General features: G+C 49.2%; 14 non-coding genes across 14 annotated transcripts; 6 read left to right on the top strand and 8 right to left on the bottom strand.

The window, feature by feature from the left end:
- Positions 1–7,248: 7,248 nt before the first annotated feature.
- On the bottom strand, positions 7,249–7,320 carry Trnaq-cug (transfer RNA glutamine (anticodon CUG)). The gene has a single exon. It is a non-coding gene; the product is annotated as a tRNA-Gln (tRNA).
- A 10,668-nt stretch (positions 7,321–17,988) lies between these two features.
- On the top strand, positions 17,989–18,153 carry LOC127199728 (U1 spliceosomal RNA). Its single transcript, XR_007831992.1, has one exon. It is a non-coding gene; the product is annotated as a U1 spliceosomal RNA (small nuclear RNA).
- Positions 18,154–18,796: 643 nt separating this feature from the next.
- Positions 18,797–18,870, top strand: Trnan-guu (transfer RNA asparagine (anticodon GUU)). The gene has a single exon. It is a non-coding gene; the product is annotated as a tRNA-Asn (tRNA).
- A 746-nt stretch (positions 18,871–19,616) lies between these two features.
- Positions 19,617–19,688, top strand: Trnah-gug (transfer RNA histidin (anticodon GUG)). Its single transcript has one exon. It is a non-coding gene; the product is annotated as a tRNA-His (tRNA).
- A 1,931-nt stretch (positions 19,689–21,619) lies between these two features.
- On the bottom strand, positions 21,620–21,691 carry Trnah-gug (transfer RNA histidin (anticodon GUG)). The gene has a single exon. It is a non-coding gene; the product is annotated as a tRNA-His (tRNA).
- A 746-nt stretch (positions 21,692–22,437) lies between these two features.
- Positions 22,438–22,511, bottom strand: Trnan-guu (transfer RNA asparagine (anticodon GUU)). The gene has a single exon. It is a non-coding gene; the product is annotated as a tRNA-Asn (tRNA).
- A 626-nt stretch (positions 22,512–23,137) lies between these two features.
- Positions 23,138–23,302, bottom strand: LOC127199716 (U1 spliceosomal RNA). Its single transcript, XR_007831981.1, has one exon. It is a non-coding gene; the product is annotated as a U1 spliceosomal RNA (small nuclear RNA).
- Positions 23,303–30,346: 7,044 nt separating this feature from the next.
- On the bottom strand, positions 30,347–30,419 carry Trnak-cuu (transfer RNA lysine (anticodon CUU)). Its single transcript has one exon. It is a non-coding gene; the product is annotated as a tRNA-Lys (tRNA).
- Positions 30,420–31,651: 1,232 nt separating this feature from the next.
- Positions 31,652–31,722, top strand: Trnag-ccc (transfer RNA glycine (anticodon CCC)). The gene has a single exon. It is a non-coding gene; the product is annotated as a tRNA-Gly (tRNA).
- Positions 31,723–32,647: 925 nt separating this feature from the next.
- On the bottom strand, positions 32,648–32,815 carry LOC127199678 (U1 spliceosomal RNA). The gene has a single exon (XR_007831956.1). It is a non-coding gene; the product is annotated as a U1 spliceosomal RNA (small nuclear RNA).
- A 772-nt stretch (positions 32,816–33,587) lies between these two features.
- Positions 33,588–33,660, top strand: Trnak-cuu (transfer RNA lysine (anticodon CUU)). Its single transcript has one exon. It is a non-coding gene; the product is annotated as a tRNA-Lys (tRNA).
- A 4,895-nt stretch (positions 33,661–38,555) lies between these two features.
- Trnae-uuc (transfer RNA glutamic acid (anticodon UUC)) lies at positions 38,556–38,627 on the bottom strand. The gene has a single exon. It is a non-coding gene; the product is annotated as a tRNA-Glu (tRNA).
- Positions 38,628–43,214: 4,587 nt separating this feature from the next.
- Trnan-guu (transfer RNA asparagine (anticodon GUU)) lies at positions 43,215–43,288 on the bottom strand. The gene has a single exon. It is a non-coding gene; the product is annotated as a tRNA-Asn (tRNA).
- A 3,092-nt stretch (positions 43,289–46,380) lies between these two features.
- Trnaq-cug (transfer RNA glutamine (anticodon CUG)) lies at positions 46,381–46,452 on the top strand. The gene has a single exon. It is a non-coding gene; the product is annotated as a tRNA-Gln (tRNA).
- The last annotated feature ends 9,243 nt before the right edge of the window (positions 46,453–55,695 follow it).

Here is a 55,695-nt window from a genome sequence, read left to right as displayed (position 1 = left end):
AAGCCAATGGAAGCAGAATGTAACTGTGTCTGGGTTAGTGCTCATTGAATTCATGAGTTAGTTATACTGAGGAGCTTCATCCCTCGAGAATCCAAGGTTTGGGGGTTGGTTTTGTTCTTTAAAGGCCTCTTGGACTTTCCAGATTTCCTCAACTATGCTGTTTTTGTTGTTGTTTTAATGCTCTGGTCTTCATTCGTTGGGAAATGTTTCGTGTGTATTCCTTCACTTGTTTGGAGACAGCAAGTACCTCACTATACAGACAGCTCTGGCTGGCCCCAGAACACTCGACGCACACCCGACTGACTGACCTTGAACCCACAGAGATCTGCCTGCTTCTGGCTCCGAGCGCCATGATTAAAGGCCATTCTACCTTTAGTTATCTTTAAACTCTTCCTATTCTTCGTTTATACTCTATCACTATAATTTCCAAGCATTTTGTTTCATCTGACACTCTTCCCACCCCACCTCCCTTTTTTTGGGGGGGTTGTCTCTCCAGGTAGCTCTATCTGTTCGGGATCTGATGCAGGGAGAAACTTGAAGTAGCAAAGTCCTTGGCTCTAAAGCATTTACTAAATGTGGGTAAAAGAAACATTGCACAACATAAAGTAGGGTTTAGCTACAGGAAGGTGCTTCCAGGGTGACTGGAGACAGGTGCTGCAGTAAAGCAGGCTGACCAGAAAGTGAGAGAAAAACTGTGCCAGCACTGAAGTTTAGAATTGCTGAGAGAGTTTCTGCAGATGTTTATTTGCCAAGTCTGACCCCTACTAGTCTCCATTCCCATAGTAAAAGGGAATAGCCCTGATTTAGAACCACCCATTAAGCCCACGTGCGAACACACACACTTAACATAACCCATGCCTCTAACAGGCAGTTCAACAAGGCACCTCAGGGTCACTAGACCATTAAATCCTGGCTGCCATTAATTCCTCTGTGCTGCGTTCTTACCAGAAAAGTGTAATTCTGCCAAATGGACACAGCGTCCCTGGATAACAACTATTAGAAAAGCACAACGCTGCTGCACTTAGAAATAACTGTGGCAGTGTCTTTGCTGCGTCGATCTCCCACCTGCTTGAGTGCCTAGACTTAACGGTCTCCTCTGTCTAAATTGCTCAATTTGTAACCAGGGGCCAGAAAATACGAGTTTCTCCGCTTATTTAACAAGCCAATTCAAACCAATTCAAGGGTATAAAGACAGGGTTATTGAGAGACCACTCTTGGGTGAAGTCGTACACCCGGGCTAAAGCTAGGTGGCGTTATAGACGAGGCAAGGAGTGTGTGATGTGCTAGGTAGGCAAGAGCTGGAATGCATGTGTTCTGCTAATCACTGCCATTAGAACTTCAGTGTTTTAGAGGCTGGAGAGATGGCTGGAGAGATGGCTCAGCTGTTAAGAGCACTGACTGCTCTTCCAAAGGTCATGAGTTCAATTCCCAGCAACCACATGGTGGCTCACAACCATCTATAATGTGATCTGATGTCCTCCTCTGGCCTGCAGGGGTACAAGCAGGCAGACCTCTGTATAGATAATGATAAATAGATAAAACCTTAAAGAAAAAAAAACTTAATGTTTTAGCACTTTCTAAGTTGTGGTTTTGTTTTGTTGTTCAAGACAGAGTTTCACTGTGTAGCCTTGGCTGTCCTGGACTCGCTTTGTAGACCAGGCTGGCCTCGAACTCACAGTGATCCGCCTGCCTCTGCCTCCCTGAGGGCTGGGATTAAAGGCATACACCACCACGGCGGGCACCTCTCTTTTTTAATAAAAGAAAAAAAAAAATACATCTTTCTGAATTAGCGTTGGAGAAATTTCCTTTTTCTGTTGGCTCAGACTTAGCACAGAAGTGGCATGTGATTCAAGAGCTCCTGGAAGCCCAACCTTTTTTGATACATTTGCTCCATCACTGTTGTCTACAGAAGATACAAGTTAAGGTTAGGGAAAATGTTTTTTCCTTAGGGGTATATTTGAAGCTTTTAGGCCCATGGTCTGGGTAGCTGGGGGGATGGGAGTCCCAAAACCCGGGGAAGGGGGGGGGGGCTTGGGGGTAGAGGGAAGGGGCGGGAATCCCACCCTCAGGAGCCCAACAGCAGGTCCAGAAAGTGAGCGTTAGAAATTGAGCCTTTTAAACCTCACAATGCCATTTATTCTCTGGCTGCCAGGCCTCTTCCTGTGCCAAAAGAAAAGGGGTGAAGAGGACACGGAAGACATGGCTCCCACATCTAGGCTCTTAAGGGTTCAGCTGTACCGGCCCAACAGACCCTGTCTGACATCTCCAAGGCCAGCTCCTCCTTCTGCTTGTTGTTTCTGGATGGTAAATCCATAAGCTTGATGAGGGTTCCTGTGGGGATGGAGCCCTGGCAGATTCCCAGGAATCAGACTCCAGAGACCAGACTCCAGGTGCAAATCTAACTTTTATCGTGCAGTGTATAAGCTTCTACACAACTGAAGGGCCAATCAGAGCATCCCATGCTAGCCTCAAGGACTAATAGCAATCCATCAGGCTGGTGTAGCCATAAGGAAATGTGGGGGGCAAGGTCACCTCAGGAAACTTCCGTAAAAAAGGGGGAAGCAGTCACCACCCTCGCCTCGGGTTTGAGGGGCCGCAGGAGCCGCTGATGCCTCCATAAGACTTTACTTCCACACTCCCCACAGGTTCCCAACGTTGTGTGTGGCCTCCCCAAACCATTCCCTTAAGAGAGTCAACTCTGAACAAAAAGCAAGTAGCTATCCACAAGGTGTAGGTGCCATTGCTAAGCCTGTGGCCGCTGCTGCCTCATCGCAGCCCTCAGGTGGGATTGATCACGTCATGAGTCAGGACACTCAGAAAGCATTGGTCATTTCCCACAACATGGAGGTGGCCAAGAGCATCTTCCGGGGATTTGTTTCTACTTCTTTTCCTGCACACGTGGCCATATTAGCACATTGTTGGGGGGCCATGGAAGTCGTAGCCTCCGTGACTGGATAGATCTCTGAGCTCAGGGCTAGATACAGGGCTCCCATCCCCCAGCGTGGCTTCCTACTCTCTCTGCCTGCCCTTGTTTGGAGGCTGAGCCCGAGCTGGATGTCTGGCTTATTGTACAAGCAGCCTCTGACACAGCTTCCCGCAGAATGCTCCCCACCGCCCATGTGATTAGGCAGTGCACCCCTTCACAAGTGATAGGGCGATGCTGTACCTCCTGGTAGTTGCCCCATTTCTATATATATCCCCCTTGCCCCTGGAATAAATTGGATCTGCCTTCCTGCAGCTGGTCCCGAAAGCCTGTCACTCCGTTGTGCTCACAGGCTCTCTTGAGCCCTGATCCTCGCCTCTGCTCCCTCTCTGCCTTGGTGGGCTGGTGGCCACCAGTCCGCCCCCCACCCCCCCAATCTCTTCCTGCTGTGGTTTAGAGGGCCCATGAGCCAGGCCCTTATTTAAGGAGCACCTAGGAAGGCAGTGGTGTCTTTTGGAACATCATAATGAGAGATCCAACCTAACTGTTTTGAAGCAGGGTCAGAAAAAGGCCAGGCCCTGAGAAATTCCACCCTGCAGAGCTGACCATTTTAGCTTGCACAAACAGGAACTTACCCCCACTTGCCCCCACCCCACCCCACCCCAAGAGAATTACCTCTGGGCTGAGACATAGTTTTAGAACCACCCAATAGAATTAAAGGTCATGTTAAATAGCCCACAAGATTGTTACAAATCTGTCTTTAAAACAGCATAAAAACTCAGTGCTTTAGTTACTGGGGAGGAGGGGGTCCGGTCTCCCCTCCCTCAAGTGCAGGTAGACCCCATTGCATCGGACTCTTGCGTTTGCATCGAACCAGGTCGCTTCCCGAAATAGACTCCCCCATCAGAGTCTCAAAACAAAGATGTTCTCTCCCTCCTCCCCCCCCCCTGTGCCCCCCCCCCCCCACATACTCTGCTGGACAAGGTTGAAGTCTGATTTCAGGCAGCCATTTAGTGCTCAGTATTGAAGGTAGACTCCCTTTTCTGAGCAGGGTAACCCCAGATTTGGTAAGGACGTGTCACATAGCCTTCAAGGAAGATTACAGGCCGCCCGACCCTTTTCACATAAGGAATTTGTTCGAGCACAGGGATTTCCTGGAAGTACCGCACCCCATCCTGAGGAGGACCTAGGCTCCAGCAAACAACCTCTAATCACACCAGGAAGACATTGCCTCACCCATAGGATAGTTACTGATTCTCCTCCTTGTGACAGGGCCTCCCAGTTACTACCTGTGTGTAAGTGAGGTGCCACTGTGTGTAGAGGAAGGTGCTGGCACTTTTAGCCCTATGGGATCAGACACGTTCACCCTCAAAAATCCCTCCCCACCATCCAAGGTTTGTAAATAAAGGCTGACTGGCACCCACCATGACCTTCTGAGACTACATTTATTCTGGGGGAGGGAACCATCACTGGATGCCTGGTGGTCAAGCAGTGATGGCAGCACTGCCTCCGCTAGGGCTTGCTCCATTGCCAAGGCTGGCTTGGCGCTGACCACAGAGTGAAACACAACCACCCCCACCCCCACCTCACCCGCCACTCCTCCAAGGCCTGAGTCTTACCAGAAAAGCAGCTCTGTAAGAAAGAGTGTATTTTTTAAAAATGATTTATTATGTATACAGTATCCTGCATGTACACCTGCAGGCCAAAAGGGGGCACCAGATCTCACTATAGATGGTTGTGAGCCACCGTGGGAATTGAACTCAGAAGAGCAACCAGTGCTCTTAGCCGCTGAGCCATCTCTCCAGGCCCTGAAAATGGATTTTTATTAGATGGTAACCTATCTGGGAACAGCACAGAAAGCGGTACAAGGGCTGTGCTGTGGCCCTAGTTAAGGATTTAAGACTTTTCTGTCAGGAGTGTGTGAATCCGGGCAGGAAGTTAGCAGGAGAGCTTCAGGCAGGAATCTCCGAGGACTCCCATCTATTTTAGTATCACATTTAGCCCTGCTAAATGTATACAGATTAGACGTTGATTTTTAAAGAGGAACACTTCTAAGCCTATACTTACAAAACCAGAGGAAATGTTAAATCTTGAACTTGTGACTAGCAGGGTTAGCAGTACTGCATCAGGGTTAGATTATATAGTTTATCAGAGCCCCAGTGGATGTTAAAAGCATGAAACATCTTCATTTTTATATGCTTTTTTATTTTTTGGACACAGTTTCCCTGTGTAGCCTTGGCTGCCCTGGACTCGCTTGGTAGACCAGGCTGGCCTTGAACTCACAGAGATCTGCCTGCCTCTGCCTCTGCATGTACCACCACACCCAGCTTTATATACATTTTATATGCCATATGTTGTGAGGAGTCATGGCATATGGCCTGCTCACTGATAGCACAACTGCCTCAAGGTGCCACATAGTCTTAGCCACAGAAAGCACCTGCAATTTTCCACTGTTGGACCAGAATTGCTGTTTTTCTAATGTTTACCCAACTTCCTCTTCTATCTTGGCCTAGAATAGCTTGAGACCACCCTGCCGCTGGGTAAGCACCCTGTGTTTGCGGTTTTACCCAGAACTCCTCCCTATGTAAACTGCCCCTGTATGCTCAGTAAATGAGACTTGATCGGACTGCTGTCTTGTCTTCATTCCTTGTGTCTCTTGTCCCTCTCCATCCCCACTCCCTCTTCCAGGGTCTTTGCTGACAGTCCTGCGGGTCGGGACAGTATCTATCACGTTTTTATCATTCAAGCTTCTATATCCTCTAACCTTAGCACACATTTATCAACTTTTCTTAGAGCCTAAAACACTCCCTTAGATCCTCATAACTTAGGTTCTGCATCCTCAGACCCGACATAAAGGTTAACACTTTTTTTCCTATCCAATTATTCGCCAGGAGACTGATAACTGGGAGCAATCATTGGAAAGCTCGTTAAACAAAGGAATAGTAAAAAGTTACTTCTTTCACTGGTCCATTCTTCAAACCGTCAGAGACCTCAAAAGGATACATTTTACCTGAGTAAACAGGAAGTGCAGAGCAAGCAGCTTCCCAATCTATTAAAAATGACAGGTGCCAGCTTGGTGGCACCCGCCTTTAATCCCAGCATTTGGGAGGCAGAGGCTGGTGGATCGCTGTGAGTTCGAGGCCAGCCTGGTCTACAGGGTGAGTACAGGACAGCCGAGGCTACGCAGAGAAACCCTGTCTCGGAAACAAAAACCAAAGCACCAATATGATGAAGAAGAAGACGCTGGCTTGCTGGCTACCTGGGCAGTCAGCATCCAACGTTTCTGTGGTCTGTGATGGGCATCCACCGCCCGCCGTCAGCCCAGAGAAGATCTGACAGACTTTACTGTGGAGCAGGAATTTGGAGGGAACATCCTGTCTTTGTAGAGACAGAAGTAAGTCAGTCAACCCCCCAGAGTCCTGCGTGCGCAGTCTTCACCACGCTGACACTAGTTGAGCCCAGCGGCCAGCCTTCCCACATTTAAAGCGAGCTCCAGGTGAGATGCTTCTGTGCCCACCTTCTTTGGAGGAGATCAGGGGTGCTGCCAATAGCTGGTTTATCTCTATTATGAAGAGCTTTATTAAACAGTTTAAATGCCATGCAGGGCGGTGGTGGCGCACGCCTTTAATCCCAGCACTCGGGAGGCAGAGGCAGGCGGATCGCTGTGAGTTCGAGGCCAGCCTGGTCTACAAAGTGGGTCCAGGACAGCCAAGGCTACACAGAGAAACCCTGTCTCGAAAAACAAAACAACAACAACAAAAAAATTACTTTACCACTAGAGCAGTCACGCTGTTGTTTGGTATATATTGCATCTCTGATAACTTGGTTCTCTCCTTCTCCATGCAAAGCTCTCAGACCTGCCTGCTTGCGGGCTCCCTCCCAGCAAGGCGTCTCCAGCTCTGGATCAAAGCCTTTGCTCCGGGATGGAGACGCCCTCTAGCAGCGAGGGAAAGGTCAGCTCCTGCCTGGACGTTCCAGAGGATGCTTGGCAACAGCTCCTACCCGAAAACAATCAGCAAACCAAGATCCAGGACAAAAACAAGCTGCAGAAAAGGCAGCCGCAGCATCTGCTCCAGCCGGCATCGCAAAACGTGTTCCCTGGGCACCCAGAGCGTGTTTCTTGGTACAGCTCACCAGTGAATGGGTTGTTCACTGAAGACCAAGCCAGATGGCCCTAATGCCTTGCAGGGCAACTTCCTCCTCACAGATTTCTTCTGCACCCGCTCAGAGTCTGGGACCGTTCTATTCCGGGACTTACACCTTGGATTCAGGGCCGAGATCTCACTTAAATGAAAGAAAACAACTTTTTCCTAGAGTAAACAGAAAGGTCCCACCGAGATTTGAACTCGGATCACTGGATTCAGAGTCCAGAGTGCTAACCATTACACCATGGAACCCACATTGCTGGCACATGTGTTATATATACCTGGGCTTGTGGCGTTGACTACCATCTGATTTTTCTTTCTTTCTTTTTTTTTTTTTAAGATTTTTAAAAAGATTTATTATGTATACAGCATTCTGCCTGCAGGCTAGAAGAGGGCACCAGATTTTGTTATAGATGGTTGTGAGCCACCATGTGGTTGCTGGGAATTGAACTCATGACCTTTAGTCGGGCAGTCAGTGCTCTTAACTTCTGAGCCATCTCTCCAGCCCACCATCCGATTTTTCTTGACTGTATTTTTTTCTGCACCTACACAAAAAAGTTCAAGTCCACTCAGCTTAGAGCTAGGAAAGAGCCCTTCCAACCTCCATCACCCGACGCAGATTACGGCTCTACCCTGTCCTTGTGTAAAATCTCTGCAAAGAATTGGTGTCGGTGCTCTGGTCTTTCTCTTTGCCTTCCCTCCACCGGCAGGGACACCAGGGTTTAAAATCTCTTTTTCTTCATGTACCTCTGTGTACCTTTGGTGGTTTTTTGTGTTTCTTAAAATAAATGTCTTTTTTTTTTAAATTTTTTTTTTTATTAAAAGCAATGACCTTGGCCCACTCCTTTAACCCCAGCACTTGAGAGGCGCGGGCAGGTATATCTCTGTAAGTTCCAGCCCAGCCAGGGCTACGTGGTGAGAGACCAGGTCAAAAACCAAAAACACGAGGTGGGGGGGCGTGTAGGAGTGACCAGAAATGCATCAGTATTTTAAAGCACTTCCTGGAGCGCGTTGTAGGACTGGACTCAGAGACTTCATGAACCACAAAACAAATCCATGTATGGCGGGTTAGAGTGGCAAGTAGTTAGCTGGAGGTTAGCTGATGTTTCTGACCACAGCGACTAATTTTACTCCAGTCTTTACACTGGGTTTTCACTTGATTAAATATTAACTCCACAGCTGCAGGCTTTCTCAGTCTGACAGCATCTCCTGGGGAAATTTGTGTTTATTAAAAAACAAAACAAAACACTTGTAGCTAGGGGTAGGGGTGGGGTGGCGGGAGCCCACTCGAGGCAGAGGCATTCATATCTCTGAGTTTGAAGGCCAGCCTGGCCTACAAAGTAAGTTCTAGAACAGCCAGGGCTATACAGAAAAACCCTGATTCAACCTCCACACATACTCTTTAAAAAACAAAACGAACAACAATAACCAAAAATAACTTATGGGAAATTGACTAAAAGTGCCTCAGCCTCTGTCCCGTTGTGGCTGGTTGTTTGACTCATAGCAAGAAACTCCTAAATTGCCCACATCAGAATTATTAAATACTTATTTTTCCCAGGCATGGTAGTGCACACCTTTAATCCCAGCACTCCAGTAGAGGCAGGTGGAACTATGTGAGTGCAAGGCCAGAATAGTGTAGAATTAAAAAAAAGAAAAGAAAAGAAAAGAAAAAGAAAACAGTAACAAAAAACTTTTGCTGTTAGGTTTGTCTTTTGTCTTCATGGGGTCTCACAGCTCAGGCTTTGAAGACCTTTGACCTTTGTTAGGATTTGAATTAGGGCTATGTGAATAATGAATTTGTGACACAAACATGGCAGCGTTCAATGTTGAAATGTCTCAAGAAGGGAATTTGGAGCCAGATGATGGGGGCATTCCCCCTAAATCCCAGCACTTGGGAGGCAGAGGTGAGGCCAGCCTGCTCTGCAGAGGAGTCCCAGGCCAGGCAGGCGACTGCACAGTAGGGCTTCTTTGTTGGACTGCTATCAGATGGGCTATAAAAATACAAATGAGCCTGGAGGTAGTTTGCATTCTTTTTCCTTTCGTTTTGTTTTGTTTTTTTGAGACAGGGTTTCTCTGTGTGGCTCTAGCTGTCCTGAACTCTCTCTGTAGAGCAGGCTGGCCTCGAACTCACAGAGATCCACCTGCCTCTGCCTCCCAAGCGCTGGGATTAAAGGCATGGGCCAACGTCTAATCCATTCTCAGCTAGACCAGGTGTCGGGTCCCAGTCCGAGGGAAAAATCGAATCAGGGTTCACCTGAAAGAGGGAGTGGGGATTGAAAGTAGGATATAGAGATGCGAGAAATAACGAATCAAGTCAGGAAATTTCTGATCAAGATTCACTTTATTGCCGACTCGCAGGAACATATACAGGGCAAGGTCAATAGGCTCTATTCTTATCTCACTCACCCTAGCCCCCGGGCAAGAATGCAATAGCCTAAATCGCTCCTTGTAGAACTTGCTAGTTCTCTGAGTAGTTCCTTTTAAGAACTTCCTAGATCCTCTGGGTGGTTCCAAGTTGAGACTTCTCTACTTCTTTCAAAGGTAAATAGTCCAAGGATAGCCTAGAACACAAGACCTCATGGTGAGGTAAAGGCCAGCAACTTGAAGGTCACCGCATACAGCCTAAGCACAGGGTTTCTGACATGGCAGAATTTGGCATGGGTTCCCACACCAGGTAGGTGTGTGGGCGTATTTGTGGGGATTGTTTTGATTAGGTTTAGGTTTGTAGACCTACCCACTGTGGGTGGCAGAGCGTCCTTCATAAACTTTATGTGAGGAGACAGACAGAGACACACATACAGAGACACCCACACACAGAGACACACACAGAGAGAGAGAGACGCAGACAGAGACAGAGTGCGTGGGTGTTCCTGTTACCAACTGTTTACCTGAATGGAGAGAGCAAGCGAGCTCTGGCTTTCCTGGATCAATTGTTTCCTCTTTGTTTCTTTACTAAGGATGCAAAGTTTATCAGCGGCCTCAAGCTCCAACCACTGTGACTTCCTCAAAACAATGGATTACAACCTAGGTCTGTGAACCAATATAAACCCTTTCTCCCATAAGTGGACCTTGCCAGGGTGTTTTATCACAACAGGAAAGGGAGAGGCGGCAATGCCTTCTGTCAAACTTAACAGCCGACAGCATCAGACTGTCGGAGAGTTGGTCTGTATATTTCACTTTACTGTTTAAAAATTAGCTTGTCATGTCATCGAGTTTAATTCTTGGATTTTTTAGGGAGTGGGGCAAGATTTCATCTCGTACCTTAGCTTGACTGAGAACTCCACTTAGTCCTTTAGGCCTCAGCCTCCCAAGGGTTGTAATTACAGGCATTAGTCACAGTGTCCGGATTAATTTCATTACATTTATTAAATGTTATTCAAAAATACTCAGTTGAGGTAGGAAGTCTCATCTCATTTGTTATTTCTCATAAGAAGAAAGGCCCAGTATTTAAACAAACAAACAAACCCACGATGGCTAGGGCTACAAAGCGTCTGGACCTCAGTGGTTCCCTCCCTTCCAGGTTCCTTACACCTTGTTCAGAAAGAAAAGGCAAGCGCAGTTTCAAGATCTCAAATGTTTTTTTGTTTGCTTGCTTTTTTGTTTGTTCGTTTGTTTTTTTAATTCAGCCACATGCACTGTGGTCTTTGCTTGGATTTGATTCCACATTACCGTGACCCTGAGGCAGGGCCCCAGCAACCGTGACATTGCCGCGAGCCATAGAACATCTACAAAGACGCGGCTTCTTTGCTGTTAGTCAAGTATAAATGTAATAATCTGGCTTTAAAAGGTAAAGGTCGTCGCTCCTTCTCCTGCAGGCTCTTCTGCCTTCCTCTCCCATTCTGCGCCCATTAAAACCCATTTCCCTCATCCCCTGCTCGCCACTGTCTCCACATGCTCCTGCCCACTACACTGCCCGCCCCCGTCCCCTCCCTTTCCTTAGGTACAGCTGGGCATGGTAGTCCATGCCTTTAATCCCAGCATTCAGGGAGCAGAGGCAGGAGGATCACTGTGAGTTCAAGGCCAGCCTGATCTATACAGTGAGTCTAGAAAGGCCAAGATAACATAGAGAAAAACCTGTCTCGAAAAAACAACCAAACAATATATATATATAAGGCTCAATAAAAATAAATAAATATAAATTGATAAAGACATAAATAAAGGTGTAGAAGAGAACCAAATGGAAGTCTTAGAAAAATGCAGGAAGTGATGTAATAACTCAGCAAATGGACTCAGCAAACAGAAGAGATCAAAGGAAATACACAGTAAATTTAAAGATTAATAAATGCTCTACTCTGACTAGCACAGACAAAATTTAAAAAAAAAATGATTGCAGTCTTTTTTGGTTTTTCGAGACAGGGTTTCTCTGTGTAGCCCTGGCTGTCCTTGAACTCAGTGATCCACCTGCCTCTGCCTCCCGAGTGCTGGGATTAAAGGCATGAACACATCTGCTATGGTTCAAAGAGGAATAAAAATATTGTACAGAAGGGATTATGCCAGCAGATGGTCTGTGAAAGAACTCGGCTTTTACATTCTCTCTTTTTGACAAAACTGCTTTAAAGGATTTCTTAAAAATTTAAGCGATGTTGCGACGGGCAGGCACCCTAGCTTGTCATTTGGTGCCTTAGGTCAGTGGGAAGCAGAGTTAGTGTTTGTCTGCCCTTCCTTTTTTGTGTCATCTATTTACCTTTGTGATAAACGTGTTCATCATTTCTAGAGTTCAAGGCCATCCTGATCTACATAGTGAGATCCCGGACACGCAAGCCACAGGTTGAGACTGTCCCCGGGTGGGAGGATGTCGCAACCCTTCCGACCAGCGGAAAAAATAAGGACACGACCCGAACGTCCTTCTCCAGGCAGTTTATTCAGGAACCTTTTCAGCAAGCTTCTTTTCCTGTACCCCAGCACCCCTCTTATATCCTCTGCCTCACCCAATCAGCAGCTCTTAATCGGTAGCTCCAATTGGTTCCCGACAAGGCGGGGTGCATACATCAGAGCAAAGCATGGCCCACAACCCAAATAAGGACTTGTTTACCAGCCAGGAGCAGAATTGCAAGTCATCCTGCCTGCAGGTTGCCAGGGGCTTCAGCTTCCCACAGTTCCCCCTTCTTTATTTTAAAACGCAACAGGCGGGAGTAGAGGTCTGATCTCCAGTTGTCAAAATGGGAGATTGTAATGGCCCAGCCAAACCCCACTCAGGGAGTCTGGCTTGGCCACACCCAACCCAGTGCCTTTTTCCTGGAGACGTGGTCTGGGACACTAACCCGTATGCAATGAGACATGCTCCTCAGGATGACGCTGGTCTTCATGCAGCGCCATCCCTGCAGTGCTAAGCCTCGCATCCTGAGCGTGATGATGTGGGGGACTGCTCATAGATCCTTCATATAACCAAGCCAAATCTGTGGAGATTGGCCGTCCTCTAGGGCTGCAAAGCTTGGACAACCATGGCATTTCCTCTTTGTTGTTGAATGTGCAATCGGCACATAAACCAGAACGCTAAGCAGCCGATAAGAATGAGGCACAGGCCCAATGCCCCCATGCCCGCCCATTCCCGGAGATGGCCCATGGCTTGAGCAATCCAATGTGAAAGGTCGGTAGCCATGGTGAGGTCAACTCATGTGGAATTGATGTGAACAATTGAAGTCCTCAATTCTTTTGGTAGGATTTCAAATTCTCCGGTCCAATTACCTGTAAGATACTTAGACAATTGTCTGGACAAGTTAGCAAAATAGGATATGTTATTAAAGGGGATAGATGTTACACAGAGATCCGAATACCTCCATTGACATCCAAGCTGGGCTATCTCAGATGCTGATCTCAAAGTGAAATCATTGGACGTGTCACCATTAGCAATTGGAACAGATCCAGAAGGAACTAAACGTTCTGGAAGAGGACACCAAAAGAGTGGAAGCACAGTGCCTCAATTTGAAGCTCCTTCTCCATCATACAGTAGTATTATTGACTCCACAGAATACAGCCAACCTCCAGGTTTCAGTGGGACTTCTCAGTCCCATCTGTTTTGATATGATTGAGGAGGCGTACATGACAAAATGTGGCCACAGCTTTTGCTACAAGTGTATTCATCAGAGTTTGGAGGACAATAATAGATGTCCCAAGTGTAATTATGTTGTGGACAATATTGATCATCTCTATCCCAATTTCTTGGTGAATGAACTCATTCTCAAACAGAAGCAAAGATCCAAAGAAAAGAGGTTCAAGTTGGACCACTCAGTGAGTAGCACCAATGGGCATAGGTGGCAAATATTTCAAGGCTTGCTGGGAACTGATCAGGATAGCCTTGATTTGGCCAATGTCAACCTCATGTTGGAATTACTAGTACAGAAGAAGAAACATCTTGCTTGGAAGCAGCCAATCTGGTAAGTCTCTCAGGAACCCAGATGGGCTGTGACTGCGTCTGCGCAAACACACAAACAGAGCCTCTCGCCCACTCCACTACAGGATCAGGTCCATTCCACTTTCCAGTGAGAACATCCTTCCAGAGGACCATGCCCTTAGAGGCAGGCTCCAGGGAGCCATGTCGATCAGCCGCAGATCGGCCATCTTTATCCAGATGAAAAAAATTCAAGGTGAAACAGAGGACTGAATATGTCCCAGGGCTAGCTGTTCTTTTACCAAAGCTTTAGCAGCTTCAAGCTTTTCTGAGGAAAGTGGCCATTGAGGAACCCACACTGGCTCCTCAGATTTCCAGGTAATGGGCAAAGCCTCCTCAATGGCCCCTAGGAAAAACCCAGTCCACCTCTTCCTTCCTTCTTCTCAGGTTGTATAGATTTCCTTTCTTGTAGGTGCTTTCCCAACCCATATCCTGGATGGTACCCCATACTTTTCATCATATCCTGAGCTTGCTTACTGTAGCCAGTTTCATTGGTTAATCTAAACCCCATGTCTTGCAAGAGATCTCTACCCCACAGAGTAACAGGAAGTTCTAACACATAGGGCTGCATCCATCCCCCACGTCTCTCTGCATATTTCCATTGTAGCTGTCTCACGCTAATATCCGGGGTTTTTGCATAACCCAAGCCTTGCAACATTTAGGTGGAGCTCTGCACCGGCCAGCCTTTTGGCCAATCCTTTTTTGAAATTATGCTTTTATCAGTGCCGGTGTCCAAAAGGCCTGTTATTCTTTTCCCCTCTATTTTCAACTCTATCAATGGCCCTTTGTCTAGATTCATGGCATAAAACATAGAGTCTACTGCAGATGATCCAAATCCTTTATCTCCTCTTTCCTGGCCTTTTGCGGGGAATAGATCATGACAATTAGGTAAGACTAACAGCTGAGCCAGCCTATCTCGAGGAGAGATAGCTGCAACTCCTCTAGGGGAAGAAACCATAATTTTGACTACTCTAGAATAATCAGAATCTATAACCCCGGGATGAACAAGGATGCCTTGCATGGTAGTAGAGCTTCTGCCAATCAATAATCCCACTGTTCCTGGAGGAAGGGGGACCTTAAAATCGGACTCAACCACCTGAGGCCCCATCAGGGGAGTTAGTATGAGTCTGGTGGTGGAACAGAGGTCAAGCCCTGGACTTCCTTTTGTGGCTCTGCGGGCTGGTTCCAAGACATTGGAGGCCGAAGTGTGGGCCACTGTCTCTTCATGGCCCCATATATTTGAGGGCCCTGAGGTTGGGGGCCCTGCGACCTGTTTTTTGGCCGAGCTCTACTATATCCAGTATTCAATGGTTGCAGATTGATGTCCTTTATGGAGCAGCACTCATTAGCCCAATGGTTCCCTTTTTTACATCTTGGGCAAAGGCCAGGGGTTCTAGGCTGCTCCTCAGGTCCTTTCTGCATAGGGCATTCTTTTTTCATGTGCCCCATCTGTCCACATTTAAAACAAGCACCTCCAGATCTGGGTTTCCGCATTGCTGTCATCTGCATGACCGCGGCAGCAAGCCCTGCATTGGTAAGGGGGCCGCCGATCTCCCTACAAATTTTTATCCAGACTTCTAACCCTCTGCTCTTATATGGGTTGATGGCTTGGCGACATTCCTTAGTACACTGTTCAAAGAGGAGCTGTTTTATCAGGGGCATGGCAGTGTCAGCATCTCCAAATATTTGCCACACTGCTTCTACCATTTGGGCCACAAAGTCAGCAAAAGGTTCCATGGGGCCCTCCACTATCTTGGTGAGATTTTCTGTAACTTCACTTCTATTAGGCAAAGCTTTCCACGCTCTTGTGGCTGCCAAGTTAATTTGTTCATAAACCTGTTGAGGATATGTTGTTTGCCGATTGGCAAAGCGGCCCTGCCCTAGGAGCATATCCTGATCCCAGGCAGCCTGTCCTGCAGCTGCATTGGCAGCTGCTTGTTCACTTGTATACTCTATGTAAAAGGCCTTCCAATCCAGATATTGTCCAGGGGATAGGCATGCCTTTACTAGGCTCATCCAATCCAATGGGGTCATGCAATACCTATGTAGACTTTCCAGGTGGGTGGTAACAAAGGCAGCTGTCACTCCATAGGTACACACAGATTCTGCCAATCTTTGCACAATTTTAAAGTCCAGGGGCTCATGATATCTATTGCCCTGCGCATCCTGAAAAATGGAAAGCACTGTTGGGTCCGTGCCTCTCTCCACACCTCTGGGCAAAAGGTACGTCCTGTCCCTGAGCCTTTCTCTTGAATGTAGGGAGGAGGAGGCTGAGGCAACTCAGATACAGGCGGCCCAGGAGCCGAAGGCTCCACCCCGGATTCTAGCTTCTCCATTTTCTGGATCAGCTTTTCTACTTTCTCTTCTGAGTCCCCCACCTCTGAATCTGATGATGTTACAGATTTTGCTCTCAACAAGTCTTTAAGTGCGATAAACACAGGGCTGAATGGTAAATTTCCCATTTTACTTTCTGTTTCACTTCGTCCTCTACCAGGAGCCTTATTGCTCGTACCGAGTTTTATTGCCTCCGTACCTGAGAACCTTATTCGTCCCTTGCTTACCAGGGAACTTTATCGCTCGTACCGAGTCTTTATAGTCCTAACCGGAACCTTATAGTCTCTGCATCCGAGAACTTAGCTAGTCCCTCACTTACCAGGGAACTTACCAGTCCACTGCCCTGACCACCAGGAGTTCTGAGCGCTCGTAAATGGCAAGGGTTCCCGTACGGGCCACCACTTGTCTCAATCCTTCCGACCAGCGGAAAATAAGGACGCAACCCAAACGTCCTTCTCCAGGCAGTTTATTCAGGAACCTTTTTAGCAAGCTTCTTCTCCTGCACCCCAGCACCCCTCTTACATCCTCTGCCTCACCCAATCAGCCGCTCTCACGTCGGTAGCTCCAACTGGTTCCCGACAAGGCGGAGTGCATACATCAGAGCAAAGCACGGCCCACAACCCAAATAAGGACTTGTTTACCAGCCAGGAGCAGAATTGCAAGTCATCTTGCCTGGCAGGTTGCCAGGGGCTTCAGCTTCCCACAGGAGGAAAGGAGGCAAAGAGAGGAAGGGGGGGAGACAGAAAATTTAAAGGGCCAGAGAGGGCATATAGGTAACGGCAGCTGCCATCAAGCCTGAGGGCTTGAGCCACAGAGCCCACAACACAGAAAGAAACCCCACTGTCACAAACTTTCTATTGGCTTCCACACTGGAGCCGTGGAACAGGCACCTGCCCCTCTCCCCCAAACACAACACAGAGAAGAGATTAGTTATTGTGTGTATATGTGTTTGTGCCTGACTGTGTGCGTGTGCACCACATAATTGCGGGAGGCTGATGGGGTCCACAACAGCACACTGAACTCAGAGAAACCCTGTCTTGGAGAAAATTAAATTAAATTTAAAAATCACATGGAATGTGTTCCTTCCTGGTCAGACTGGAACTATGTACACCAGGCTGGGACTGACAGAAATACACTTGCCCCGGCTCCCTGAGTGCTGGGTTTCTGATTTTATCCACCTGACTGTCTCGGCATTATAGTAACTCTTAGTTTGAGGAATAAGGAGAAAGTCACGTTACAGATGAAATCACATTACTATAGAGGTGTTCGTTTTTTAGGGAGTGGGTGGGAGGGTTTGTTATTTATGGCTTTTTGGTGACAGGATCTCTCACTTTGTAGCCAGGCTACCCTGGAACTCACTGTGTAGACCAGGCTGGCCTCAAATGCACACAAATGCCTCTGCTTTCCAAGTGCTGGGGTTAAAGGTGTGCACCACCATGCTATATGCTGGCTACTGAGAATATGAGGCTTGGGCTGGAGAGATGGCTCAGCCGTTAAAAGCTAGGCTCACAACCAAAAATATAACAGAATATGAGGCTGAGGAACCCCTGGACCAGGAACACAGACTGGTTCCCCACATACCACGTCCCAACTCAGGGTCAGTTTCACGATGTTTCTGTAGAAGAGAACCAAGAAAACGAGCAATCAAGACTTGAGGTGGGTAGGCTGGACAGAGCAGGGAGACCTCTGCTGCAGGGCTGGCCCCGTGTCCCCCAGCCCCCCCCCCCGCCCCACCCCCAGCGCCACCTGCAGACCGTCTCCGCCTTGGCGTTGTCAGAAGACAGGCGTCAGGTCCTCCATGGAGAGAGCGGTTCCCAGGACGTCAGGACACAGAGGTGGGCGGCGACCACCTAGTTAATGACGGAGCAGAGATAATGCACGATGCTCTCCACCTCTCCGCAAGCCAGAACGTTACACAGGCCCCGGACCCGGCGGGGCTCGGGAGGAGTGTGATGTCACCCCGGGGTGGCGGGCGTGGGCGTGGTCTATGCAGATGAGGGTCCCGCAGGGGATGCCGCGTCATCAAACGCTGCGCTACGGGCAGGGATTCCGCGCGGCGCGGGAGGGAGCGCGGGTGTGAGCGGAGCGCAGGAGGGACGTGTGCGTCCGGGGAGGCCCGCGAGCGCGCGCGGCGAAGTGACCATGTGTTGAGAGCGCAGGGCCGGCGGGGCTGGGTCGGGCGTGCGGGCGGGTGGAGCATACTTACCTGGCAGGGGAAATACCACGATCAGGCAGGTGGTTTTCCCAGGGCGAGGCTCACCCATTGCACTGTGGGGTGTGCTGACCCCTGCGATTTCCCCAAATGGGGGAAACTCGGCTGCGTAATTTGTGGTAGTGGGGGACTGCGTGCGCGCTCTCCCCTAGTATCTCTGGTTGCAAAAATAAGAGAACTCTAGTTTGATTCCTTAGCGCTTTTCTCCTATCACTTTCTTTAAGAATGATGATACCCATCTTAAGAGAAAGTGGTGTCAGCCTAAAAGCTGACCCCGTTTCGCACTGGGCTCCTGGCATTAATAAGCATCTGATCTCGGCGCAGGAACCAGAGCCTCGTTATTTCCTAACAAAGTTGGTTGCAAACTTCATCAGCTCAGTTCAAAACTCCTGACTCTTGCCACAGCTGGCATCCTGTGGCCCCGGCGGTTCCTCTCCCCGCCCCCAGCCCTCCCACTCTCCCTGGGGTCCCTCGGTCTCCCGCGGCTCTGGCCTCCCTGAGCACCGGCAGCGCACACACACCCGACCTCGCCGAAGCCCCGAGACACACCCAGACACACCCAGACACACACACCCAGGGTGACAGGGTCCCTCGCGCGCGCGCCGCGGGTGCTTGGGACCCGCCAAGGCCCGGACCCTAGAGCTCACGTGGGCTCCTCGCAGCGTCCTGCTGGGCACCAGGGCCGCGACCCCGCCCGCACCCCGGGTGGCACGGAGGTCCCGGGATCCCGGAGGCGCCCGCCGTCGCAGGTGTGGCCGCCGCAGTCTCGCTTGGCTCACCCAGGAGCCGGCACCGTCTCTGTGGCGCAATCGGTTAGCGCGTTCGGCTGTTAACCGAAAGGTTGGTGGTTCGAGCCCACCCAGGGACGAGGCGGCCTTTCGCCTTTTAACACCCTTCTCAATACGCGGTCGCTTCGGCTGGGACCCGAAACTGGAAAATTCACATTCCCACCCCTACTCAGAAAGAAATAACTGAAACCCACGGAGGACCCAAGCTTAGGTATACATCTATAAGCCTCAACCCTCCCGCAAGGGAATAAAACCAAACAACTAACCCCTCTCCCTTTTTTATTGATTGATCATCTGTGGACAACCCCCGCCTGCAGTCTGTGGTGTATCGGGGAGAGATTACAGACACCGAGTCGCCAAAGCACACAGGAAACGGACCGGGTTTTAATGAAACCGGTAAACGCTGCGATGGGGCCGGGCTCTGTCCTGCAGAAACCTGACACCGCGGCTCGCTTCCGTGGAGGTCTGTGGGCCGCGGGGTCGCGCCCCTGCTCTTCCCAAGGCCCCGCAGCAGTTCCCGCGCCCGAGGTGCTCCAGCCGCAGCGCAGAGGAGGGCGATGGAGTCCAGCACGCGCCCCCGGGAAACACCTGAAGTCTGGCCCGCGCCTGCGGGGACCGCTGGGCCTCCCCTCCCCTCGGAGGCGCCGCGCGGCGGAGAGACATGGCTGCTGCAGGACCGCAGGGCGGCGATGCCTCCGGAGCCGCGGACCCCGGCCGAGACCCGTGCGCGCCGGGCCGTGGCCCGCGCCCCGGGCTGGGCTGGGCGGGGCGGACGTGGCCAACAGTGGCCGCGCGGGGCGAGCGCACACGGCCGGGCGCGTGGCTCGCCGTGATCGTATAGTGGTTAGTACTCTGCGTTGTGGCCGCAGCAACCTCGGTTCGAATCCGAGTCACGGCACTGTCGTCCTTCTGGTCCGGCCCGCTGCTCTCTTGCCTTCTCTTTGTAGCCGTCTCACGGTTTAGAGGAATGTTTCTATCTGGGTTTTCAAACAGAAAAGCCTGTTTTATACTGTTCTCTTCTTCTCTTTTTTGCCTTTTTTAAAAAAATAAAAAATAATTTTTTTTTTCCTGTGTGGCCCTGGCTGTGCTGTACTTGTTTTGTAGACCAGGCTGGGCTCAAACTCACTGAAAACCTCCTGCTTCTGCCTCTTAGTACTGGGATTAAAGGACTGTGCCTCAGCACCCAACCTCTTTTTAATTTTTCCAACTTTTTCTTTTCTTTCTTTTCTTTTTTTTGGTTTTTCGAGCCAGGGTTTCTCTGTGTAGCCTTGGCTGTCCTGGACTCACTTTGTAGACCAGGGTGGCCTCGAACTCACAGCGATTCGCCTGCCTCTGCCTCCCGAGTGCTGGGATTAAAGGTGTGCACCACCACACCTGGCCTTTCCCAACTTTTTCTAATTCTCTCTTAGTTTCACATCATGCACCCTAGGCCCACTCATCTCCTAGTCCCCTCGTTGTCGGCGCCGCACCGTCCAGCGGATAAAAGACACCAACAACCAGACTTCTTCTCAAGATCTTCACTCAAGATTACGTTCAGCAGGAAAATGGCCCCAAGAAGGGAAGAGCCGGGCTTAAGTATCATACAAGGACCAATCAGCTTATGCCAAGTGTCAATTCCTCAATGGTCAACATCAGAGCAGGGCTGCTCCTCATCAAATCACCAGATAATCTTGCACAGCATCTGCCATATAAGGTCTTGTTTATCTCAGAGAGCACTTGCCATCGGGATGGCAGAAGGCGGAAACCAGCGCCATGTTAGGGCGTGACACTTCGCAACTCTCCACACCTCGTATTTGCCTTTTCCTTGCTACCTCCCTCCCCAATCTCTAATGCTAGAGAATCGAAATTTATTATTAGTTTTGTCAACAGACCCTATATTTCTTTGTTAAAGTATCCAAAAATATAACAACACACCGCAAAGGTCCCTTCACCTGACTTCGTTCAGTGTAAGAAGTGAACTGTTATTTATTTCAGAGATTCTTTTCTTTTGGTTTTTCCAGACAGGGTTTCTCTAACCCTAACCCTGTAGCCCTTGCTGTCCTGGACTAACTTTGTAGACCAGACTGGCCTCGAACTCATAGCGATCTGCCTGCCTCTAACTCCCGAGTGCTGGGATTAAAGGTGCGCGCCACCACTTCAGGCTTGAGATTTTTTTAATGTTCACATAATTTTATTTTATTTTAAATAGGGCTATATTTTTTCCCAGCTTTTATTTAGAGTATTGATTTCCAGCTTTGAAATGTTTTCCTTTTATTGGAAATAGGCTATTTTCTTATACAATTTATTCTAATTTTAGTTTCCTCTCCCTCTATTCCTCCCAGTTACTCTCCAACCTCCCTTTGAGCCCACTCCGTGTCTGTCTCTTATTAGAAAAGAGCAGGTTTCCAAAAGACAACAACCAAACATGACAAAATAAAATATAAAGGATAAACTATCATATCAAAGTTGGAAATGGCAGTCCTAGAGGAGGAACACAATCCGAAGGTCAGGCACAGAAGTCAGGCACACGGTTTCACAATGATGAAGGACAAACATGGGATAGGAGTGTTGCTCAAAGCAGAAATGGCGCTTAATGTGTCTAGGTCTTACGCAGGATGAAAGAGTCTGGATGTGGCAAACAAGCGAGGTAGACTGGGAAACTATGAAGAATCTAAACTTCAAAGTATAGTAGTAGTAATAATAACAACAACAAAAAGAATAAAAACAACGGCCTCAAACTATTCGGCCAGGGCAGCTGGAGAGACACTCCACTCCTGTAGGGCGCAGAAACCCTGGGACGACTACAAAGAGAAGGCAAGAGAGCAGCGGGCCGGACCAGAAGGACGACAGTGCCGTGACTCGGATTCGAACCGAGGTTGCTGCGGCCACAACGCAGAGTACTAACCACTATACGATCACGGCGAGCCACGCGCCCGGCCGTGTGCGCTCGCCCCGCGCGGCCGCTGTTGGCTACGTCCGCCCCGCCCAGCCCAGCCCGGGGCGCGGGCCACGGCCCGGCGCGCACGGGTCTCGGCCGGGGTCCGCGGCTCCGGAGGCATCGCCGCCCTGCGGTCCTGCAGCAGCCATGTCTCTCCGCCGCGCGGCGCCTCCGAGGGGAGGGGAGGCCCAGCGGTCCCCGCAGGCGCGGGCCAGACTTCAGGTGTTTCCCGGGGGCGCGTGCTGGACTCCATCGCCCTCCTCTGCGCTGCGGCTGGAGCACCTCGGGCGCGGGAACTGCTGCGGGGCCTTGGGAAGAGCAGGGGCGCGACCCCGCGGCCCACAGACCTCCACGGAAGCGAGCCGCGGTGTCAGGTTTCTGCAGGACAGAGCCCGGCCCCATCGCAGCGTTTACCGGTTTCATTAAAACCCGGTCCGTTTCCTGTGTGCTTTGGCGACTCGGTGTCTGTAATCTCTCCCCGATACACCACAGACTGCAGGCGGGGGTTGTCCACAGATGATCAATCAATAAAAAAGGGAGAGGGGTTAGTTGTTTGGTTTTATTCCCTTGCGGGAGGGTTGAGGCTTATAGATGTATACCTAAGCTTGGGTCCTCCGTGGGTTTCAGTTATTTCTTTCTGAGTAGGGGTGGGAATGTGAATTTTCCAGTTTCGGGTCCCAGCCGAAGCGACCGCGTATTGAGAAGGGTGTTAAAAGGCGAAAGGCCGCCTCGTCCCTGGGTGGGCTCGAACCACCAACCTTTCGGTTAACAGCCGAACGCGCTAACCGATTGCGCCACAGAGACGGTGCCGGCTCCTGGGTGAGCCAAGCGAGACTGCGGCGGCCACACCTGCGACGGCGGGCGCCTCCGGGATCCCGGGACCTCCGTGCCACCCGGGGTGCGGGCGGGGTCGCGGCCCTGGTGCCCAGCAGGACGCTGCGAGGAGCCCACGCTCCTAGGGTCCGGGCCTTGGCGGGTCCCAAGCACCCGCGGCGCGCGCGCGAGGGGCCCTGTCACCCTGGGTGTGTGTGTGTGTGTCTGGGTGTGTCTCGGGGCTTCGGCGAGGTCGGGTGTGTGTGCGCTGCCGGTGCTCAGGGAGGCCAGAGCCGAGGGACCCCAGGGAGAGTGGGAGGGCTGGGGGCGGGGAGAGGAACCGCCGGGGCCACGGGATGCCAGCTGTGGCAAGAGTCAGGCGTTTTGAACTGAGCTGATGAAGTTTGCAACCAACTTTGTTAGGAAATAACGAGGCTCTGGTTCCTGCGCCGAGATCAGATGCTTATTAATGCCAGGAGCCCAGTGCGAAACGGGGTCAGCTTTTAGGCTGACACCACTTTCTCTTAAGATGGGTATCATCATTCTTAAAGAAAGTGATAGGAGAAAAGCGCTAAGGAATCAAACTAGAGTTCTCTTATTTTTGCAACCAGAGATACTAGGGGAGAGCGCGCACGCAGTCCCCCACTACCACAAATTACGCAGCCGAGTTTCCCCCATTTGGGGAAATCGCAGGGGTCAGCACACCCCACAGTGCAATGGGTGAGCCTCGCCCTGGGAAAACCACCTGCCTGATCGTGGTATTTCCCCTGCCAGGTAAGTATGCTCCACCCGCCCGCACGCCCGACCCAGCCCCGCCGGCCCTGCGCTCTCAACACACGGTCACTTCGCCGCGCGCGCTCGCGGGCCTCCCCGGACGCACTCGCCCTTCCTGCGCTCTGCTGACACCCGCGCACCGAAACTTTCTCCCACGAAGCGAAAAATCCCTAGGTTTTCTCAGCCGGAGCAGAAGCGTCAGCCCCTGCGCCACCCTCATCTGCATAGACCACACCCCATCCTAAAGGCTGGCTACAGCACCGCGCCTTCCACCAGACTCTCCTTCCCGCGTCCGCTCCCTAGCCCCTCCCACCCTCTAGCGAGCAACCAGCCTCTGTATGGGCCTTGTTGACTAGGACATGTTTTAAAGAGAAGTCGAGGTTTACAGTGTTTGCCTTCGCTTTCCTACAGCCTGTGCTCATGTGACACTCTTCTTTAATCTGCTTCTCCCCCCGCCCCCCCCCGCCGTTTCTCTTATGTTACAGACCCAACAATCTATTATTACTGCTTCTAAAGAGTCAGTGGGTTTTTTGTTTGTCTGTTTGTTTTTTCAGTTATTTACTGGTTAGTTTTTGTTATCAACTTGTCTCCTGGCAAGAAAGAACTTCAATTGCCTCCATCAGATTGCTCTGTGAACATGCCTGTGTGTTCTGATTGTTAAGTAACGTAATAGGGGCCCCATCCATTGTGAGTGGTACCATTCCGAGGCCCATGCATCTGGACTCTACAAGAAAGTCAGCTGAACGTGAGCCAGAAAGAACAAGCCAGTAGGTAGCGAGCGTGCGCGCACGCGCGCGCGCGCGCACACACACACACACACACACACACACACACACACACACACACACCACCCAATATCTGAATTCCTCTCAATTCCTGCTTAAGTTCCTGTCCTAATTTCCCTCAGTGGTAGACTGTGACCCAGAAGTGTTAAGATGCAATAAGTATTTTTCTACTCAAGTTGCCTTGTGCCCTGGCGTTTCATCACAGCCACAGAAAACAAAACGGACCCCTGTGGTGGTTTTAGTGAGAATAGCTCCCGTGGGCTCATATTTTCAAATACTTGGTCCCCAGTTGGAGGCACTGTTTGGTAAGGATTAGGAGGAGGTGTGCCTTGTCACTGGGAGCTAGCTTTGAGTTATCAAAAGTCTCAGGCCATCACCAGTTCACCAGTGTGTGCTGCACCACCCGCCCCTTGCTTGTAGCTCAAGGTATGAGCTCTCAGTGGGTCCTTCAATCTGACATCATGGACTCTAACCCTTTTTTTTTTTTTTTGCCTTGGCTGTCCTAGACTTGATTTGTAGACCAGGCTGGCCTCAAATTCAGAGATCTGCCTGCCTCTGCCTCCCCGAGTACACAGCTAAAAAAGTAACTGGTGTTCTGTATCTTCAGGAGGACCCAAAGGTGAAGGAGACATAAACATGTTTTTGTGTTGATCCAAGTGTGGGGTGCGGACCAATCTAGTGAGAGAGCAGGGTGTTTATCCCCTTAGAAGTCGAACCACTTGGTGGGGGAGCTTAAATGTTGCCAGCTGAAAACATCCTAGTAGAGACTCTGAAAGGAGATATATATGCCCCAAACAGGAGGCTAGAGAGAGAGGATTTGGGATTGTTTTGTCTGTTCATCAGCACTTCAAGAGACCTCCTAGAGAGAACTGCTCCAGTGAAGGCTTCAAGGCTTTGGGCTCAGGCTGAGGCTCAGGTCCCAGACAAAACTCCAATACATCGCCCTCCCACTCCAAACCAGAAAAGACACGGAATGAGGGAGTCCACACCAAAGTAGACAGATTTCCAAGGCACAAAAGCTATGGAGGATGGGAAATTCAGGAGGGGGCGGAGGAGGCACGTTCACTCCCGTTGCTATCAAGGAATAAACCTCAAACCTGGCATGTTGGCTAATGTCCGTAACCCTAGTTCTCAGGGTCCGAGGCAGGGGAATCAGGAACTCAGACGCTGTCAAAAAAAAAAAAAAAAAGTGGGGAGGGAGCTCACCTTTTAAAGGAAGGTCTTGCCCTGCAAGCTTGGTGAAGCCTAGTTCTTTCAGTTCCTGAAACTTACTCTGACCATCATAGTTGAGCAATGGCTCCCTCTCCTTGTCCCTCCTCCCTCTCTTCCCCTCCCGGAACAGACCTGTGGGGTGAGGAAATCCTCAGTAACTGGGTCCAGACCTTAACCATTTTATTGCTAAGATGCTTTAATAGTTTTGTTAGTGACCAACTACGAAGAAAGGGAACCCTGGGGACTGCTGACAGGTAGACATAGGGTTGAAAACTAATTCGGTTTCGGAAACACCCGGCACCATACAAAAGATCGCCAGGCAGAGGGACGACAGTGCCGTGACTCGGATTCGAACCGAGGTTGCTGCGGCCACAACGCAGAGTACTAACCACTATAGGATCACGGCGAGCCACGCGCCAAGCGACAGATGCAGTCCCAGCGCTCGCGCAGTTGCCTGAGCCTCAGTCGGGTTCCGCCTGGCCCGGGACCCGGTGTCCGCTTCTCGCGGGATGCCTGCCGTGGGCCGCTCGCGGGTGGAAGCGAGCCCGGCGCGAACGGGTGTGTCACTAGTGCCCGTGACGCAGAAAGCTGTGGGTCCAGCCGGCGCGGAGCTAGAGACTCCTGGCTGCGACGGGGGAGGCTGCGTCTGTTTTCCTTTGTGGCTCAGCTGGTTAGATTACTACGTGACGATGTGAAGGTGAAAACTTTTCTCTGTGTACCTTGTATAGTGTGTTTTCCCTTTCCTTTCATTGCCTTCCAGGTCTTTGCTGTGACTTGTGATTCTGCACAGCCTGGTCTGCATTGTGAGTCCAGCCTGAGCTACATAGACCCAACTCAAAACAACAAAAAATAAAATAGAATAAAACAATAAAATAAAAGTTAAAAGTCATTTCCTGGGATCCTTTGAAAGACCAGCAGAACACAGTCGCTCTCAAATAAAACTGTTACCATTGGTCTTTGGATTCCTCAGCATACAGTTTTTTTTTTTTTTTCTTTTTTTTTTGCGTCAATAAATTACTTTGTTATCTGTTTTTACTTATTTAATTGATCTTACTTATTAATTGGTTTTCTGATTACAAATTAGACATGAGCTTTGGTCTCTCTTCTTATTCCCATATCTTTGACTAAAGAGCTAAGGTTTTCTCTTTGGTGCTGCTGCTGTTGTTGTTTTGTTTTGTCTTTCGAGACAGGGTCTATCTGTGTAGCCTTGGCTGTCCTGGACTCGCTTTGTAGACCAGGCTGGCCTCGAACTCACAGAGATCCACCTGCCTCTGCCTCCCGAGTGCTGGGCTTACAGGAGTGCACCACCGCGCCTGGCTGATACAAGTTTTTGTTTAGGGAGTCCAATTGCCCTGTTACAGTGCTTATGTATTTTTTTTTTTGCTATTTTTTTCTCTCCTTTGATGACTTATTTTCTAAAACTCTTTTAGGTCTTGCTTTAGGGTTTCTGACATGTGCCTTTTGCTCCCCCCTTAAGTGACGTTCTTCCCTTTCTGACACTGTTCTTGATAATTTTTCCTTTTGTCGTCTTATGGACTCAACAATCCAGGTTATTACATTTATTCAATTGTTAATTAATTAATTAATTTATTTATTTTGGTTTTTTTGAGACTCACAGAAATCCACCAGCCTCTGCCTCCCGAGTGCTGGGATTAAAGGGGTGTGTCACCACCGCCCAGTTTAGGAAGCTTTCCAGAGGTGATAAGCGAGTCCTTGGGTTTTGCACAGGCCCAGAGAAGACCGCCTTGTGCCCTCCAAAAAACTGATCTAGCAGAATGGACATTGCTTCTCTTCTTTTTGTCTTCTCTCTCTCTGTCCCTGTCTGTCTCTCTGTCTCTGTCTATCTGTCTCTGTCAGTCTCTAAGTTCTCACTATGTAGCCCTGGTTGGCCTGGAACTCATTATGTGGACCTGGCTGGCCTTGAACTCACAGAGATCTGCTGACTTCTGCTTCTCGAGGTTAAAGGTGTAAAGCCCACTTTGGCCACCCTAATTAACCCGTCACAAAATCAAAATTAAATGTGCCATCTTAATACAGGCTCTCCCCTTTTACCCTTATAAACTGACACTTGCCTGTGGCCATGTCTGTCTCCTCTCTCTCCAGAGGCCAGCTGTCCTTTGTTCCTCCAGGGCAAACGTCCCTTCTCCTTTTCCCACGCTTTCTATCTCCTACTTTTGTCTCTTACTCCCAACCCTTTGTTTCTCTTGGGCAAATAAATATCCTTTGTGCTAAGAACTTGGTTTTGGGGTCCTTTTCAGTGTTAGCATCTGGGAACCAAGTGTTGAGACACTTTAGCCTATGGGAGACATTTTACTTTCAAATCCCAATAGTCTTTCCTAGATACGAGAAAAAATTATTTCCATGACTGTGGGATTAGGCAAGCTTTATGTAAAGGTGCAGAAGGGACTGACCGAATGGCCTTCTCAGCCTAAATTAGAATTTAGAGAGCAGCCTCTCACTGGCATTTGAGGTCCTTTTTATGGCACCCGGATGGAAGAGTGCGGGGCCCAGGGCTCAAGGCTGCCTGGGCAGCAGACAAGTGGGAGGATACATCATATGGAAGGTGAGCCGTCAAGGTGTCTGGGAAGACGTATTTTCATAGACAAAAGGGCAGTCATAGCACCGGTTCAGGACTTTATTGGGGTGGGTATCCATCATAGGGTTACAAGTCCAGGGTAGTTCAGAAGGCAGGGAAGCATATTGCTGTAGCAACCCAGCTGCAGGCTTTTCTCAAAACACAGGGAATTCCAGGCAGGGTCATAATGTCCTGCCACACAGTGCATCTTGCTCTGTCCTCATCTAGCTTTAGTCTAACTGCTGACTCACAACAGGGTCAGCTAGTTTCTGGTGAAAGGCAAACTCTGGGAAAGACAGAGACGTAAAGGTGCAGACTTAGACAAGATGGCGGAACATTGGCCATATGGCCTATCGTCCCCAACAGGAATCGCCATGCATTGCCGGTGGGCAGTGTACCGAGGTGCAGCCGCGGCCCTAGTCAGCTTGGCAGGTCACAAGAAAGTTAGACACCAACACGGTCCTTTTGGCATACAGCTCAGTAATCCTAAGCATATACATTCCCAAGAGAGCCTCAGCTGGATCTCCACAGTAAAACATGTACCAATCACAATAGCCAAACACACAAACCAGCAGATGACGGCGTAAACCACAGGGCTGCGTGTACAATGGAGTAGTGTTCAGTAGGCTCAGCCCCTCCCCTAATGGAGAGGCCCTTCCAAATCCTCTTGAGCAACCTCCTTCAGTCAAACTACAGTCGTGTGAGGCAGTGACTCACGCTCCTCTGCCATGTCCAACCAGGAGTCATGGTAGCATTATTCTGCATGAGAGAAACGCGTTATGCATAATGTCACATATTGCACAATTTCACTTATGTAAAACACATAGAAGGTGGGCGGTGGTTGAAGGAGAGATAAACCTATTTTTGTTATGATCCCAAGTGTGGGATGGTGAACAGTCTTGTGAGAGAACAGGTGATGTTAATCCACTAGAGGGCAAACCACCTTGTGCGGGAGCTTGATTGTTGCCAGCTGAACTCTGGGAGGAGGTATATAAGTGAGCCAGAAACAAGAGCAGAGCTTTTGGAGACTTGGGATAGCTTTGGGTGTTTATCGCTTTACATCAAGATGCTCCTAGAGAGAACCACTCGAGGGAAGGCTTCAGGGCTCCGGGCTCCTGCTGAGGTTCCAGAAGAAGAAACCCTGCTGATTGTGGAAGGGAGAATTGTTCCTCGGAACTCTTTTTCTATTGTTTAGGTTAGTCGGGTTATAAGTGATGTACTTTCTGTTAATAAGTTCATAATAAAATATATTTGTTAAGAAAATTGAGCCTAAAAAAGAAAAAAGAAAGAAAGAAAATTGAGCCTACAGTGGTGGCACACGCCTTTAATCCCAGCACTTGGAAGGCAGAGGCAGGAGAATTGCTGTGAGTTCAAGGCCAGCCTGGTCTAAAAAGTGAGTCCAGGACAGCCAGGGCTACACAGAGAAACCCTGTCTTGAAAACAACAACAACAACAACAACAACAACAACAAAAAAAAAAAAAAAAAAAAAAAAGATGAAGAAGAAGAAAAGAAAAAGAAAAAAATGCACATCATGAAACAAAAAAAATCAATACTTTATCAGGGAGGCGGAGGTAGACAGACTTATTTCTGAAGGAAATGGGAGTTGCTGACAAGTTCTCAGAGAATCCATAATGTTAAGAGAAAACGTTGATCCTTTTAGAAGCTCAGGTTCTGTCACTGAGTGGTCTTCATCATGACTGGGACGCAGGGACTTAGAAACATTCACATCCAGTGGGCTCAGGACTGGTCCTGGTGTTGGTCCCTGACTGTGGCCTGCAAGGACAGAGGAGCAGGAACGTCAGGGGTAAATCCCACCTCAGCAGCTTCTAAGAACTAGAAGGATCCCTAAGGTCTCCTCACAGCTCAGCCCTAGGAGATGCTTTACAGTTGGCTTTCTTTTTTAACCTTTGACCTCATAATAGTTCAAAAACAAAAAAGGTCAACATATAATTAATTTAGGACAAGTACAGAAAGTGTTATTAAGCTATGGTAGTGGGAGCCGGAGAGACACCTCAGAGGACTCAGGTTTGAGTACAGCCCCAACGGATCTGATGCCACCATCTGGCCTCACTGGGCACCCTACATGTACGTGACAGACAGACTGACATGCCGGTAAAACACCCATACACATAAAATAAGATATATATATAAAATAAGGCATATATATAGATGCCTTTCTAGCTGCTGATAATGAAACATGATATGAGCCACAAGTACAGCCTGAAGACTGACCAGTAAACACCTGTAAGAAATCCAAATCCTCTTCCGCCACCTCCTTCTGTGGATCCACATCTCCAAGATAAAAGATGCCGCTCTCAGACCCCACAGCCTCTAGCACACCCCAAAGAGAAGGCTTTAACTTGTAAAGAAAGATAGGTTCCTTTCTACGGTGAAAGTGCGCCGCCGCGCGGTTGCTGGGGACTGAACTCAGGACAGTGTTCCTAACCGCTGAACCATCTCTCCAGGTGCAAAAACCGCTCGCCCAACGTGGGGCTCGAACCCACGACCCTGAGATTAAGAGTCTCATGCTCTACCGACTGAGCTAGCCGGGCAACCTTCGGAACTGCGTTCTTAAGAAAGTCTTTAAAGCCGAGCGTGGTGCGTGGTGGTGCATGCCTTTAATCCCAGCATTCAAGTGGGAGAGGCAGGCGGATCACTGTGAGTTCGAGGTCAGCCTGGTCTACAAAGCGAGTCCAGGGTAGACAAGGAAAAACACGGAGAAACGCTGTTCGAAAAAGAAACAACCAAGGAGAAGGAGAGAGGGAGAAAGAGAAAGAGAGAGAACGAAGAGGAGAGGGAGGGAGGGAGGGAGGGAGGGAGACAGAGACACTAGGGAGAAGAAAAACCTTTTCACAGACCAGCTGTAAATGTCTGCCCCTGCCCTCGAGGCTATGGGAACAATCTGACCACTTGACTGCCGTCTTCCCATTACCGTAAACCGTTTTGCTTGCTCCCTGCAGATGTCCACCGCTGCCTTTCAGTACACGTCACAGTTGTGGAGGTCGGGGCTGCTCACTCCACGACTCTGGAGCAGCCCCGCTGGTGGTGACTAAGAGGCGCCATATAATTTGGCTTAGTCAAACCTCCTGGGTCAGGAACCCATAACAAAAGGTCTGCTAGGTTTGCAGACGGCTCCCCGCTGCTGCTTTCAGTACGCCTCGGTGGGTATCCGCTCTATAGGGTCATGGCCGGAGATCACGCCAGGAAGTCGCAGAAGGAGTGTTGTGTCCCTGTTCCCTGACCAGGCCTTGCAGGAGGGGGATTCCTCAGTAGAGGCTAACTTCCAAGGGTAGGAGTGGCTAAACCTCAGCCAGGTGGCTCTGCTGTACAGCCTTTCGGAGTGTCCTAGACTCACTCTGTAGACCAGGCTGGCCCGGAACTCACAGCGATCCTCCTGCCTCTGCCTCCCAAGTGCTGGGATTAAAGATGTGCGCACCACACCCGGCAAAAAGGCTCCCTTTTGTTGAGAACAGAGAAAAAATTTATTTGACTAACATATACATTTTACTCTAACCGTTGGGATGGATTCCTGCCGTGAAGTGTAGTTCAGCCACAATATTAAAGCAAGATTTTTCCCTCAGGATACAAATGGTACCATGGTTACAGCCCGTGTCCACAGCTGCCTCTAGGCTGGACTGTGAGCTGTACATTAGGATACCCTAGGATACTGGGTAATAACTCTACTGTCCAGCAAACCTCCCCATTCTATAGCTTAGAAAGTCATTTGGTCGCATAGCTTCTCTTACCTTTTCCTGATGCGCAGTCACTTTGTACCTCCAGGGATGCATTGGTGGTTCAATGGTAGAATTCTCGCCTCCCACGCGGGTGACCTGGGTTCGATTCCCGGCCAATGCAACATGTTTCTTCTTTGCCTGTCACCTATGTTTTCCTTGTTAGGACCAGGACCAAGTCTACGCGATCTAACTGGATTTGGCTGCAAGTGTTAAAATATCCAACTTTTTGATAAATGGCCCAAACTGGCAAGCACTTTCTGCGTGTCAAGGAGTCCAGGCGCAAATGTACGGACATCAAATATCTGCGTGTCAAGGAGTCCAGGCGCAAATGTACGGACATCAAATATCGCCTGCTCAAGTATTTCCAAGTTCTTCCTGTTTCCATTCATCCACCCTTAGGCTGAGGTTTTTATTCTTAAGGAAGGTGGCGTCACACCTATATTCTAGGCAGAAAAAGGATTGGGTAGGCTTTTCAGCTCTATGGATCCTCCTGACCGTTTGAGCACCCCTGAACCGCAGTTACCCAAGAGCCAAATAGAAGTCTCAGGTTTAGAATGTCTCTCACTGGAATGATCCTTTCTGAAAACAAATCGTGTAAGGACAGCAGGTAAATAAAAACACTAAAAGTAGACCTAGGAAAAAAATCTTCAAGCCAGAAGACACAAAAACCCAAAGCCCTGGGATTGCTTGTAAATGTCAACTGTATATTTAGTTAAGACTATTTATTTATATGTTTATTTATATATTTATATTTATTATATATTTAGTTAAGACTACCAAGATTAAATTCCATTACAGCCCAGACTAAGAATTCTTCCACAAACCTGGGTTTTCCTCCACACAGAAGCGTCTCTGAACTAGGACTTGGTTGGTGTATGACGTCCACATCTTAGAGCATCACAGACACTTTATGAGTGATGAAAACGTACGAACTATCCTGTGTAGCTGTGTGGATGTTTCTCTTACGCGCATCTTCTCCGGAGTAGTACTCCGTGCAAAAAGTAAGACTCCAGCCAGAACCTGCTACTTTCATTCACAGTATAACCCAGGGGAGAGCATGACCGCACGCAGTCCCCCATTTCCACAAGTTACGCAGTCGAGTTTCCTCCTTTGGGGGAAATCGCAGGGATCAGCACACCCCACAGCGCAATGGGTGAGCCTCGCCCTGGAGAACCACCTTCGTGGTCATGGTGTCTCCCCTGCCAAGTAAGTATGCTTTACACTTGCGCAGCCCTGACTCAAATGCACCCGCCCTGCGCTCTGCACACAAGGTCACTTTGGTGTCCGCCATTGCTGGCTTTCTCCGATGCACACCTACCTTCTGAGAACAGCTGCCACCTATAGCCCCCCCTCCCTCCCATGCCAGGCAAAAATCTGCCCAGTTTGCGAAGCGTTGCAGCCCCGGCAGCCCCTGCGCGCCCTTCATCTGCATAGACCCCCCCTCCCCTTCACCCTCCTCCCCCACCGCACTCGCCACCCCCCACCGCACTCGCCACCCCCCACCGCCACCCCACCCCCCGCCCCGTGCACGCTTCCCTCCCTTCCCTCCCGGCCTTTGGCTTACTCCCCTGCCTCTTTAGGTGGGCCTGCCATCACCCCATTATTCGCCACCTTGTTGGCTCATTAGCAAGTTTTGAGAGTTTTGCTCTAAGGCTTACAGCATCCGCTTTACTTCCCACAGCCTGTGCTCAAGGACAATCCGGTCTTCTTTTCGCGGCGCTTGCGCAGTTCTTAGCATAAATTTTGCTTCCAAGTTTGTAGACTCCATAATCTGTTACTATTTTTGTCTGAAGAGTCGATTTTTTTGTTTTGTTTTGTTTTGCTTTTCCAAGACAGGGTTTCTCCGTTTGGCCCTGGCTGTCCTGGAACTCGCTCTGTAGACCACGCTGAGATCCGCCTGCCTCTGCCTTCTGAGTGCTGGCATTAAATATGTGCGTCCTCACCACCCAGTTAAAAGACTTTCTTAAGGGAGAAGCCGCTGCAGTTGCCCGGCTAGCTCAGTCGGTAGAGCATGAGACTCTTAATCTCAGGGTCGTGGGTTCGAGCCCCACGTTGGGCGCGTACTTTTGCACCTGGAGAACACTGTTCTTGCAGAGGTCCTGAGTTCAGTCCGCAGCAACCGCGCGGTGGCGCACGTCCACCCGAGTTCCAGCCCAGCCTAAAAATACTTTAACCAAAGAAAGAAACCTATCTTTGTTTATAAGTTAAAGCCTTCTCTTCCGGATGTGCTGGAGGCTATGTGGTCTGAGAGCGACGACATCTTTTTTTTTTATCTTGCAGATGTAGATCCACAAATGTCTTCGTAGTTTGACTGAAGGAGGTGGCTGAAGAGGATTTGGAAGAGCCTCTCCATTAGGGGATGGGCTGATCCAACGGGGAGCCTTTCTTACAGATCTTCAAGGTCAGTCATTAGGCTGTACTTGTGGCTCGTATGTTTTATTTTCAGGAGCTAGAAGACATCATTATCATATGTACACATGTGTGTGTATACACATATATGTAAAATGTTATGTGCATGGGTGTTTTACCGGCATGTCAGTCTGTCTGTCACGTACATGTAGGGTGCCCAGTGAGGCCAGATGGTGGCATCAGATCCGTTGGGGCTGTACTCAAACCTGAGTCCTCTGAGGTGTCTCTCCGGCTCCCACTACCATAGCTTAATAACACTTTCTGTACTTGTCCTAAATTAATTATATGTTGACCTTTTTTGTTTTTGAACTATTATGAGGTCAAAGGTTAAAAAAGAAAGCCAACTGTAAAGCATCTCCTAGGGCTGAGCTGTGAGGAGACCTTAGGGATCCTTCTAGTTCTTAGAAGCTGCTGAGGTGGGATTTACCCCTGACGTTCCTGCTCCTCTGTCCTTGCAGGCCACAGTCAGGGACCAACACCAGGACCAGTCCTGAGCCCACTGGATGTGAATGTTTCTAAGTCCCTGCGTCCCAGTCATGATGAAGACCACCCAGTGACAGAACCTGAGCTTCTAAAAGGATCAACGTTTTCTCTTAACATTATGGATTCTCTGAGAACTTCTTGGCAACATAAAAATAAAGATGATTTCAAAAAGTGGTGGGGTTCACACCTTTAATCCCAGCGCCCGGGTAGGTCTCTGAGTTTGAGGACAGCCAGGGATACACAGAGAACCCTTGTCTCTAAAGTAGCACCTGTTGCTCCTCACCAAGAACACTGCTTCTCCTCGGTCTTGACGTCACTGAGGAAAACGCACACTCCAGTGCCGGACAGAAGAGGGCGACATTACTCAAACAGAACACAGGGACGTAGGTTTTGTTAATAGTGTTGCCAAAGGAAAGACCCAGTCTAGTCCACGTAGGGGACATAACCAGCAGTGGAAATGGCCAGATGTTATGTAGTGTACTCACATAGGCAGACAGGAAGGACTACCCACCGAGTCTGACAAGGAAAGCTACTTATGAAAGGCGGTCAGTCAGCTGAGTGGTGGTTCACGCCAGTAATCGCAACACCCAGGAAGCTGAGGCAAGAGGATGGCAGCAAGTTCAAGCTATTTGCTGGCTATCCTTACTTGAGGACAGCTTAGACTCTAGTATGAAATTCTGTCTTAAAGTAACAGGTGTCAAGTCTACCACTAGACGTGAGGACTGTTCATCTGTGAGCCTTCCAGGCCCCAAGACCTATTTTGTGCCCTCTAGTCAGGGACACAGAGTGCAGTTCTTTCCCAATGCACATAGCGCAAACACTTCTTCATCTGTTGTTCATTCAAACAATGTAGTAAAAATTATCAAGACCCAAATCAGGAGTGGCTCTGTCTCTCAAAGGTGAAACAAGTACTTAGTATGTCCTAGGCCTTTGGATGGATGCACAGTGAGGTTGCCAGGACACACACAGACATAGACATAGACACAGACACAGACACACACACACACACACACACACACACACACACTCCTGAAAGAATATCAAATGCGGTGATAGGCACACTAACAGAGATTTGAAAAGCATGAAGCTACTAACATGGCTTTGTCTTTTTGTTTGCTTTGTTTCTCTGTGTAGCCCTGGCTGTCCTGGAACTCACTCTGTAGACTGGGCTGGCCTTGAGCTCACAGGAATCCACCTGTCTCTGCCTCCTGGGTGCCAGAATTAAAGGCTTGCACCACCACCACTACCAGGCTTTAATATAATTGTTTAAGCCAGGAGAATAGTACGTACATATATGTTATTATAAAAAGATAAGACTTAGGTTAGGCACAAGCCTTTAGTCTCACCATTTGGGAGGCAGAAGCAAGTGGATCTCAGTGAGTTTGAGTCAAGCCTAACCTACTTGTCAGCCGGGGCTAAAGAGTGAGAGACCCAGAAGGAAAGAAGGAAGGAAGGAGAAAGAAGAAACAGAAAGGGGGGAGGGGAAAGAAGAAAGGAAGGAAGGAAGCAAGTACGAAAACCATGTGTATAGGTCAGTAGTCATTAATATGGCCAGTTGGCTCCATCTGCAATCGTCTTGCTGGAGTAAAAGTAATTCGAGGTAACACGACCTGGGTGTGCATAATCAACTCAGTAGTATGTTTTGCTCTAAGTGAAACGTAGTTCAACGCTTTTTGTTAGCATAAAAACCTGGTGAAGTGTGATGCAGACAAAGAGCTGTTAAGAGTAAGGAGTTTGTTCTTGCCCAGCTGATGAAGTGCGGTGATCCCAGAGCCCAGGGAGAGAGCGCTATTAAGGCAAAAGATCGCCAGGCAGAGGGACGACAGTGCCGTGACTCGGATTCGAACCGAGGTTGCTGCGGCCACAACGCAGAGTACTAACCACTATAGGATCACGGCGAGCCACGCGCCCGGCCGTGTGCGCTCGCCCCGCGCGGCCGCTGTTGGCTGAGCCTCAGTCCAGTTCTGTCGCCCTCGGCATCTGTTCCTCCCTAGGCGTCAGTCCTTTAACACACGGGTCTCTGCTGGTTTCCGAGGTGTGGGAACCGCCTGCTCTGCAGATATTATTTCTTCCCGCTGCGTTGGGAGCAGCGCTGAGTGCACGTGTCTGTGCCTCAGTTGGGTGGTGAGGGCAGCTGCTAAGTGTGAAATCAATGTAGAGTCCAAAGTGACCCAATACTCCAATGCAGTGCAAGGTAGAGTGTCACAAGCCTGTAATTCCAGCACTTGGAAGGTAAGAGGCAATAAAATCAGGGGTTAAAGGTCATCGCGTTTACAAAGTGGGTACCACGGAGCCTGGGATGCTTGAGACCATGAAGGAGGAGGAGGAGGAGGAGGAGGAGGAGAAGCAACCACTAAACAAAAGGACCACCAAATAGACTAGGGTGAGTGTGAGCACCGCTAAAGAGCCAACAAAAAACTAAAGTCATCTGAGAAGAGGGAACTTCAATTAAGAAAATGCCTCCCAGGCCGGGCGTGGTGGCTCACACCTTTAATCCCAGCACTCGGGAGGCAGAGGCAGGCGGATCGCTGTGAGTTCGAGGCCAGCCTGGTCTACAAAGTGAGTCCAGGATGGCCAAGGGTACACAGAGAGACCCTGTCTTGAAAAACCAAAAAAAAAAAAAAAAAAAAGAAAAAGAAAAAGAAAATGCCTCCCCCACCCCCTCCCGACCCCTGAGCATGCTGGCACATGCCATATGCATTTATCCCAGCACTCAGGGAGGCAGAGGCAGGAGGTTAGAATTGTAAGTTCCAGACTATTCTGGTCTAGAAATCAAGTCCAGGACAGGCAAAGCTATACAGAGAAACCCTGTCTCAGAAAGAAAGAGAAGAGGAGGGAGGGAGAGAGGGAAGGAGGGAAGAGAAGAGAGAGAGAGAGAAGGGAGAAATGTCACACTTGCAGGGCTTTTTCTTTCTTTCTTTCTTTTTCTTTTTTCTTTCTTTCTTTTGTTGTTGTTGTTGTTTTTCGAGATAGGGTCTCTCTGTGTAGCCTTGACTGTCCTGGAACTCACAGCGATCCTCCTGCCTCTGCCTCCCTAACCCTCCCAAGTGCTGGGATTAAAGGCGTGCGCACCATGCCAGGCTGTAGGGCATTTTCTTAATTAGCAGTCGATGGTGGAGGGCCCAGTCCATTGTGGGTAGGACCATCCCTGGGCTGGTGGTCCTCGATTCTATAAGAAAACAGGCTGAGCAAGCCAGTAAGCAGCACCCTCCATGGGCTCTGCATCAGCTTCTCGCCTCCAAGTTCCTGTCCTGCTTGAGTTCCTGCCCTGACTTCCATCAGTGATGGGCCACCATGCGGATGTGTAAACCCAGTAAGCCCTTTGTTTATGGTGTTTCATTCACAGTGAGAGGAACCCTGTCTAAGGTAGCCTCGCTGGACAAGCGGGGCCTAGGCTGTCCGGGAAAACCCAAATGACCTCCCTCTGACGTGTCTCCAGTCTGAAACAAGTGGCTTTTGGGTTTGGAGGGACGAGAGGGGCTTCCCTAGGAGGATAAAGCCTTTTGCTGGTCTTACAGGAAAGGACACTGGCAAAGGAAAGTTGCAGCCAAACTGAGGGATCTTGGAGTGTGGGAATTACCCCCCAACCCCGCCCCCAAGGGTGAATCAAATACATAAAATAGAGGCTTAGCAAGAAAGGTGGGGAAACATCACAGTAGGAGTTAAGGGAAAGTATAAACTATTAAGCCTTAGAAATGATATAGTAATTCTTTTATGTGCTTCTAAACCTTCTCTTTAAAAAAAAAAAAGCCGGGCGTGGTGGCGCAAGCCTTTAATCCCAGCAGTCGGAAGGCAGAGGCAAGTGGATTGCTGTGAGTTGGAGGCCAGCCTGGTGACCCAGGACAGCCAAGGCTGCACAGAGAAACCTTTTCTCCAAAAACAAAAACACTTGGAACTGCTATCTCCCTTTCTTCCCTCCCCTACCTTTACTAAAAACTATGAAGGTGCGTCGTGCAGAAGACACCTCTCCTGGAAAATCTACAGTGGGGTCAGAGTTCTTTTTGAGGTTTGAAGGCTGGAGAGGGATGACCACGGGAATAAAAGGGCTCCAAAAATCAGGTATTCCCTGGCCGGGAATCGAACCCGGGCCGCGGCGGTGAAAGCGCCGAATCCTAGCCACTAGACCACCAGGGACACACTTGTGCCTCTTCATTAATCATTTTAAAGAAACTCTTAAGAGAAAGGCCTATTAGTTTTCTAGGGCTATCAGGCCAAGCATTGAGCCCGCTCCTCCCGTCCCAGGCCTTCGCCATCTCTCCCATTTACTGCCTAGGTAACAGTCTGCCTCGGAAGCCAACGGACAGGAGATCGCGCCTGGAATGAGTTCCACCCCAGCCTCCTCCGCACCAAGTGCGCCTCGGTTCCTGGTGAGGTTAAGTGTTGGTTTGACGCTCAGCGCGCGGTGAGCCGAGTCTTATCTGGTCCCGTCGTGGGAACGGGCTCACTGGAAGGCTCGCACAGGAAGGTACTCCTTTTCCTTCCTTCCGACCTCCGTCACCATGGCAGACCCTCATTTGAAGAGCTCCAGGTGCAAACGGGTCTTTTTTCTCTCTCCGCTGTGTTGGCTTCTCTGCAGCTCCGAGCGTCCTGTCCCGCAGCTGTGCTCAGAGTGAGAGCAAGGCGAACGGAGGGCAGCGCGAAGACTCCCTTGGTTTTCCGACCCTGGACAGCTAGCTGCCTGCCTGCCTGGAGAGGTTTAGGCGAAGATGAAAGCTGAGGATTTTCTGGCTCAGGGGAAGCTCTCGCCCCCACCTCCCGCCTCCTCGCGCGCTGCATCTTTGTCTCCGTCTCACACACAGCGGGCAGCCAAGATTCCTGGAATTAGCAAAAAGCTAGGGGTGGAGACCGCAGTTCCACCTTCGCCTCTGCTCGCCCTACCTGCCTCATTTCCCGGTCTCGTTCATTTCTTTCTTCTTTTCTTCCTTTTCTTTCTTTCTTTTTTTTTTTTCTCGTTCATTTCCTTTTTCTTTTTTAAAGACAAGGTCTCGTGACGGCACCTCCGCCGAATTCCTTCTGATTTTCCTTTTCCATCCTCCTTTCTTCCTGCCTCTTCTATCTTCCTTCGAGTTGCTTTTAGCAGGACGATGAAATAACTGATGGGAAAGTGAACAGGCTCCGTCCTGTTGGGATATTAGGCATATAATTTTAAAAGTGCTAAGAGATCGGGAGACCAAGCCGACTTCATCACTCGAGGAAACCCTTAGGAGCCGCCTGGTGCAGCTCTGGTTCCTGCCGCTGCCAGGTTCTTCGGCAGCAACGCGCTGGAAGCGGGACTATCTCTCAAGCGAGGTGACTTCGGTCTGAAGACGCTCTCGGGCCGAGGGAATCTGTCTTCACCCTCCAAGCACAGACCTTGGGACCTCATGCCCAGACTTGGTTTATGTTTATTGGGGGCAATTCCAATCTTCGTAGTCAGTATATCCAGCTAACCGGCACAGAGCAAGCAGCATGTGCAGCATTTCTTCAGTCTTCAGAATTAAACTATTGGAAGCTGGCAAAGATCACACCCCTCTCAGAGCCTGCAGGAGGCAATCATAGTTAACAGCTGTGGACAAAGTAAGGCAGGCCCATATCCCACACTTGAGATTAAAACAAACACATATTTACACAACATAACATAACTTGAGATTTTAAGGAAACCCAAACTCCCACTGCAGTTTTCAGTTTTAGAATGAAGCTGCCTCTCATGGGCACAGTATTCCTGCTGGTTCTTAGCACTTCTGGCTTAGGCGTGGACGTCCCTGAGCCCCAGCTTCTTAGGAATATGGACTTGATCCTTCTAGATTTCTTGCGGTAGAGCTGCCCCACTATGGGACACTTGGTCTCCCTCACAGATCCTAACACGACTGATTGAACCTTGAACGCTGCCCTCAAAACCCTTTTTCTTCAGCGCCCCAAGTTTTTCTCTCCAGAAAGACAAAAATCAGGTTTATGTGCCTGTGACTTCCTACTCCGTTCATCTTGGTTTGTTTGCTCGTTTGTTTCTTGTTTTGTTTTTTGTTTTGGTTTTTTGAGACAGAGTCTCTCTGTGTTAGCCTTGTCTGTCCTGGACTCGCTTTGTAGACCAGGCTGGCCTCGAACTCACAGCAATCCGCTTGCCCCTGCCTCCACAGTACTGGGATTAAAGGCGTGCGCCACCACGCTCGGCTCATTCATTTTGTTTTTGATACTTGAATCCTACCTTGGCTTCCAGTGTAGTCACGGAGCAAAGACAGCTCTGTTTGTTTGTTTGGTTGGTTTTTCGAAACAGGGTTTCTCTGTGTAGCCTTGGCTGTCATGAACTCGCTTTGTAGACCAGGCTGGCCTCGAACTCACAGCGATCCGCCTGCCTCTGCCTCCCGAGTGCTGGGATTAAAGGTGTGCGCCACCGTGCCTGGCTCAACCCGATGGTCGGGAAGTACCTTGATTTATGACTTTCTGCATACTGTTATTATGAATACTTCATACAACTGTTACTACACTGGGGCACAGTGCTGTGGAAACTGAAAGCTGAGCCCCGAGGCCATGATCAGATTGAACTATGTCTTACTGCTTTTGAGGTTTTGAGATGTGTTTTTGACATCCACAAAACTGAAACATTCACCTATTTGTTTTGCTTTTTCTGTGGGAGGTGAGGATGCTGAGTGTTAAGCCTGGAGCCTTGTGCACGTGTTCCACCACTGGCACACACAACCAGCCCATTTGCTCCTTTGGGTAGCAGTACATCTAGCAAGCTCAGAATAATTAGGGATTTGAACTGGAAACAAAGGCAGGACTTCTGCGAGCTGTACAATGCCACCATCAAGTTCTGCACAGCCAGGGAAACTCAGAAACCACAATCGAGCAGCGCCTAGGCCAAGGTTATTAGAGTTGTGTGATGCAGCCACGGAGCCGTTTAATTGAAACTAGACCACAGCTTCACACTGCCAAGTTGTTTGAAAGTGATCAGCGAAATAAAAAAAAATATCTTTACCATCAACTTGCTTTACTGTTTTCTTTATTATGCGTCCCCCTCAGATGCCGGGGATACTCCTGGCCTGGAGTTAGAGACAGCTGTGAGCTGCCATTATGCGTGTTGGGGGCCAAACCCAGGTCCTCTGTGAGAGCCGTTCTTGTTTCTAACTGCTGAGCAGCCATCTCTCCAGCTGCCCTTTCTTTTCTTACATTTGACACTGAGGTAACCATCTAATCTACAACTCAACCTTTTCATTTCCCAACCGTGGAGACTGGGAAAGAAGGCCCACCAGTGGTCAGGTCACATCTTTGGGCTCCATGGCGACCCCGGAAATAGAAGCAATAGACCCAGGAGAGACGCTTGAAATGATCTGCCACATGCCTGCCTGCCTAGACACAGACGGGAGGTGAGAGCAACTGTACGTGGTGGGACTGAACTGCCTAGAGAGCTTGGCCTGCATGGAAACATGCTGAGAGGTCCAGAGCACAGGCTGGGGGCAGGGGCACAGGCGTTATCCCTGGTGGAAAGTCTTGGGCTGTATACAGTGCAAGTCTGGCTGCTGGCAAAGCACCAGGTGCCTCTGTGAGTCCAGCTTCCTCTACAGCGGCAAAGGCCTGACAATCTCCCTAGACCAGGAGACTGTGGCCCCAATGGACCCTGGGCTAGCAACGGAGGAACTCGTCCAGGAGGGACTGGTCTCCCTCTTCCTCCTCCTCCCCCTCCTCTTCCTCCTTTACCTTCTCCTCCTCTTCCCCTCCTCCTCTTCCTCTTCTCCCCTTCCTCCTCCACCTCCTCCCCCCTCCTCCTCATAAAACGGGCATCTAGAAACTTATGCTCTGGCCCGCGGTCCCGACTGTCATGTTTCCTGTCCCGTAAAGAAGCGGCCACTCATGTTAACGCCTCCCGCCGACTCTAGGGATCACACCGCCCCAGGCGCCGCAGGGCCGTCTGAACCCAGAGTAACTGAAGCTGCCTGTGACTGCGGACCCTGGTGGTCATGGGGGTCCCCACGACGAGGGGGACGCAGCGGAAACCTTTCCAAGATTGGGACTTTCCTGCAGCGAGATCCGTGGTCGAGCTCTTCCAGTCCTGATTCGCTTTAGCGCCCACAGGGATTCGCACCACTCTGGCTTGTGCCCCCTCCCGCCGGAGCCTTGGCGTTTTGGGCAGTGTTAGTCAGAGATAAAGACCGCCGGTTCAATGGCCAACTTGGAGCAAGCTTCTTTGTATCGCGTACACCGGCTGCCTCCCTCTAAAGCTGGGTTCAAGCTCAGCCCTGGACACGGGGAAGATAAGTTTCTGATAGGTCAGGGGTAGAGAGTTTCCAAATGGTGGTGGCCGTGGTGGTGGGCTTGGCAGGCAAGTAAGTGGGACTCACAGAAACAGGACAGAATAAGGAGTTGGTGACTACGACCTCTATAAGCAAAGATGGTGCAGTTGCCGTCCCAGAACAGGCAGTGCAGAATCATTTGTAGTTAAGGTTACAGGTGAGCAAAGCTCAACCCTTGAAAAACAGAGATTTAATCACAAACAGGAACGAACCTAGTTTGCCTTTACTATAAAATAGCTTTTTTTTTTTTAAGCCCAAGATGGAGACACAGTCTAGTTTATCAACAGTCGGGTAGGAACATAATTCCTTGGGACATTATTTGTCAGGTTTTAAAGGTTAGATCGAAGCCAGGAGGTGGTGGCGCCTTTAATCCCAGCACTTGGGACGGTTTCTTGTCTAGAGAAGGTTTATTCAGTTCACGATTCGGGTCCCGTATAAAGGCATTAAAAGAGAAGCCCGTCCCTGGGTGGGCTCGAACCACCAACCTTTCGGTTAACAGCCGAACGCGCTAACCGATTGCGCCACAGAGACGCCGCGGAAACGGGGCGGATGGCTGGATGGTGAGAGACGTGTCACTGCCGCTGGGGACGGAACCGGAGCCACCAAGCAGCGCCCGGTTCCCGAGCTCGGGCGGACGGACTGAGCCGCGAGCTCCCGGCGCTGCGATCCCTCCGCCGCCCGGGGATCGGGGGGTCGGGGCCCGCTTAGGGTCTCCACGCTGGCGGGGTCGCGCCGCCCTGGGCGCCCAGAAAGGCTGCGTAGGGTCTTTCAGGGAAGGACCAGGAGCTGGTCACCCCGGGTGTGTGCTGGAGTCACGGAGCGGACCCAGCTCGCACCGGGGAGGGTTAGGGTCCGTGGGCAGGGCGGGGGTGGGTGGGGTGAGGACAGTGGGGAGGGAGTGGAGTGGGGAGGGAGTGGAGTGGAGGGGAGGGCAGGGGAATGGGCAGGGGAAGGGAGGGGAGGGGAGGGGAGGGGAGGGGAAGTCAGGGCAGGGAAGGGCAGGGCAGGGAGGGCAGGGCAGGGGAGGGCAGGGCAGGGAGGGCAGGGGAGGGGAGGGGAAGTCAGGGCAGGGAAGTCAGGGCAGGGAGGGCAGGGCAGGGGTGGAGAAGGCAGGGCAGGGGAGCTGGGAGCCGCCCTTTGAGGACCTGAGGAGCCCGGCAAGTGTGCAGATTCTTCTCTCAAAGTGGTTTACACAGAGGTAAATGTTTGTGGTTTTATTGAAAACCTTCTCCTTGGCTCGGCATAGCGGCTGCACACCTTTAGTCTCAGCGCTTGCGGGGCAGAGGTAGATAGATATTTCTGTGAGTTCGAGGTTAGCCTGGTCTACAAAGTGAGGTCCAAGACAGCCGGGGATAGACTATCTTGAAACCCCGCTCCCCCGCACCCACCCAAAGAGAACATTTTAAGTTTCGTTTTGTTTGTTTTTTTTGTTTTTGCAAAATGTGAGCGAATATACCACAAAAGTTTGATAATTTTACATTTATTTATTTTTTGTTTTGAGACAAGATCTAATCACGGAGCCCCGGCTGACCTGGAACTCCCTCTGTAGACCAGGCTGGCCTAGAACTCACAGAACTCCGCCTCCTTCAGCCTTCCAAGTGCTGAGATTAAAGGTTCGTGCCTCCACACCAGGTTTACAATCAAATTTTAAAAAGTGGTTATCCCTAGATGACTATTAAAAATAAGTCAGAAAAATAAAACTCGGCCCTCTGGTCTTCTGTATGGTGTGTTTTAACACATACAAGTACAGTCTAGTGACGAGCCAGCCTACCTCCATCTTGGGCTTAAAAGCCATTTTAGAGTGAAGACAAACAAGATTCGGTCCTGTTTTTTTTATTAAATCTCTGTTTCTCAAGGATTGGGCTGTGCCCCACCTGTAACCTTAACCACAAGTGGTTCTGTACTGCTTGTTCCAGGAAACAGCAACCATGCCTTTGCTTGAAAAAGTTGCAATAACCACCTTGCAATGCTACTTTTGTTTTAAAAGTTCACTATGATTACCCGTTGTTGCGACCATCTTGTTGTATTCCACTTCTGTAATTCCGGCTACTTGCCTGCCAAATCCCCCATTTGGAATCCCCACTACCCCTGAACTCTAAAACTCGCGTCTTCCTCTTGTCCGGTGCTGACCTGTTGAACCATGCCTTAGAGGGGGGCGCCCAAAGACACCAATAAAAGAGCTTGCTTTAATGAATTTGGTCATGATGGTGATTTGGGTCTTTCTCTTCACGTTTTTGAGATTAACACGACCTTGAGTGTCTTATGTAAACCTTTAATTTAGTTGCTTGAGTTTAATTTTGTTTTGTTTTTAAACACACATTTGTTGTAAGAAACACTAAGCCCACCAAAGGTACACAAATGTGCGTATGTGAAGACCCCTGTGCCCCCCCCCCCCCCCCCCCCCCCCCCTGTGCCCCCCACCCCCTCCCCCCCTGTGCCCCCCACCCCCCCCCCCCCCCTCCCCCCCTGTGCCCCCCCCCCCCCCCCCCCCCCACCCCCACCCCCTATGCCCCCCGTGCCCCCCCTGTCCTGTGCCTCCCCCCCCCCCCCCCCCACCCCTGTGCCCCTCGTGCCCCCCACCCCCCTGTGCCCCAACCCCCTGTGCCCCCCACCCCCCTGTGCCCCCCCGCCCCTGCCCCCCCGCCCCCCTTCCCCGCGTTCCAGTCCTGATCTAGGTGTTCTGGAAGGTGGGGAAAGCGAAGGGTGTCGCGAGCACTGAGTACTTCGCACTCAGGATCCCGAATGAACTCAATCTGAGACTGATCAGTGGTTTTGCAGTTGCTAAGTTTATTAACATAAACGGGTTCAAGAATATCAGTCACCACTACACAAAAACAACACCAAATCAGTCCAAAAACACAAATGGCCAAATCATATAATAATGCCATTCCATACTATTCTATCTTATACTCAAGCATTCATAACTATCTTAATTCTAATAGGAGTAGCATCTAACATTCCTAATCAGGGTTATACGACCTGATGGAGAGTCGTGTCAGCGACGACAGGTCCAGAGCTGCGACTTCTGGTTACAGCAGTAGGGTCCTCGGAGCTTGAGCCGTCATTCGTGTTTGGGTATTTGGGCAGAGTCTCGGTCGTTCGGTGGATCTCGTTCCGGGCAGTCGGGATTTATGCAGTCATGGTGGAAGTGAGATATGAAGGCTTTCGACCGCGGTTTTATTACTATACTTTTCACTGAGTTTCTTTACTCTTTATCACATCACACACTCAGGTCTGCTTATCTATTACTATACGCCACTCATGTTTACTACTCAGCTGGCTACAGCTGTCCTTATCACTTCATAACACACTTATTATGGTTTTCTACACTGAGCAGTTGACATTGCTCTTACATGCTCATTACAAAGGTCAAGGACGAGAACACTAAAACCATTTACTGGAGAATTTCCGGTGAGGACAGGAAGTCATGGAGTCTGAGGCAGACGATGGGGCAGAAGCTCTGAGTTGAGCGGACTTGATCTCGCTTTTTTTTTTTTTTTTTTTTTTTTTTTGCAGGTGGAAATGAAACGCAAGTAGGACAGTCAAGAAAAAAAAAAAACCAACTGGATGGTAAATACTTCTACGCACAGTTGAGGAAATGTTAAGGAGATAGCCACTGTGAAGGTTCCATGGTGTAATGGTTAGCACTCTGGACTCTGAATCCAGCGATCCGAGTTCAAATCTCGGTGGGACCTTTACGTTTGGGGAAAGCAGTTTTCTTTCATTTAGGTGACAAGGCAATGTTACGTCCTTAACCCTTCCTGGGAAGGTTCCAGATCCTTACTACAGAGGGGCCGCTGCCCTGTCCTTAATGAGCTGTAGCAGGAAACTCAGCCCATCAGACTTTGCGTTTTTGCGGTGCAGCTTCCTTTCTGCAGTCGGCCTGTGGCCTGTTTCATCCTGGGTTGTTTTCTTTGGGTAGTGTGGCCTTCCTCTTGCAAGCTTCCCGGAGCAAAGACTTTAGGCTGAAGGAGATTTCCAGACCTCTCAGAGGGAAGCCAGCAAAGAGGTGTGGCCTACGGAAGGAACTCTCAAGCCCCAAGCTCCCTCCGCAGACAGATCTGAAAGTGGAGATGAGAGAACCACGGAAAAGCAGGAGTTATCAGAGAAGAGACGAATACCAAACCGTAATCATGAATAATCGCATTTCTTTTTTCTTTTTTAACAGTGAATAGAAAGGGTTTTTTTTTTAAACTTCAATTGTAGTTTTGTTTTTTATATATATAATTTTTTCAGTTTACACCCTGATTGTTATCCCCTTACTTGTATCTTCCCGCCCTGCCCCTTTCTCCCTATTCCCCTCATCTAGACCTCTGACAGAAGGGGTCCTCCTCCCCCACCATATGGCCACAGCTCATCAGGTCTCATCCGGATAGCCTGCTTCCCCTTCCTTTGAGTGCACCCAGGCCTCCCCACCGAGGGGAAGTGGTCAATATACGGGGCACCAGAGTTCATGTCAGAGTCAGTCCCCGCTCCCCCAACAACCATGGATAATGAGTTATCCATTGCCTAGATCTGAACAGGGGGTCTAGGCTTACTGTATGCACTGTCCTTGGTTGGTACAACAGTTTGTGCAGGACCCCCTGGGTCCAGATTCACCAGCCTTGATGGTCTTGTGAGGCTCCTGGACCCTCTGGGTCCTTCTATCTCCCCATTTTTCCACACCCCTCTCACCTGGAGTCCAATAGCCAGTTTCAGCATCTGTCCCCATCCCCTGCTGAGTGAAGACTCCCAGAGGACATCCACATTGGGCTAATATCCACTTACAAGTGAATATATACCATGCGTGTCTTTCTGGGTCTGGGTTACCTCACTCAGGATGATCATTTCTAGTTGCATTCATTTGCCTGCAAATGTCAAGATTCCCTTTTTTTTAATAGCTGAGTAGTATTCCATAGTTTAAATGTACTAATTTCTTTATCCATTCTTCAGTTAAGGTACATCTAGGTTGTTTCCAGATTATGGGTATTACAAATAACTCTGTGATGGACATGATTGAGCAAAGGTCCTTGTGCCGTGCACCATCTTTCAGGTATATGTCCAGGAGTTCAATAGCTGGGTCTTGAGGAAGCTCTATTCCCAATTCCTGAGAAAGCGCCAGATTGATTTCCAAAGTGGTTGTACAAGTTAGCACTCCCACCAGCAATGGAGGAGTGTTCCTCTTTCTCCACATCCTCACCTGCATGTGCTGTCATTTGTGTTTTTTATTTTAGTCATTCTGATGATTGTAAGATGGAATCTGAGTCTTTTTTTTTCCCCCCCTTGGTTTTTCAAGACAGGGTTTCTCTGTGTAGCCTTGGCTGTCCTGGACTCACTTTGTAGACCAGGCTGGCCTTGAACGATTCGCCACCATGCCCAGCTCAGAGTCATTTTGATTTGCATTTTTCTGATGACTAAGGACATGGAACATTTCTTCTAAGTGCTTCTCAGCCATTTAATATTCCTCTGTTCAGAATTCTTTGTTTAGCTCCGAACCTCATTTCTTAATTGGGTTATTTGGCTTGGTGGTGTTTAATTTCTTGAGTTCTTTATATATTTTGGATATTAGACCTTTGTCAGATGTAGGGTTGGTGAAGATCTTTTCCTAGTCTGTAGGCTGTCGCTTTGTTCTGTTGACAGTGTCTCCTGCCTTACAGAAGCTTCTCAGCCTCACAAGGTCCCGTTTATTAATTGTTGAGTTTAGAACCTGGGCTGTTGGAGTTCTGTTCAGGAAGTTGTCTCCTGTGCCAATGAATTAAAGGATCTTCCCCACTTTTTCTTCCAACAGATTTAGTGTGTCTGGTTTTATGTTGAGGTCTTTAATCCACTTGGACTTGAGTTTTGTGCATGGTGATAAATATGGATCTATTTGCATTTTTCTACATGTAGACATCCAGTTAGCCCAGCACCATTTGTTGAAGATACCATGTTTTTCTATTGTATGGATTTGCCTTCTTTGTCAAAAATCAAGTGTCCATAGGTGTGTGGATTTATTTCTGGATCTTTGATTTGACTCCATTGATCAACCAGTCTGTTTCTATGCCAGTGTGATGCTGCTTTACTTACTGTTGCTCTATAGCACAGTTTGAAATCAGGGATGGAGATTCCTCCAGAAATAATGACATTTCTTATAAGATACATTGAAGTGTTCAGGGGTTGCTGTTTTGTTGTTGTTTGGTTTGGTTTGGTTTGGTTTTTTGTTTTTATTTTTCAAGACAGGGTTTCTCTGTGTAGCCTTGGCTGGCCTGGACTCACTTTGTAGACCAGGCTGGCCTCGAACTCAGAGATATCTGCCTGCCTCTGCCTCCTCCTCAAGTGGGCCATGGCATCCGGTTCTGCTGTTTTCATAAGGTTTGGACACATAAACTTGAGAGAGAAAAAAAATGTAGAGTGAATACAAACTCATTCCTTTATATAGATGTAAGCATATAAAATTAACCTTCAGAGTCACTTGCATCAATGTTTTGGATTCTCGGCCTTGCATCCTAGGTTTGATGGATTTGGGACACATTGGCCCAAAACCTAGGACCTTGGTACGTGAATCGTTTTAAGCAGAAGCTGGAAGGGAACTCACTCCTCCCTACCTTTCTCTCTCGGGGAAACGGGTACCAAGACCCTCATGGGAGATTAAAACCTTCCACAGTGGAGGGACTCATCGAAAGACATGATTCCAAGCAAAAGTGCACAACAGCTGTTCTAAGTGGAAGCTAAGACACAGGATGTTAAAAGGGAGATGAAGTGAAACATTTGCATCTTGCAAGGACGTTCAAGGAATAAACAACTCAACAGCTTCAGGAAGTCACTGAAACTGACCACATTCCCCAAGCCTCCCTCCACAAGCAAACACACAAGCAGGAAGGACTGCAGAGAGACGCTCTGAGACGTCTGAGTTGCCCGGGGAAGCAGTTTCCTACCTGCCCAGCTGCCTGCAGGCTGTGCAGTGCACTCCAGGTTCCCAGCCTTTGTGAACTGTCATCCATGCTATGACTGGCTTTGGTGATAACAGTTGTTTCTGTTTCTTTAACCCCAGGGAAACCACTGGCTAGCCTAATGCCTTAGTGGTAGCCCTACTTTCTGGTTTATTCTCTGTTCCCTAGCTGAGAAGATTTGCTCCATTGGGTGAGTAAAACATGACAGCTCTTTAAGTGTGATGTCACACAGCAGGGGAGTGTGCTCAGGCTCAGGGTTAGGAGCATCCTTAGCACTGGAGACAGGATCACAAAGGAGGGAGCAGAGGGGTGCATCCCAGACCTCTGCCCCACCCCACCCCCTCATTTTATCCCCCCCAGCCCCCCCCATTTTATCCCCCCCAACCCCCCCCCATGGTGTGCTGCTCATCAGGGTCAGGTCTGAATCCCTGGTTCACCTGCTTCCTCCCTGAGACTGAGGCTCTCCTGTCATGATAATGAACTTGCATTAAGTCAGCAGCAGTGCTTTGCCATTGTCACAGCTGCCATTTGTAATAAGGGCCTCAGCCAAGAGCCAAGGACAGGTGGTGGAGGGAGGTGCTTCTCCCTCCTTCAAATAAAAATGTCTTCCTCTGTGAAACTATGAAGATGTTGTGCAGGCAGCTTCGAAGGTAGGATTTCAATTAGCGTTTCCCTTGTAATGAGAAGGTTAAAGTGTTAGCATACTGCCTGTTAGGAGTCTGCCCCAGTCTGCCTAGCAACCTATGACATCACTACCTACCTGCCACTGAGCATGCCCCTGCCCAGGAGTATATAAAGGGACAAACCCTCCTCGTGTCTCTCTCTCTTTCTTGTTTCTCTTACTTTATTTTTATTTTTGGGTTTTTTGAGACAGGGTTTCTCTGTGTAACCTTGACTGTCCTGGACTCACTTTGTAGACCAGGCTGGCTTTGAACTCACAACGATCTGCCTGCCTCTGCCTCCCAAGTGCTGGGATTAAAGGCATGTACCACCACGCCTGACCTGGCATCTTGTTTTTAATCACTACATATAGAGTGAAGGTTATAGAAGGTTCTCTGATGCTTCTTCAGGAACAAACCTGCTGGCAACTCCAGTTCTGAGATTCCCCCACCCCCCACAGTGCAGGAATGGCCACTGCACGGAGAAGACAAGCATCCTCGCTGCCACACAGTCTGCAGCATGGATACGTACCGAGGATGTAACCTACATGTAACCAGGTTCATGCTGCCTGGTCTCTGAAGTGTTCTGCCGCAGTCGGGAAAAGCTCCCATTCAACAACTCCAAGCAGAATGTCGGGGCCACCGCTGAAGATCCGTGTGTCCATTCATTGGTCCCTGGCAGAGGACGATGGAGCAATGCCTGCCGGCGTGGTGGCCTCGTGTTTGTGATCTAAGTACTTAGGAAGTTGGCTCAAGGACGTTAGGAGCTCAGGTCATCCTTGATCGGTCCGAACAGCCTGTGCTTCTTGAAACCCTGTCTCAAAAACAACAGAGAAGGCGCTGGAGTGTTTGAAGGGCTTTGGTGCTCAAGCAGAGCCTGGGCTTGTTTTCCAGTAGGCACATGCTTGTTAACATTTTCAGGTAACTACCTTAGTGGACACCGGGCAAGTCTGTGGTACACATACGTGCATACATACATGCCAACAAAACACTCAGTGCACATAAAAGAAGTAAATCTTTAGCTGGACGTGGTGGGGCACGACTTTAACCCCAGCACTCTGGAGGCAGAGGCAGGTGGATCTCTGTGAGTTTGAGGCCAGCCTGGTCTACAGAGTGAGTCCAGGGCAGCCGAGGCTACACAGAGAAACCCTGTCTCCAAAACAAAACAACAAAAAAGAAGTAAATCTTTAAAAAGGGAGTGAGGTGGCTATGGTGGCATACACACTTTCCTTTTAATACCAGCACTAAGGAGGCATGGGCAATCAGATCTCTGAGAGTTCAAGGCTAGCCTGGTCTGCCTAGACACAGTGAGCTCCCATCTGAAAACAGCAGCGAGGTGTCGGATCTGCAGTGTGCTGCCAGAAGCAGCCACCCGAACTCCCACTGCTTGATCCTAACCCTGGTGTGTTTTTTGTATTTTGTTTTGTTTTTGCCTGCCTTAGATGCAGGGGTTCCAGATACAGGTGCCACACTGAGGGGACCTGAGGAAGAGAGGAACAGGAGAATTACCTAGCCCATGTGTGTTGTCTCAGGTGAAACTAGTCATCTCAAATTAAAAGGTTACAGGCATGGTGGGAGCTTGTCCCTTGCTTCTGTCTGTAATCCCAGCTACTGGGAAGGCTGAGGCAGGAGGATGGCAAGCTCAAGGCCTGTGTGGACTGCAGAGCCAATTCACAGACAACCGGGCCATCTAGCAATGCCCTACCACCACGGAGAAGGTGAAAGAGGCCTGGAGGTCAGGAAAGAATGCTCTCCTAGCAGCCAGAGGGTGGCCTTAGGGTCTATACGGGCTGTGAGAGGAAGTGTGGGGACCCATGCCAAATTCTGCCATGTCAGAAATCCTGTGCTTAGTCTGCACGCTGTTGTGGGGTTGGAGGGGTGGGGGGATTGGGAGGTGAAGGGGTTGAGGGGATGGGGTGGAGGGGACAGAAATCAGCATTTGAATTACACAATAACTTGTCCGTACATCTCCCCCATTTTAGTCCAATAAAAGGCTCTTTCTCTTACAGTAACAAACTTTTTGTAATAATAATAATAATTATAAAAATTATTAGGTAAGATTTACTACATTTGTGTACTTGGCACCCCTGGATAAAGTATTTGACTATCAATTTCTATCATCCTAAACAATTTAACTGTGAGGCTATGACTATCTAGTCTTCAACCCTATCAGAGACTTAAGAAGGAATAAATATTACCTAAATATGCAGACAAGCAACTTCCACAAGTATAGAAGTGACAGAGAAATTTGTTACCTGGACAACACCAGAGGATCGTCCTCAGTCTTCTGGGACAGAATATTTGACAGACTTTTCTCTGAGGCAATATTTACAGAGGACTTGCCGGCCTTGTCCTTGCAAAACTCGGCAGTCGACCTTCCTGCATCCCGTTTGTCCAGTTTAACAATAGCCTGTCTGTATTCGCCACAAGGACATTTTCTCACCCTGGGGCTAGCTTGCCACGTACGAGGTCTTTGATGCTCTTTGAATTAGAATGGGGCTGCTGCCAGAAGCAGACCTGCCTCATGGTCAAGAGGTCTTAAGTTAATGCTATATTCTGTAGATCTCAGAGGGTTTTGTTTGTTTGTTTGTTTGTTTGTTTGTTTTAAGACTATCTTCTATCTATCTAATCTGTCAATCTAGGAAACAAATTCTTGTGATTAACTAAGCTAGTATCTAACACGACCATGAGTTTCATTGTCTGACTGCTAATATGAATTTCACAATTATCCTAAACAGCTGGTAATAGCAACTTTCAAAAGGACTAGAATTTTACATTGCAGTTTTAAGAATTGCATAGGCACAGTACCTTAGCATGTTGTAACCAAATATGCTCTTCAGTCTGCATCAATATACAAAGATTTGTGCCAATGTAAGGTTTTTGGCTTACTAGTGCTCTTAGGTCTAAAAGTAGATTCAATGATCTACCCTGTTGCTTACCTTTCCTATAACCAACCTCTTTAAAATGATAACAAACATTTATCTGGCATAGAATAACCAAAAACCATCTACTGTTTTTTGGGGGTTTTTTTGGTGGTGGTGGTGGTGGGTTTTTGTTTTGTTTTTGTTTTTTTGGAGACAGGGTTTCTCTGTGTAACAAGGGCCCTGACTGTCCTGGGCTCACTTTGTAGACCAGGCTGGCCTCAGATCTGCAGAGATTAGCCTGCTTCTGCCTGCTGGGATTAAAGGTGTGCGCCACCATGCCTAGCTACTCTCTTTTTTGATTGGAAGTAGTTTTCTTATATTGCTTCTTGCTGATTTGGGATGTAGTTTTTCTTTTGGAGGGCCCAAGAAAATTGGGATATTGTCCAGTCTTAAGAAAGCTAGCTGTAACAGTTCTTGTCCAATTCTGAGAAAGTCCAGAGCTTAAACTGAGGTTCTGCTTGGAACATTCTGTGGTGAAGGATGATCTAAACAGCTGCTTTGAAATTTACTTGGATGCAAACATTTTTTAGTATTTTGTGTGTGTGTGTGTATCTGATCCTTTGCTCTGCAAAATATATAAACTTTCAAAGATATTATACATATATATTGGCTGTACACTGAGCACAGTTCAGTTAAAGATTTTTCTTTCTCTCTGTTCACACAGGTAAGGCATTTGTTTTTCTATATAAATTAGCCTGGACTGTATAATCAAACTGTAAAATAAAATTTTAATTTATGCCATTTAAAAGAATGACATGATAAGTCCTGAGGATTTTGTAGCCAAAGATTTATTGGCCATGCTTAGCTAAAATCCTGGATGGAGATATTTTCATGTCTCAGTCAGTTTCAGAGCTGCTCCTATGTGGAAGGATCAGCAAATTATGGTACTTGGCGTGTTTGGTCTTCTTGGTTTCTTTCCTCGTGTCTGCAACCAAGATATTTAGGAGATCTCTGTCTGTCAAATCTGATTTTTATCACTTTGGTTGGAATCCACCTTAGCCAGGAAGATTTTTTTTCCCACTTTTTCTTTGTGTATTCTATTTTTATTCATGAACCTGCTATTTTCTTCTGTCTTGTGTCTTTCCTTCTTATGCCCCGCCCCCTCCATCACCACTTCCTCCTCCCCTCGTTCCCCCTCTTCGTCGTCTGCAGTGGTTCTGCCTCAGCACTATAATCCCAGCCGACAGCTAAGCTCGGCCCTGTTTCGGCTCTGGTGGATACTTCTACATAAGGAAAAAAGGGTCATGAGCCCCCAGCTGCTGATGTCTCGTGCGGGGCTTGTGGAACGCGCCTCCAGAGGAACTGGCGGGGAACTTCAGAGATGGCGCGTGCTCACGCCTCAAACTGGTGGTTTAAAAATCCCGTCCTGAGAACAGAAAGTGTGGGACAAAGCTCTCTCCTGTTTCTGGGCCTGCCTCAGGAGCACGTGACACAACCCCCAGGTGGCTACAAGTGATCAGCCGCGTGAGCTTGTCACCGCTATCTTTCCCCAAGTAGTGGAGTAGTGCTACCATCCTAAGTCCCCCAGCCAATGAGACACATTCATGGTCAAGCGACCTCCCCACTGCCCAAGGTTGTTAAGTCCCCATTTCGCTCCCCTTCTCCCCAAAGATTTCACTGCAGAACAGCCACAAGTCACTGCTACAGCCTGCCCAGCGGCTGCAAGCCTCTGCCGTTCGCTCTCCTCTGCCCACTGCGGTGCCAATCTGCCCAAGCAAGCTGCCTGCAGCCCCTTGACACCTGAGTTAAGCCCTTGCTGCTGCCTGGCTTGGTTTCCCAGAGCCCGGAGCTCCTTGCTGCCACCAAGCTAAAGGAGCAGTCAAACTTAGGAAGGAAAGTATCCTTTTTCCCCGAACCCCCAGCTGGACTCAGGATCATGTGGCATGGATCTTGTTCTGTGCGTGACCCCAAGCTTCACCCTTCAGCCCAAAGACCAACAGTGCTCAGAGAAAAGAGGTTTGGGGGAACAGGAGAAGTAGACCCTTTTGAACTCAGTTCCTGGAAGTGATTCCCCTGGTGAAGTCAGCAGGATTTCAGCAGACCAGCAACTCAACCAAAGTTGGTGTTCTCTGGAGCAGTTCTCTCTAGGAGCGTCTCGAAGTGAAGCGATGAACAGCCAAACAATACCGAGACCCAAAAAGCCATCACCTCCTGCTTTGGGCTCATAAATATGTATCTCCTCTCAGGGTCTACACTAGGATGTGTTTCAGCTGGCAAAACCCAAGGCCCCACAGGAGGCGGTGCGTCTTCTAGTGGATAAACATCACCTGTTCTCTCACACATCTGTTCCCCATCCCACACTTGGGATCAAACGAAAACACAGGTACATCCACTACACTTTACCCTGAGCATTGTTTCTCGGTCAATGGGCCCCACTTTTGTGGAAGAGGTCACAGGTGCCTTGCAAAAGGCACGTACTTTGAAATGGAGTTTCAGTGCAGGTGTGC

This window comes from Acomys russatus, chromosome 15 (assembly GCF_903995435.1).
Source record: "Acomys russatus chromosome 15, mAcoRus1.1, whole genome shotgun sequence".
NCBI lineage: Eukaryota > Metazoa > Chordata > Mammalia > Rodentia > Muridae > Acomys > Acomys russatus.
This window is presented reverse-complemented; position numbering and strand designations above follow the sequence as displayed.